This window comes from Diadema setosum, chromosome 9, assembly GCF_964275005.1.
Source record: "Diadema setosum chromosome 9, eeDiaSeto1, whole genome shotgun sequence".
In the NCBI taxonomy this organism is placed as follows: domain Eukaryota; kingdom Metazoa; phylum Echinodermata; class Echinoidea; order Diadematoida; family Diadematidae; genus Diadema; species Diadema setosum.
This window is the reverse complement of record NC_092693.1, coordinates 15,398,183-15,470,271: the sequence shown is the minus strand read 5'-3', so window position 1 is coordinate 15,470,271 and position 72,089 is coordinate 15,398,183. Positions and strand designations below refer to the sequence as shown.

The window sequence follows — 72,089 nt, the reverse complement described above, 5'->3', positions numbered from 1 at the left end:
AAACAATAAAAAACAACGTGGTTTGTTGGGGGGGTTTGGGGGGAGGGGGATATTTGGAACAGTAGTGGCTCATCTGTATTTTCATCTCGTGCTTGAGTGGTCTTTTCCAAATTCTCTTCTACAAATAAAGTAACACCTTTTTGTAAAGGCCTGTTTTTACAAGCGATCGGAGAGAGGCGGGCGAATAGTACAGACGGGGAGTATATACAGTAATATCTTGTCAGACATCGTTTTCTGAAAAGGATTATGATAACAAAGATATGCATTGAAACATGCTTATAGGAAAGCAAGACGACAAAAGATAACAAAATGTGTGGTGTGTTTTTTTTTTTGTGTTTTTTTTTTGTTTTTTTTTGTTTTTTTTTTGAGAAAGGTTTAATTTGACCCGAGACAGTATGGTACTCTAGGGTCCAGACACGCCGGAAGTCTGTCGTAAAAAAAGTGCAGTAAATGTACAGAGTTATTTATGTAAGAGTTTCATATACCTATTCGAATAGGAGTGTTGACAGAATGGTACAATAAACATATATAAAATTGTCTACACGAACCATGATAGATATTAGAAAGGTGTAATGAGAGATGGCATCATTCGTGTCGTGATCATACGGCACATTACACACTGTCAGATCGAGTTATCGCGCCAGAGTAGTTAAAATACTTTTAATGATCTCATGGCACATTGAATACACCGCGTAATTTTGCATTGTTCTGCAATATTGTGACGACTGTAACATCAACATCAATGTGATGCATATCACGTCAGACAATTCAGTCACATGACCAAAGATCAAGCTCCGTGAAAAACGTTTTCCGACGCCGCGCTTTTGTTACATCATGAATCTTACTCCGTTATATTTGATTGGCAAGTATGGGACAAAAGTGTTCCCAACCAAACTGCTACGTGATTTAAAAAAGAGAGAGAGAGAGAAAAAAAGTTCCTATCCGATAAAGAATTATGGTGCTATTTACAGGCCCAAGGCTATACTCTGATTATAGTATAGTTTGTGTTTCTCTCATATGATTGAGGTACATAATTACTGGAGTTGTCATCTCTTGAGAATATATTGAACGAGATTGACCGAAACTCAAATGAAATCCCTGGACGAGATAACTTACATTATCTTTTGCCACTCTAGCTTAACCACAAACTGAACATTTTTAAGAACAATTAAGTTATTCCGGGAATGCTCTGAAGACATTCCAAGGCAGTGTCCTTTAAGATGATGATTCACATAATGGCTTGAAGAAAGGACTCAGTTTCTTAATTTGATTCGTGCAAGCTTGTATGTTACATGATGACTTGGTCAATGACTTAACATTCTCATTATTGTGACCTCAGTCTCTCCATCGTGATCCAAAGTCTAATCCATCAACTCCCATAGGGGAATCTTGCTGCCAAAATTATCAACTCGTCATCATCAAAATTAATTGGCAAGACGTCATCATCAAATTGGCAACTTTGTTCAAGGAGAAGTGGCTTGGATTGCTTAAATTCGTGACATTTGCATTACAAAATCAAAAACAAATTTACTGAAATTTGCCTATGAGAGAGAAAGGCCTAAAAACATTGATCTCCTTTAATTCAATGCTGTGCCAATTCAAAATCAGTTTCCTGATCTAGAAATTAGGAAGCTTTCGAAAATACTACAAGTACAGCGAACAACACACGGACAACAAAAGTCTCAAATGCTAGAAAATGATATTTCACCTACATACCCATTATTATGAAGGGAAAAAAAAAGAATAAACAAATAGTAAAAATCACGATACTCCAGATACAGCACCGATCCACAGAAAATGTATAGGTTCTGGAATCTGATGGGTTAAAGAGAACACTTCCTTCGGGCAACAGGAAATTGCCAAATTTGCGTTCCTGTTCTGCAGTAAACAAGTTGACTCCTAAAGAGTGTGTGTGATACAACCTCCGCAGAAGATTGTTTATCATAAGTAACATTAGTAATGTTGAATAAGTGTCCCGTTTTCATGGAGACTTTCGCAACCTCAAAGGGCAATAATTCGTATGATGATGACGTCACTGACTCACAACATGAGTCTCCCACTAACCTGCACACAAATATTCGCTAGAAATTACAATGTCGTTTTCTTGAAAGAAAATTTAATGGTATCTTTCACGTCATAATTTATTACTGCACAAAGCAGTTGTAACAGGGAGGGGAAAGCCACTCTTCTACCTCCCTGGTTGTACTATCTCAGCAAAGGGGATGCCGGTGACAAATTGTCGACTACAACATGATAGTACTGAGTTAGCATCACTTGTGAACAACTATACTGGAAAGGTGACGCGGTGACAATTGTCGCCTCATCAAACTTTCATGATAATGTGATGTTACGACCGAACTTACGCTTTCTTAAATGCACGTGCAACTCTCATAAGATTTCATCACATTCTCATTTCAGCTCCGATTTTAATAAGGACCACTACCATTCTGATTTTGATTACCCATTATTCTAATAAAGTCAAAATGAACAGGGGAGAGCTAGATATTTTGCTTTGATATCACAAGTAGGCCCTACCACATTCGAAGTTATGTCCGCTGCCAGAGTTTCTTTGCCATGTATGGTTTGTTACCGTGATCGTTATCGCTTGATTGCACGAAATTAGCAAGTTAATTGAATCATTCATAAAGCGCAGATGTCTGGTTTTCTGCCTTTCATGTTTCTGGGTTGTTGTTGTTGTTTGTTGTGTGTGGGTAGTATAGTAGTCTCTGCAGCACTTCCGATTAAGTCAAACTGGTAGGTTCACTTGTAATCAATACCTCACAGAAAGACTAGTGTAAGATACTATGAACTACACAGATCGTAGAGTTCGCTTCAAGAAACTGTTCTCTACAGCGAAACGCCAAGTATTCTGTAAGTCAGCGTCTGTACGATAAAAGTCAATGCAATGTGAATGACGCTAACACACAGTACATAACACACCACACAGCCAGTTCAGTGATCTGGGTCCAGCCAGGGAGGTGAGACAGCTCACCTCCCTGGTCCAGCCGAATAATATTGTTACACGCCTTTGCATACGCAGGATGCACTTTGTTTTTCTGAGTGGTTCGAGAGGTCGTTGTTTTACGCCTTTATACCGTTTAGAAAAACAATCTTCTCCGGACCTGCCATGGCTACAGATTGGAATATAACTTGACCCCTCACTGTTGACCTTACGACAGAAGTTGCTGCAGCGAATGAAACCCTACTCCGTTAACCCACTTATTTCTATCAACCGAGATGTAATAATGACATACGCATACGGCCTGGTAATACCGATCTTATTTAGGGCCTGCTTTGCAAAGTATTTACTTTGTTTACAGTTGTTCTCCATTTTGTAGGAAAGTCGAGAGTCCCCTGACGGCATTTCCTCCCCCCCCCCCCAAAAAAAAAAAAAAAAAAAACATTTAAGCGTAATTTTGGGAAGTCACACAGATATTACTTTTCAGGTTCCATTTTCTTCCCAAGTATTTTTTTTTAATGAATTTTGTATGCTGTGTTTCATTTGAAATGTTTTATTTCACTGTGAAATAAAACAAGATATAATGATGTCATCACATATACGTCTCCCAATGACGAGTACACTAATTATTTTGCTCAATTCCCTTTTGTAAAATTAATCGAAATAGACAGAAATGTATTAAGTGGGTGGATAGGCCCTTTGCCTCATTTATCATTCCAGACTTCCCATGACGTACGTATGAGCTTGAATAAAGGAGTTATCTTGTTTGCTTCCTGATTTGATATATTCCGTAGCGTTTTGAATTCCCGGTTTGAATTACAAACCAATGGTAAAGCGGTAAGGCGACTACTAGTATACGTAGCTGCCACACCCACTTTGCGTCGTTGGGACTACTGAAATCTTGTCTTGACAACTTCCTTCCCTTTACAGTCTGTTTTAATAAAATGTCCATTGTTCTGAGGTCACGTTGAGAAAGAAACTGAGTGTCTCTTTACTAATTCTTCTTGGATTTTGGTTGTTCGTTTACTTAATCTCTACGCAGGAAAACATTTTTTGCTCAAGACCAAACTAACATCTCATGGCGAAAGAGATCTAAGCCACAGGTGTATGTTTGTTTGTTTGTTTTAAATAATATTTTATCGAAAGAACTGGACGACAGGCAAGACTAGAGCTATGTCGGTCCCAATTACAATTTAGCCATTCAGAGGTCTATACTTACCTACCTTACTCCATTACGTGGCTATTTTGATTGACACTCCCTGAGCTCGGTTCATCATGTACCCTTCGCCCCTTTTGGCCAACTTGACCCCCCTTAGTGAAACGGCTGCTGGTACATCTCAGTACATCTTACTAGTGCCAGCGACAGCATTCCTCTTGCAGAATATATAGGTCATAATCAAATGCACATGACAACAAAGGGTTAAACGCCAGAGCATGACAGTGTGCATTCTGTCACAAAATCCTGGAGAACGAAGGATCCTAGCCACCTTCAAAGACTTCTACCCCGATGTTAAAGAAGACATCCACCCCAAAATATAATAAAGTGCCTTCTTAGATTCTTATAGTAGCTGCCGTCTCAAATATCGTAATTGACTAAAAAACATGTACATGTATTACGATACTCAAATATTGGGTCCGAAGGGGCGCTATTTCTCTCCTATTTCGCGAAAGAGGGTGTGTTATTGATGTGTGCTACTGAGTATACAATGTATGCACCAGACTTAACCCTGTTAAGTCTGGTACAGAAAGAAAACTTCAAAAGATAGAGAAAAATATTTCCTGCAGAACGATACAAAAATGACAAGAATCGGATAAGAAATAAGGAAGATATGACATTTTGAAACTTCACATTTTTTTTTTTTCGGAAAACACTTCTTGACCAGTCCTTATGAATATCCAAATGAGCGAGTTGATGATGTCATACAATCACAATTTTTCATGTATTTTATATATGAAATTCGGAAATGAAAAAATCAGACTTGACAATTGTTCTTTTTCATTTTGGGTGGTTTTGACAAGTTTTATATTTATACAGCTGAAATATGAGATTTTTGTCATTTTTTTTTTGTATGAAATGAATAAGAAATCATGAGAGCATGACATCGTCAACTTGCTGATTTGAATATTCATAAGGACTGGTCAAGAAATGTTTTCCGAAAAAAATGTGAAATTTCAAAATGTCATATCTTCCTAACATATTTCTTATCCAATTTTTGTCATTTTTATATAGTTCTGTAGGGAATATTTTTTTTTTCTCTTTCGTTTGAAGTTTTCTTTTTTTTATGGGGGGGGGGGGTGGATTTCATCTTTAAACACCAGCATGACAGTGTGCATTCTGTCAAGAATTCCCGTTGGAGAGCGTCGCGACGGTAATATAGCCACCTTCAAAGGCCTCTTACGTTGATACTGCAGGCAGGTCTTGGCACTCGCTGGGAACTGGACTATCCAGTCTCTAAGCAACCCTCTGCTTGCTTCTCTTGTACACGACAGCCCGCGACAAAGAATAAATCTCACCTTGCGATATAAACTCTTTTTTTTTTGCAACTGATTGACAAATTGCCCTACTTCGACGTAAATAAGCACTGAATTGATCAGTGTTTTAGTAGTAGCCATGATAAAAAATCATGGGCGTACATACTCGAGCAGGATTCGAACCTACGACCTCCTGATCACCGGACATCTCCACTAGACCACCGAGCTTTCGCCCGACAGCAAGTGTTGGTTCTGCTCGAGTATGTCGGGCTGTCGGGCAAAAGCTCGGTGGTCTAGTGGAGATGACGCCTGTCCGGTGATCAGGAGGTCGTAGGTTCGAATCCTGCTCGAGTATGTACGCCCATGACTAAAACACTGATCAATTCAGAGCTTATTTACGTCGAAGTAGGGCAATTTGTCAATCAGTTGCACTGAAAACATCTCGACGGAAGAATTTCATGAATTTGAATAAACTCTTTTTTTTTCTTGTCTTAAATGTACACCCACGCACACAATCAGTTAAATCGTATGTTATTGCACATAACCACCTTGTACAAGCTCGTGGTGTGGTATAGAGTGATATGTAAAAACTAGAATTTGTTATTTCGAACAAAGATTGGACATTGCCCCCCCCCCTTGGCCCCCGCAGGAACATGACATTTAGACGGGATAATTTGAGAGTATAATTAAATGACTGAGCTTCAACCAACCTTGAAATTGTAGAGGGCAAGCTTCCGTCCTCTCCTGAGGACTTTCTCAAGCCTTATGCAGTGTTGTCTTGCTGCCGTTGCCTGTCTTTATTAATCACTGGACCATAGATTGGCGAAAGGGTATAGCCCGAGTCTCTGTTGAGAGCTGGATTGACCCTTCTGATCCAAAGTGCTTCCTTTATTTTTCTTTTTAACCAGTTGCTTTCAAAGTCAATGATACGTGCCTCATCCCATTCAATGTTGTGTCCTGTGTTGTAAGAGTGCTCAGCTATCGCCGAGTGTGATGGATTGTTTAGTCTCAGTGCCCTTTTGTGTTCCTTGAGTCTCTCGTTCAAGGTTCTGCTGGTTTCCCCGATGTAACAATCATGGCAATCAGCACAAGTGATCTTATATACAATGCCTGACCTTATTTACCTTGGGACTTTGTCTTTAGCATGGACTAGTGTACTTCTCAGGGTATTAGAGTTCTTGAATGCAATATCAACGTCCTTGTTGTGGAATGCTCTTTTCAGACGGGAGGATATGGTGTTTACGAAGGGGAGGACTACCCTATTGCTAGTCTCCTTTCTTTCCTTTGTGTTTGTGGGTGACTTAGTTCTTGTTTTGCCCTTAGCTTTTTGTATCCACATGCTGCAAGGGCCTCGTCAATATGGTGGAATTCACTCTGTAGTGCATCATTGTCAGAGGTTACATTTCGAGCTCTCAAATACAGAGATCTAGCAACTCCCTCCTTTGTGTTGAGTGGATGATCCGAATCGAAGTTCAAATAGGAGTCAGTGGATACAAAAAGCTAAGGGCAAAACGAGAACTAAGTCACCCATAAACACAAAGGAAAGAAAGGAGACTAGCAATAGGGTAGTCCTCCCCTTCGTAAACACCATATCCTCCCGTCTGAAAAGAGCATTCCACAACAAGGACGTTGATATTGCATTCAAGAGCTGTAATACCCTGAGAAGTACACTAGTCCATGCTAAAGACAAAGTCCCAAGGCAAATAAGGTCAGGCATTGTATATAAGATCACTTGTGCTGATTGCCATGATTTACATCGGGGAAACCAGCAGAACCTTGAACGAGAGACTCAAGGAACACAAAAGGGCACTGAGACTAAACAATCCATCACACTCGGCGATAGCTGAGCACTCTTACAACACAGGACACAACATTGAATGGGATGAGGCACGTATCATTGACTTTGAAAGTAACTGGTTAAAAAGAAAAATAAAGGAAGCACTTTGGATCAGAAGGGTCAATCCAGCTCTCAACAGAGACTCGGGCTATACCCTTTCACCAATCTATGGTCCAGTGATTAATAAAGACAGGCAACGGCAGCAAAGACAACACTGCATAAGGCTTGAGGAAGTCCTCAGGAGAGGACGAAAGCTTGCCCTCTACAATTTCAAGGTTGGTTGAAGCTCAGTCATTTAATTATTCATCATCCCCAGCCGATGAAAGTTTTTAGTATAATTTGAGAGTAATTCTGCCAGTGCTAAGCTTTCCTAGCATCTACTCACTGGTGCATTTGAGGGAGGCTAAAGAATACAATCAAGGACGACGTCGAGGGGTGTGGAGGTTTTACACAAAATGCGCGATGCGAAGCGGCTTATTCTTTCAGTAGTGCATACATACACACATGCATCTATCTGTCTTTTTATCTATTCTTATATCCCGGATAATTCATCTATCATTTATATTTATCTAACTAGCGGTCTGTCTATCTATCTATCTATGTATCTATCTATCTATCTACATGTATGTACGCCTACACTCAGCAAAAAAAAAAAAAAGAAAGTAAACACTTTTTTTAAGTTAATTTTCTTCACAGAAGATTTTGATAAAAATCAATGTGTCATATACTATATCAAAGATTACTAGTATTCAATTGGCTATCAACCTGGTAGATTTATAAAAAGAGAAATTTTACGCATGAGTGAACACATTCGTTTGTGTCCTCCAAGGTAGAAAAGTAAAAATTGCAGAATTGGACATAATGAAATTCATTTGCAACATTATGCCCTCCAAGATAGCAATGATAACAAAAGACCAATTTAACGCGATGAGAGACATGAATAAAACAGCAGAAATAAGTTTCCGTTCCCTTGTTTCCCTTTATATTCAAAACAAAAACATAGTGGGGAAACTAAAGGTGGAACATAAGCATTTTCCATCAATTCAAACTTTAAATGACATAGACAAATTCAAGAACCAAATATTATTTCATATTTTCTTAATTTGGAATAACGTTTCAGAGTTAACTTTCTTTGTTACCATAATTTTTTTTTCTCTTTGACTGCGGATTTGACGAAAGATTCTTCATTTTTATCCATTATTTTTTTGCCTTTCTTTATCTTTGGAGGGTTACAGAGACATAAGGCCAAGTAAAAAAAAAAAGAAACCAGTTTCTCGTCCTCGCGCGCATCGATTTTGGCCGCCGCATCGATTTTTTTTACCATTTACTATTTTCAAAATGGCGCTGAAGATACCAAGAAATTCATAATTCTCGTCCCAGCCCGCTCCCCGCCCGCATCGATTTTCAGTTGCCGAATCGACTTTTTTGATATTTACTATTTTTTCGGCCGCCGAAAAAAGAAATTGACAATAATATTCACCTACCAATGGTGATGTCTCATTTCTAATTAAGCCTTGCGTCCTCTACTTAGCTGTAGTACAGCTGTAGCTTCTGTAGTGCGTATGTAATAACGCATGCATTTCACACTGCTCCACAAAGCAGTCGAACTGTAGTTGGATGGGCGGGCCGCGGGCGGGCCTGGGCTGTGATGTACAGCGCACTCGGTACGTCGTGAACGCGATAGCGGCAACATTTTTGCGAACAATCGCTGATATTCCACGCGTACTGCGCGCATTGTTCGTATTTTCCCCGTTTCTGATATTTTAAGCGGATGAATTGTACTGTACAAATGCTTGTGAGGATTGTATGGAGTTTGTATACATTTTCCTGTCATTGTGACTATGTGCATGTGCGTGCAGTGTCGGAAGGTACGGTAATGCAGTGGCCGTGCCGCACCGTTTATTGGCAAAGTGTGCGTGTCTGTAGCTGTGTAGAGGCCCGTACACTCTGCTCTGTAACGTTGCATCTGACGGCGATGTATTGTTATATTTCGAATATATAAAATGAATGCGCTTTTCCAGCAAATGTAGAATTATTAAATGGGTGTATCTACAAAATAAATAACTTTTCCACGGATTCTGGTTTGTCTCGTATTTCTGCGGGATACTTTACGATGTAAATTCACGGACACGGCCGTGAGTCGTATCATCTGTAGTGTGGTATACAATCATTCATCATCCAAATGATGAGTGATTATCAAATGTCTTTTTAGAACATGAAGAAACATCTTTAAATGTTTAATGCTATAATGCCATATCAGTATCATTTTGACATCCATCTGCAACTGTACAAGCCAGTTTCCAGTTGAATGTGCTACAATTGTACTGTGAAGAAATGCAGATACATAATACCAGCTGTGTGGACACAAAAAGTCACAAACACCAATGATAAATAAAGCAGTGTTTTGAATATCATGGAATTTATTTCAGTCGTACATTTGTTGAAAGACATGTTTTATACCTGTTTCAATTAATAGCACAATACATCAGAATTGCAAGTACACTGGTATCAGAAATGCCATTACAACACTAAATACCAGTTTTAAGATGGTCATTTTCCCTTGACATCTGTAGTGGAAAGAAAAAGCAAATTATTTCTGCATGCATGAAGTTTCATTTCAAGTATGGTACATATATATATTTGTTTGAAAATGCACAGAGTGCAGGCAAGACATACACTTGGGACCTGGTCTCTCATAACACAGCTACCAGAGTGATATTTCATTTCATAAATTGGATATATAAAATAGTGAGGACCTCCCTCATCGCCTTGCTCAAAAAACCCGGACGAGAAACTACTTTCTTTTTTTACTTGGCCTAATAGAAATGATAGGATGATTTTTGCAAATTGATTTGCATATCTATTGTGTTGAATTTGTCTTTTGTTCTCATTATTACATGGAAGAGCAAATACGCTTGAATAACAACTTGTACATTTTGCAATTTTTACTTTTGTGCCTTTGAAGAGAAAAACATATGTGTTCACTCATGCATAAAGTTAATCTTTTCATTGAACTACTATAGGTTGATAGGTAATTAAATTACCTTTAACCTGTCATGGTATATAAAACATCATTTTTAGCCAGATAGTCTATGAGAAAGATGAACCTGAAAAAGTGTTTACTTTCTTTTTTGCTGAGTGTATCTATCTATCTATATCCATTTATTCAACAGCAAGAAGTGGATATTTCATTTGTACACTTATTATGGAATATATTATCACTATTATCGCGCTGAATTCAATTTACATATCCATGCCTTTCTCATTTACTTTTGAATATTAGGATACCATTTTTATTACCAAAATAAATCAAAAAAAAAAATGTCTAGCAATACAGATGAACAATATAGGCCCTCCTGCTTTAGTTGTCGATATACATCAGGTCACTGTGAACAGAAGGAAACGCAATCGTGCTGTAGTGTTTCCACGTGTTGCATGTTTTCGTTGAGACTTTTTCTTTTCCCACCTCCCCAAGCTATAATGAAATCCACACCGGTCTATTGTTATTTTGCCCTTGTTGCCTGGCACTGACACTTCACATTTTCACGCAACTAATATGCGACAGTAAACATTGTCCAAATAGAGGGGTGAACTAATAATAATAATAATAATCTTCTAACATCTTAAGAGGGTGTAGGCAGACAGGATCACTCAAAACAGAATATCCACTTCATCTTATCTTTCTGCAAACATCTTTCTATTTCTTATTTTCCTTCCTTTTTTTATTTTATTTATTTCTATTTTTTATCTTTTTGCACAAGAATACTCAGATTCTGTTTAAAAGACTTGGGTCTTTTACTCTTTCGACAGACGACCGTGATGAAGTGAAACGTTAATGAGGGTTTGTGTTATGCTCAAGTGTCATTTGATATAATAAACTATGAATGTAATGATTAATGTTTCATGAAATCGGATTTGGGATAAGAAAGTTTATACAAATTTTGACAGTTTCACATACAATCAAACCTGTCTATAGCGGCCATCGAAGGAAGGCGTAAAGATGACCGTTATATGTAGACAGGTGGAGATTTTTTTTTTCTTTTGTGGCCGTATAACATCATACAAACATCATTCCATTTCTTTTACTTCTTCTTTTTTTTTCCTTGCACATAAATCAGATTCTGGAGGTGGCCGCTAAGGCAGGATTGGCTGTATTTTCATCAATTTGTGATAACGGTCGCAGCCACATTACACAAACGAGATATACGCCACACAGATAGTCAAGCCAAGATCCCATTGTTTTGTAGAAGCGAGAGATGAAAAATCTTATTTTTTTTTATTTGACAACTGCGACCGATAAGCAGGATAGGCCTAATTAATTATAACACCTTCAAGATAATTTGATACTTAAAAAAAACAAACAAACACATAAGTATTCTTCATCTCAGATTGCGGAAGGTACAATGTACTTGTGTTGCATTACAGTTACCTGTCCGTAATCTATAAAACAAGTGGCTGGCATCGCATAAGGCCTGAATCACGTTCAAGAAAGTGAGACGGAGCGAGATAGGGCCTCTTTCAGCGGAGCGCGCAATTAGGCAATCTTCATTAAGTGCCGTGTCATATCCTCCGACCAGTTATTATCCGCAAGGTGTACCTCCTTTTCTCTTGAACCCGTCGAGAAAGATTAAACTTTAATGATGCCTCGCCATTCCTGCCCGCTTATCAATTTTCACTTATCTGTCTGCTGCCTGTAATTTTGTCATTTTGGTTGTTACTAAGTGTTTTTTCTCTACTAATTAAAATCGATGTAAAATATTAAATAAAGGAATTCTTCTTTCACGGACAAGAGTAGCGTTCGACTGTTTTGTGTGGCTTTGTTACCTTTACATATATTTGCTTGTTCCTTTTCATAGTTAAAAATCATGTGCAGGATTGAGCCAGGACTCCCCACCCCCTTCCCTCCCCTCGATCCCCCTCCCCCTCTTTCTAATAATATCTCTTTCTCGTTTCAACTTTTCACTTATTCATTCTGATGCTGACTAACCTAATGGTAGATTTGACGACGACAACAACAACAGTTCTGCATGGCAAAATGAATATATCGTACAAAAAAAAAATATCAATGATATTCTTTACGAGGTTTGAGAGAGACAAAGAGACAGACGAGAAAGGGATTCCCATCGACCCCTTGTGAGGGTCGAAGCAGTTTCCCGGAGGTAAGGGGGGGGGGATACATGGTGGTGTGGTGGACAAAGCGTTGTGCTCACAACTAGGAGAGCCTGGGTCCGAATGAATCCGAGCATTGCTGTCCACAGATTATTTTGATATCTTTTAATCGGCAACGAGTTGACAACTCGATATTTCGGAAATTTGGAAATGTATGTAACAGATTCAAGTGTAATGAGGTTTTTAATCAGTATTCTGTGCAGAATAAAAAATAAAGAGGACATTCTTACTGACACTTTCAATTATCAATATTATCATCATATAAAGAATATGTTGTAAATTCATATACATGCAATAATGCCTTCCTGTAATAATTTCCTTTATGCTAATATATGTACATTTCAGTATTTTTCGTTTTGTCTTGTTTTGATTTGTTTTGATTTGTTTTGTTCTTCTTTTTTTTTGTATTGTGTCATAATTGTTGCTGTTTACTAGGGAGAAGCCTTGACAGGTCAATGGCCTTTGCTTCTTCCTCCACACCCTGTATTGCATATTATGATTGACATGTTGTCCTGTATTGTTCATTCTTTTTTTTTAACCAGTTGTGCAAGTTGTGGAAATAAATGAAATGAAATGAAATGAAATGAAATGAAATGAAATGAAAATCATAATGGATATTGCTGTATAGTTGTATTGTGATTATGATAATGATAATCACTAACCGTCGCTAATAATAACATCATCACATCACACATATTGTATGACGCTCAGTTCACTGCCTCAACTAGCCTCAAACTTGACATAGTACTTGTTTATGGCAAATTAACGTGTAGTCACGTTACAAACAAAGCTATAGCTCTCTCTCTCTCCTTCGGAGAGGAAATGGGCCGTGTATTGATGTCATGTATTGCTCAGATTGTCATTCCCAATGTCAAAAAAACGCCTCTGTTATGCATAGCGTGCTCACCCTTGATAAGGTGGGGAGTTCATAGCTAGTTTGCATCTTCCAAAATAAACCGGGAGCGAACATATGTTTGCATTCGATCACATTTCACTGACACTTCCGATTCGGTAGCTCACCGGCGTTACACGCCGTGACACCAGTTTGTCAGCTGTGTACACGTCAGGAAAACTATCATTACTGTTTTCACTACGTTACCATGACAGTGCCACCAATAAGCGCCAACTGCTTGGTGCACACCACTCAGTCGTCAAGCGTAAATTGAAGGCGTTTACAGGATATCATTCGGGACATGACTTTTGACGACATGCGGAGCTACGGCACTCGTTTCTCATTAAAAAAAAAGAACAAAACAAATAACAACGAACCTTAATTAACACAAAGCAGATACAAGCAGATGCTATCATTTAAAAGTAGGTCGTCTGCGCGGAACCCGGCTCCTGACCTTTCGACAATCGGCATCCCAGCCATTGCTCGGCGGACTAAAGAATGCAAAAATATCAAACGAGTCACATGTGTATTGAGAAGTCCAAACTCACTCTGCAAAGCTTTTGTGCTTCATTGGCTCCATGCGGACCAAGAGTGAACAGATCCGGTCTGCCCTTCGAGTAGGTAACAACTGTCATTCATTTTCATTATATGAGTAACTAAACGTAATTGAAGGGATTAATTTGTACACCTGTTACAGTCAAGATTCAGGCTCTATCAGTGTTTGACCCGTAACGGGTTCTTAAATAAAGTGGCGGCTGTTTTGTCTCATTTGATCGCTATACACTGTCACATGATCAGCTACAAGCGACTTTCCGACGACTTTGTCAGTCCCTGGATCCCTGACCATTCTCATCTTCGAGTTAGCAGTTACCCAAACAATGCTAAGAAAGGTGGAGCCTTTTTCAAAGACGAGGGTGGAACCTTTTCAAGAAGTGGGTGCAGCCTCGTCAAAACGTGGATCAAATTAGGTCGCCATCAACGGTCGCCATTTCTTCTTCTCTTACGATACGACTTATCTGGCTGATGACCTGGGAAAGAGACAACGGATCGTTTCTTTTCATACTTTCACAAGAGTGTGCGACTCCTGGAACTTATGAAAATGAAATGATAGAGATACCTACAGTCACAGCAACGACCCATGCCGACAAACATAATTATTTATCAATTACAAAAAAAAAAGTAGGCTTTTCACAATCTGCTAAGTTGAATTAGGCCTATCCTTCGGGTTTATGCCAGGTTCAAGTGTGTACGTGTGTGCCACACACAAACACACTGCTATAGCTTCTGACCATTCGAGCATTGAGAATTTAGGGTTTCTGGTACGAACAGTGAACTAGGGCTTTCTATAGCTCAGTCGGTAGAGCACCGGGCTAGCAATCCGGAGGTAGGTCTCGGGTTCGAATCCCGATGGCATCCCATTTTCTTTGCTCAATTTTTCACTAACAAATAATATTCATTCTGGTCAGTTTTTCTGTTTGCGTTTGTTACATACTCAAAAAGCTGCATCACTTCGGTGACCCCTCGCATTTATCCCCAAGTTGAATTATCCTTCGGATTTATGCCATGTCCAAGTGTGTGCGTGTGTGCCACACACAAACACACTGCTACAGCTTCTGACCATTCAAACATTGAGAATTTAGGGTGTCTGGGACGTACATTGAACTAAGACTTTCTATAAGTCAGTCGGTAGAGCACCGGGCAAGCAATCCGGAAGACTCGGGTTCGAATCCCGATGGAATCCCATTTCTTTGCTCAATTTTCACTAATCTGCTACGATGGAACAATTGAGAAATAACATTCCTGTTTTGAAACTGCATGAAGTTTTTCTTTTACAGGAAGGTGATAGACATGTACTACATCGGGAGCGGAGAGGGGGAGAAACGCACTCTTCAAATCAACGCCTTTTTAAACCTCCAGAATTTCGCATTGCGATGCAAAAAAAAAAAAAAAACCGATATATCCTATGTGCAAAATATGCGGCTGTTAACGCTCAACATCCGTGAGAGGAAGAGAGGAAAAAAAAACGCACTCGTCAAACAAGATGTCAGCTTTAGTATGTCAAGTTTAATCATAACTGGGGAGATGAAATCGCGGTGCCCTTCATCTTGGAATGTTACATTTCATCTTGGAATGTTACACTTATATGACTGCGCATGCGTGAACAAGGAGCAAACAGATGCCCCATACAGAGACGTGTGATAGAGTACAGGGTGAGGTGAGGATTCATCTTTTAAAGGTTTCGTTTACCATTTGCAGATGAAACAAAAACCCATGCAGCTTTACTGCTTCAAAATAGTTCTAAAATGTGAATTAGGGATAGAAACAACCAAAAAGTTACTCAGTATAATCAGTGTTAAGTACTGGAAAATATACATTAATGTGAACAATAGTATTAACCAGATAATAAAATTGTTTCTAGACTAAACCGTCTACAGTGTAGTTAGAAAAAAAGTGATATATCCGCATATTTTAGGCTTTATTGCAAAATTGTTATATGGTAGGATGTTTTGTGATGCAACTGACCTACACTATGCATCACTGGTTAATGTGATAACTCAAACATTTTTTTTTTTTTATCACTGCTCCAAAGGTAAACAGTTAACTTTTTGGGAGAAACCACTATATGAAATGTTAAAGAACATAATTCTTAAAGAGGAATTCAAAGTTTATTTGATGAAAATCAGTACATATATTGAAATGGCTGAGATATAAAATAAAAACAATAAAGATAATTCAATATCCTAATAAAAGGTGGGTCCCACCTTTATTATGATTGCTTCGTTTTGGAAATCTCAGCCATTTTCCTTAATAAACTTTGACTTCATGCTATTACGCCCCATGCCACCGAAACTATACCATCCCTTTTAGATATTGAATCGCAGAGAATGTTCACTATATGACAAGGCCAAAACGTCTATATAGTTAGGACGCTAGTCACAAAGTAAAAACAAACAAAACAAAACAAAACAAAGACAAAGGTCAGATGTATCAATAACCGGGGGATTTAGAGTACAAATTCATAATCTGAACACTCTATAATTGCCTACAAATGCCACGATACGCATTTCATTACGTTACTGTATTTGATTAAGTATACTGTTCAAATTTACTGGAGATGAGAGAAAACTGAAAATATAAAAATATAAAAAAAATCATACGTATTTCATTCCTTTATTACGAGGTGATGTGGTAGTTCACACGGTTTATCGATACATGAGCTAGAGAGACTGAATTTATTGTAAAGAAGTACGACCCCGGGAGTACGACGCTTCGAGATCTTATGGTGCAAAAATACTGACTTGCTTACATTTCCTACGCCTCAAGAACACTGAAGTCAACACTAATATAAGCGGAGAGGCCAAACGCAAGAGGAACAATATTATTATGGTACCTATCCGTCCTAATTATAGCGGTTAATCAAGGTTGTGTGTACAAACTGCGTGTTTATCGGCAGCGGATATCCACTCGACAACAAATCAGTGTGCTGACCTTCCAAATGGAGTTCATTTTCGCAGGCAGGGATACGGGAAAGATAATACATGGATGGAGGATAAAATCAACATAGACTTCGCTAATCACTGAATCGCAAGAAACTTCATCTGCAAAATCGATATCAGCACCAAAGGTTGCGACAAAGACGTCCTTAAGATTCTCATCGTATAGGCCCTATACTTTGTTTATTAATCTCGGACAGGAGCATATAGACGCTCCCTTTATTGTCTTCGAAGCCTTTGAGCCTTTCTCAACAGAGCTATAGAATGTTATGTGAGAACGTATCACTCTAGATTAAGAAATTTGTCTCAACACAAGCAAAGATTTACGAGCCCGTCATCGTTCTCCAGATCTTGACACGTATATCTAGTACAGAGACCGTACACAGAGAATGATAGTACACTGTCCCGCATGCATAATGATCTAGGGCGATACACACGCACTCCTTGCATATGCTCTCGGGTCACGACTCGACTGTGTACTAAGTGTAAGCATGGAGCTACTAACAGAGTTAGTAGCTCCATGGTGTAAGTATAACCATGGACCTACATGGTAGGTCCATGGTATAACGGAGTCTCTCTAGATGTTCTCCGCATGTGGCCATGCTTGCAGGCATTTTATCACTTGAATCAGTGTAGCCATCTCCGATGTAAACAAGATACCATAAAAGCGTTTTTACCTAGTTACAGCATGGACCTGTTTAAAGGGTGTGTACAGTTCTGGTCGAGGTGAGGATTTAGCTTTTCAACGTTTTGCGAGATATTCAGAAACCACTCTATGAGATGTCAAAGAGCATGCAATTCTAAAGGGTATAAAAAGTTTGTTTGATGAAAATCGGTTTTGAAATGGCTGAGATCCCAAATCATGGTGAAACAAAGAGATCCTAATAAAGTTGTGGCCTGTATGTCGCCTTTTATTATCATCACTTTTTTGGATATCTCAGCCATTTCAAAACCAATTTTCATCAAATTAAATGTTGAATCCTTCTTAAAATTACATGCTCTTTCAAATTTCATAAGAGGTTTCTCATTATCTCACTTAGAAATGCTCAAAACATGAATCCCTTTACCTCAACCAGTACTGTACAGTCATGATCGTGAAGCTACAACAACTAAACGGATTCAATTCTAACTTTAACGAGTTTCGTTGTTCAATAGTTCGGACACAAACATCGGGAAGTACAGGGAAGGAAATGGGAAAAGCCAGGAAACCGTTTGAATACGGTTGTACCAGTTGGAAAGGTGCCTATAATATATCCCCCATACGTTCAACACAGCAGGAGGGCATATTAGAATTAATATAATCTAGTGTGAAGCGATATAAATCTATGGATCTACTACACTCAGGATGGAATACACTTAGCTTGATTTGAGAAAGCGAATCAAAGAAAAGGGGGTCAATAAACAGTTATGGTGCAAAGAAATGGCACAACCGACAAATTAATTCTCGTCTCGATCATTTTCTAAGTCCCCTCGTACAAAACTTTTAAAGTGTCTAGTCTCTTGCGCGTTGATCTTGTTGAGATGGAACTATACGGGTAGCGCATACGGGTATAATATTATACGCTGTAGCGCACGACTACGAGGTTCAGCAAACAATGGCCGAGTATCACACAACTAGTAGTAGTAGTGTAACTGTAACTGTACTGCAGCACAACTTCGTATATGAGGTTAATCAGTTGGTAAAACGGGTAGGATGGATGACTCATGACTTCAGTCTTCCCATGGCAGTTGTGATTGTTTAGATCAGGCCTTACCTCAAATGTGTGAGTCGTCCAGTCTTACTGCGCATACTACTAATTCGTGAAGAACATTCGGCATACTACTAATTCGTGAAGAACATTCGCCGCCGCCAAGTGTACAGATGAGAATCCTTCATCTTGCCCCTGATTTCATGCATAACGTACATCTTCCTCTTGCACAGCACAGTCTTCATTCCATCTAGAGTTAATTCGTCTTCGAGCTCGTCGCTGAAAGAGCGTATGAAAACGCAAAAGGCACGGTTGAATGACGAATACATGGGTTTACGCATGGCGAAACAGAGTCTTCCTTGTGTGCCTTGTCGTCTGCCGAAACTCGAGCGAGCGCGCGCGCTCCTGTTGTGGTTTTCGTGCAATGAGATTCCGAATCTCTTTGGTTTCGGGGTCTCTCGTGCGAGCAAAAATGATTGAATTTGGACCTCGCTAAATATGTCTGGATATCGAATTACGGAGCAGACAAAATACTTCCCCACATCCTCCGGTTAGAGAGGTTGGTTTCGTATCAAGTATTTTGGCAGTTTTTTTTTTTCTCTCTCTCTCTCTAGTACAATAGTGTCTGTTCATTAGGTGATCCGAGTATCCTCTCGGATCACCTTATGTATCTGTACTGATTCTTTCTTTATATCTCCTCAAATGTTGTGCAGAGGTTAACTCAAAAAGTCCTTCGCCTATCACATTCAAACTTATACCATGTATGTATCATGTCATAAGGACGACAGATCTAGTGCAGCATTGTGATCAGTCAACTGTGACGTCATTATGACGTCATTATCTGAAATCACGTTTACATTCATATCTCATTAATGGAATGGAATTTCTCGATGAAATTTACATATCATATACTTCAAGTCAAGTTCTATTGATAAATTTCATTAGATGTGATCACGTTCATAGTAAACGAGCGCGTACGCGCGCGTTGAAATTTTAACATGCTCTAATCAAGCTCGAAATTGTTTTGCACACGTTTCAGGTCATTTAAAGTATTTCAAAAAATATCGACGAACGCGTACGCGCGCGCACATATACGCACGCACAGCTCATATGCAATAGACATTTTCCGTTTTTTCACACGGATCAGATGTCTAAAATGTCAAGGAATATTTTTACCAGGTTTCAAGTCAATCCGACTCAATATGACGTCGTACGGGCCCGTCAAAGTTGAAATTCCGCGCGCGCGTCAATGGCGATATACAGTGCAACTATGCCAAAAAACCAACAATTTTAAATCCGATTTTACTCGTCAGGATGGACGGTGACCCCCCATTTTCTTTACATATTTTGAAAGCTGATGAGTTGTACATGTCATTTCATGGGGTGGCAATGCTGGCAAAATGATTAAAAGATATCAAATTTCTTAATAAAGTAAAAAAGGTAAATTTTCAATATGACGTCATCAAATTTCAAGTTCATTCGAGCGTATCTCACTAATCCTTGTTTGATGTTCGTCCAGATTTCAGTATGTTGTAGCTCATTTAATGTTCTTTTAAACATAAGATAGCAACATTTTGATTGGATGACGGTATCACCTCGTAAAAATGGATTGAAAGTAATCTTGTCAAATATGACCAGTTTACGTGTTATCTCTATGGGAGTGCAGTTTTTCTGGAAATGAAAATTGACATGACTATCTTTCTCGAGCACTAGCTCACTCATTCTTTGGTGAATTTCTCCCAGATTTTAATATGTTGCAGCTGAGATTTTACGCTACCGTAAGTGTGCCCTTCGTTTTTTCATATGATGTCAGGATCACGTCAAAAATTTTGGTTGAAATTCAAACTTATCTTCGATGTATTGACATATTTCTTTCTTTCTGCAACTTTCTTTGCAATAACTCAAGAAAAACAGCCTCTATCACTTCCATATTTTGCACATGTTTAGTTCATGTCACGTACATTATTTCATAAAATAACAACTACTTGATCGGACACCATCTTTGGTATGTAAATTAGGGTCAAAGGTCATAAATGTTTCATCCTCTATCTTGGTGAATATATGTCCTATCTTTCCCATTTTTTGCACACACAAAGACCATGTTACAAGGATCATTTCACAAAATAACCACTTTTAGCTCAGATGCCATCTTGTCTGTGCAAATTTGGGTCAAAGGTCATATGTACTTCTTTCTGTATTTTCGTTATGACGTGTTATCTCTATGGGAGGGATTTTTTTTTTAATGTGAAAATTGACATGATTGTCTTTATCGAGCACTAGCTCACTTACCCTTAGGTGGATTTCTCCCAGATTTTGATATGTTGTAGCTGAGACTTTGGGCTATCGAGAATGCGCCCTTCGTTTTTTCATACGATGTCGGGATCACGTCAAAAAACTTGGTTGAAATTAAAGTTTATCTTCGATGTATTGAAATATTTCTTTCTTTTTGCAACGTTATGTGCAATAACGCAAGAAAAGCATACCCTATCACCACCATATTTTGCACATGTTTAGTTCATGTCACGAACATTATTTCATAAAATAACAACTACTTGATCAGACGCCATCTTGGGTATGCAAATTAGGGTCAAATGTCATAGATGTTTCATCCTGTATCTTGGTGAATACATGTCCTATCTTTCCCATATTTTGCACACGTAAAGACCATGTTACAGGGATCATTTCATAAAATAACCACTTTTTGCTCAGATGCCATCTTGTCTGTGCAAAGTGGGGTCAAAGGTCATAGGTACTTCTTTTTCTATTTTCGCTATGACGTGTTATCTCTATGGGAGGGAATTTTTAGATGTGAAAATTGACATGACTCTCTTTATCGAGCACTATCTTACTTATGCTTCAGTGAATTTCTCTCAAATTTTAATATGTTGTAGCTGAGACTTTGCACTATCAGGACTCGAATCATTGATTAAAAAAAGTCGGATCACCTTAATTTGTCAGTGATGACAAATTACAATCTCTAGTTTCATTTGTTTTCCATTTTATTATTATTTTTTTAAACACTACCTGGCTTTTTTGACATGTATTGTTTAATGACCACCCAAAAAACAACAACAAACAAACAAACAAACAAATAAACGGCGATTTAGTTTTCTGTCTACTGATGTTCTGTCTAGAGATCTTTAACTGATAATCAGTTCAGCCCAGCAAAATTTAAACCATGTATGATAATAAATGCGCGAAAAGAAATACTAGCAGTCTACACAATAATAATCTATGATATCAATACACCACATTGAACATTCGTAAGAGCCAAAACAAATACAATTATCATTGAATCTGCATTCATTTTTAGCCCAGCATGTATCACTGATTTCTAGACAAATAAGCAATAATGTCTTGAATTCAATTAGATTTATTTCACTGCCTTCTTCCACAGACTGAACATAACATATTTATAAGAAAATAAAAATTGAAAAAAAAAACTTGAGTATCTATACACAATGATTGATTGATTATAGGTGCCCTACATCGTAAACCTATCGTGCCTACGTATACCTGCTTTTCAACAACCAACACTTTATGTCAGACACTTTGCAGTTGTAAGATCAGACATATAAACGTTCAATCGCTATTTTTTTAGATATAATCTTGCCGTCTCATATTGTTATTTCCTATATCCACTCATCCCGCCTAAAGTAAACACTAGGGACAATGTTACAGCGGCGAATTCAGGGGGGGGGGGGGGGGGGCACCGGGCGGGCGCCCCATCTTTATTTTCTCTTAAACAAAAGAAAAAAATGGGGGAGGCGCGTGCGCCCGCCTCCCCCCCCCCCCCCCCTTGATTTCGTAAAGGCGCCTCCCTTTTACGGAATTTCTGGATCCGCCCCTGTGTTTGGAGAATTGGAAGTTCATTATCACTTGTATACTCAAAACTGAACTGGAGTGGCGGTTAAACGTGACTCTTTTCCTCCTCCTCCTGCCTCCTCTTCGTCTTCTTCTTTTTCTTGTTGTTGTTGTTCTTCTTCTTCTTCTTCTTCTTCTTCTTCTTCTTCTTCTTCTTCTTCTTCTTCTTCTTCTTCTTGAAATTCTGGATAGATCCTGCATAATCTACCCCAATTCGTTGATGGAAGAAATCGGTAATCAGTCTGTGAGAATGTAGCAAAACCATCGCTAGATGGCGTCATTGGACAATACGGTTCTGTACACTTTTGTCTTGTGTTCGAAAGTCTGCTCGGAAACAAATCAGTGTGGTAAATTCTAGACATCCTGAGCAACAGCACAGTGTATTCAAGGGAAATTTATTTCAAACATAGATCATATGGATTCAGAAAAAGCAGAAATATTGGTAGAACTCGTCAGTGAAGTTGAGGAAAATCGGAAAATCTGTTAAAAAGGAAGAAGGTCATCGCTGGGTGGGAAGGCTACACAACAAATGAAGATAGCGAAACGATATACGTGTACCTCTTTTCTTGAACATTTGAGATATTTGAGATTGCAGTTGCTAAAAACAAAAAAAAAAATGATAATAATTTGAACATTTAGGATACTTTTAATCCTAACTTCTAGAATAAACTGAATAACTTTGTTCAATGGACTTTGTGTACCATTAAAATAATATGTGTGAAAAAGGAATGCAGAAATAAAATCAATCAATCGATGAGATTATCAATCATAATCCCTTCCTATTCCTTGTTACAATATTAACATATGGCGCCTAAGTTGTAACCAGTTCTTCAAATCATGAAACGCAGTTAACGTAGCGGGACAATATTAAACAAAATGAAAGAATTCCATCTAAATTCATATTATCACAGGAAGAATACATCCCCTCGTATTTTTACTGATACGAGAAAGAAGATAGTACAATTATTTTATTCCCCTGTTTTTCGAAGGAGGCATAGTCAAGGGCTCTTTCATTACGCTGGAAAAATTAACATGGGATGGAAGTTTTTCTTTCTTTGAATAAAGGAGAAGGGAGAAAAAAGGGAGGCTGAGAAAGTACATATAAATAGGAACTTCAGAAATAGATGGGCAGAAGAACAAAAGGAGGGATGATAGAGGAAAAAGAGAAGAAGAAGGGAGGACGGAAAGAGGAGGAGGAATGGGAGGAGGAGGGATATCAGGAAATTGCACATCGCGTGAATCTACATCAAACCTTTGCCTATTACGGCTAAATGCATCAGAACTCGAACTAGCCATGGAGAAACCATCGGACACACCTATACTTAATACGTTTTACTTTACATGACCTTTAACAAGAACAAATCTTCAGAACGTGCAGGGCCGGCGGAGCGTTTTCAAAAGTGGGGGTGGGGGGTCACTTCCGGGTTTTATGAGCTAACAACCAAAAAAAAAAAAATATATATGTCTTCAGCTCATTTCTCCCCTTCCACTTCCGGGATTTCTTCAGCTGACAAGCAAAAAATAAATAAATAAATAAATAAATAAAAAGAAGGGGGGGGGGGTCTTCAGGGCAAAAACATAACCTTGCCGCGTCGAAATCCCGATCTTTTTCTTTTTAGTGCCACTTACGTACTTATGTTACGTAAAACAAAGTGGGGGGGGGGGGGGCAAAGTGATGACATCTTATGTATTCCTTTGCATTGTGCACAAAAAGTGGGGGCCGAGCCCTGCCCCCCCCCCCCCCCCGTTCCGCCGGCTGTGGATATCAACTTTCATCTCCTCATGTATCAGACACTACAAATGTATATGGAATATTCCATTTATGCCCAATGACTTGCCTGATATTCACGCATATGTTTCAGAAAAACTATGCAACCCATTCTTACCCCACATATCATTTTATTATTTTAATTATATTATATTATATATTATTTTAATATTAATTTTACTTTCCACATACTCGCACACTTTTAGCACAGAAAACAATTGCTTTCAGCGATCCCAAGTTTTGCAATAATCTTTCTGAAGATATAATCCAATGGTCTTTGTTCATTTTCAAACAAACACTCAAATTAATGCTGCTCAATGATTACAAGTGACCTGACTAGAATAGTGACTGGTTATCCATTCCTCTGAAAAGTTTTTCTTCCTCACCTCGCTCTCCTTCTCTTTCTATTACTACTTCTGCTCTTTGTCCCTTGCTATTTTAGCTTCCAAAAATGTCCCCAGTACTTTCTTTGTGTCCCATCACTGTGCATTGCAAGACTTATTCACATAGCTATTTCTTCTCTATAGGAACTCGTTGATACAAGCTCTGTTTGTGGGGTTCCTACATATTTCACATCTTTAGTATAGATCTCGTATACAGACACAGTTTCTAGTTATAATCCACTGTATACATTTTGTCTTTTGTATATGTATATCTTTTTATTCGTTTAATATAATGTTACCTCAATGCCAAGTGAAATGGGAAAGTGAATGCGCTGTAGAACTATCCATTGAGTCACGAGTGTTAAAGGACAAGTCCACCTTCATAGACATGTGGGTTGAGTGAATGCAGCAATATTAGTAGAACACATCAGTGAGAGTTTGAGGAAAATCGGACAATCCCTTCGAAAGTTATGAATTTTTGAAGTTTCTGCTCAGTCACAGCTGGATGAAAAGACTAAGTAAGCTTGTGATGTCACATGAGTACAACGATATAAAGAACGAATAAAGAAAATTCAACATATTTCCATTTTTCTCTCATAACAAAAGAGCACTCGACTTCTCTCTTTCAGAAGGCAGGGGGAATAATAGTAACCTTAACATACGTCAGTAGCAAGTCGAAGAAATGTGCACTTTATTCAAAAAAGTTTTGTAAAATTCTCTTTTTATTTTCCGTATATAGTTGTACGCATGTGACATCATACACTGTAGTAGTCTTCTCATCCAACAGTGACTTCGCAGATATGTAAAATATTCATAACTTTTGAACGGATTGTCCGATTTTCCTCAAACTTTCACTGATGTGTTCTACTAATATTGCTGCATTCTCTCAATCCTAATGTATGAAGGTGGACTTGTCTTTTAAAGACCGTTGTAGTTTCAGTTACCAGCTGCAGTATGACAGTACAAATATGTGGGGGTGTAAATTCTACAATGTGGGTGTATTTTTCTGAAATGCTTTCACATTATCAGTTTTATCTGTTTCTTTCATTTCATTTCAATGTATTTTCATATTTCTCAATGAAAAAAATACATCAGATATAACAAAAGAGAATGATGCATGACGTTCAGTTTTGAAAACAACATTACAAATATTACAAACATACAGAACATGTTTTACCTGTTAGATATCACGGTCATATGATTTAGCGAAAATAAACAAATAAATATAGACTAACAGAAACAAACACGCACAACTGAAGGCAAATGGAAAGCAAAACAGAATACAAAATGATCGCATTATTTGGCTGCAAATAAAGTAAGCTTTTCCCCGGGAATTGACCAAACCGCTACTTCCTTAGGCAATTGTTGTTGTTGCCATAATTGCCAAATAAAAGGTGCCTTTTTGTGAAGGACTGAACGCTATCATTTTAACAAAATATATAATGATATATACGAGCCAAACTTTTACCGTTTGTATTTTGAGATTTTACATAAACAAATCCGAATGCGTTTGTCGATTAAAGGTCTGTGTTATGCTTGTCAGAAGCAAGCTACAAATGTACTTTAACCAGCGGGCAGTACATCACACAGATGATAAGTTGGATCTGCGTACTTATATAAACCAGTTGAACACGCACGGTGGAGGCATTTAAGTGGTGGATCTCCGTTAAGTGTCGTCACTTTCGAAAGCTGAGGAGTTTTCCCTCTGATATCGTGGTTTCCAGCTATCAATGGGCATGTTGAGAGCTGAAGGGCATCGGCTTGTCCGGCTGCTCGTCTTGCTGGTGGTGGTTGCTTGCCTGTTGGGTGCTTGTCACGGGGCACGAAGCGAATCATGGAGGAGGGAAGCGCTGAAGGGGAGCAAGGGCGATTCGAACCCACGGCCTCTAGGAAAGGGTGTCAATGGGGGTACCCCGTGTGCAGGTAATTCCCAGAAATCCATTCAGTCTTATCCCTCGATCAACTGGAAAGAAAAGAAAGTTGGCAGATGGGAAATGGTGCAGCTGCGGTATTTTAGCACCTACGTACATATATATTTACAGAAGTATTCCGAGCGCTTTACACAAAATAATGCTATCATACAAGAACACTTTATGTGGGTGTATGTATCATAATGTATGTAATACATATACAGTACTTACAGTCAGTATAAAGGAATCCATTAAGACAGATCAATATAGAAATTATGATATTATATCAATATATGTATATACAATATATAGCTTAAAGATTAGGCCTATACGATATTATGAATAACACTATCATAACTATATTCGAGATGCCTATGAGCCTTCAGACTGATGTGCGTATTTGAGTGTAAAGTGAGTGTATTCGTGTGTCTGTCTGTCTGTTATTCTAGAAGAATGACTGGCTGGCATGTACCTGTCATTGCGATTGTGTATGTATTTATAAATCATTCGGTTCCTGTACTGATATAATAAATGTTGGCAGAAAGAACTGCCATTATCATAATGCATTCAACCGTGCATTTCTTACCGGATATACTGCAATACTTCCTCTTGGAGACACACGCGTTGCGATTATAGTCCAGTGTTACGATGGAAGTATTATTGATTGCATACGTGTATGTATACATAAATTTGTTTTCTGAATGTGCAACGCAATTTGATCTTCGCTTTATCTCATGGTGAAAAAAAAAAGGATGGCGAATTGGAACACGTGTCTTTGCTGATTTTCATATTAGTACACTCTTTTCGTTCATGATCGGCTTGGCTTAAAAATGTTGGACATAATAATGGTTTGGCTATAAAAAAACAACAACAACACCCATGCAGTATTACAGCATTGAAGCCTGCTCTGCCTTGTCCAAGGTATACTAGGTAGTTATTTGTTCAGCACATCTAAAATCACTACTCTGTGTTTGTTAAAGTAGATTAGCTTCATTTCAAGACCCGATTTAACTGCTCAAATTGTCAACGGAGATAAAAGCTACAAGGTACTTTGGCCTCCAGTCAGAGTTCGACAGCATTATTGCAGCTACGTTATGTTTACAATTTTCATTGTGACTACATACAATATCAATTTGATTGTAGCTCGTTGTACTATAGTTCATAGCAACAAAATTGTATACCCATAGTTACTTGATCAGTACTTTCTCACCGTAACCATAATAATATGCCAACAAGTACACCTAGAAATAGTTTTGGCTGTCATACCCGCTATTGCTGATTACAGCCACAGTTTTTGATGGAGATGGACCACAGTGGGCAAAGTTTGTAAACAGAAATTGGATGCACGTCGCGAGTCCGACACCCAAGAGTCATACAGCCCACGAGTGATGCAGCCCACGAGTTATACAGCCCATGAGACACATCCCACGAGCTAGACACTAAGGTCCGAATTCACGAAGGTGGTACAAAATGAAACCATGGTTTAAACCATGGACAAAAACCATGGAGCGCCAAGTGTCGCATGAAATATTTCGTTACGAAATCAGTCATTTCGTCGATGAAGAATGATGATTTTGTCATGAAAATGACTACATTTTGTAACTAAATGAACATTTCGTTAACGAAACGGTCATTCTTATACTTCTCTCTAAGTTATCCCATTATGGTATTCGCGGAAAAGCCTTGCAATGGTTTACGAGTTATTTATCTGACAGATATCAATATGTACATGTGAACAGTTTTGATTCTTCTATGAAAAAAAAAAAAAAATCGAATGTGGTGTTCCGCAAGGAAGTTTGTTAGGCCCACTGTTATTTATAGTTTATATTAATGATTTTTATAGATCTTCAGATAAACTCTCTTTCATATTATTCGCCGATGATTCCAATCTATTTTATTCCCACCCTGACCCTAATACTTTAATTAGTACAGTGAATTATGAATTGAAGAATGTCTCACAATGCATATATGCAAATAAATTGTCACTGAATATTGAGAAGACAAAGTATATGTTTTTCAGTAATTCTTTAGATAGATTACCAGGTAATGTTATATTTGACACTACTCCCCTAGAAGAGGTTTCGTCTATTAAATTCTTAGGTGTTTGTGTTGATAATAAGTTATCATGGAGGTGTCACATAAACAATATTTGTAATGTAATTGCACGTAACATAGGCATAATGAATAGATTGAAATACTATCTTCCTTCTTCGGCTCTGATTACGCTTTATTCAAGTTTGGTATTGCCGTACTTGAATTACGGAATTCTTGCTTGGGGGAATACATATTCGACATTGCTAGATAAACTTTTTCTTCTGCAAAAGATGGCGCTCAGAATTGTTTTTAACCTTCATATCCGTGCACATACTGACAAACTGTTCCTTGAACACAAAATTCTGAAAATAAAAGAGTTATATTTGTTTCAACTTGGTCAATTTATGTTTAATTACAACTGCAACCATCTATCCAAAATATTTTATTCTTTATTTCACTGTAACAGCCACGTGCATAATTATCCCACGAGACAATCTAAAGAATTTCATCTTCCCTTAGTGAGAACTGTACACACTCAAAATACATTTGTTTATACCGGACCCAGATTTTGGAATAGCTTAGATAATGATCTAAAAGAATCTGTGAAGTTAATTACATTTAAGTATAAACTCAAAAAATATTTGTTTTCTAAATATACCTGTTAATTCTGTTCAATGAAAAAATCCATTATGTTTCACTTTTCCTTGAGATTTTGTAGTGTGTCCACAGACCTTTTCCATCCCTCTCCTTTTCCCTCTCCTTTTCCTTCTCTATTCTTCCCTGCTCCGTTTTCCTCGTTCTTCGTTGTCCAGTATCTGTTTGAGTGTATTTCCTCAAGTTCTGTTATTTCTGTGTTTTGTGTTATTGTTGTTGTTATCGTCGTTATGTTTTTTGTGGCCGATTGCATATCTTCCTTTCCGTTCAGTTTTCCTGGCATACCTGGCCCCATAGTGTCTGTGCCACAAATGTGAGATGTTACATAGTTTATACGTTTGCATTCTAAAAATCCTAGTGTATTGTTCATAGTATCAGCATCGTTATATCAATGAGTAAAATGTACAACAGTATATAGAAGAATTTAAAATGAATATGTTTTATTGGTATAACAAATTGGTGCTGTTGTTGTTTTGTTCCAGTGTTCCACGTCTTACAAGCTTGGCTTTTTTAGTGGAACACTGTTTTCCATCATTGTGATTATTTACTATTTTTGTTGCCATGGCAAAGTGCATTGTTTCTTTTTTACGACATCATTCGTGTATACACTTTATATTGTATCTAAAAAAAAAAAACAACCCTTTATCAGACGAGTGTAAGAGAAATGAAAAAAAAAATTGTATCACTTTGGATCATGTCAACTTTTTCTTTTTTTTTTTCTTTTTGATGATGGAAATAAATAAACTCTTGAACTGAATTGAATTCTGTCGACGAAATGACCAATAATTCGTAACGAAATATTCCGTGCGACACTTGGCGCTCCATGGTTTTTGTCCATGGTTTAAACCATGGTTTCATTTGTACCACCTTCGTGAATTCGGGCCTAAATGAGCAAGGTCCCACGAGCTGTTTGGTCCACCAGCTCGACACTAAAGGCAAATAAGGCCCATGAGTTCGACACTGAGCAAACAATTCCAAGGCCAACGAGTCCGACAGTTGGCAAGGCTCACGAGACCGACACTGCGTACATTTTAAGTCCCTTGTGCTATGGTCTCATGAGCTTCTTTATCGAAGTCCTGGTTTCAGATCGTGGGCCTTGTTTGCCTAGTGTCGAGCTGGTTGGCTTTTGTTTGCATAGTGTCGAGCTCATGAGCTGCATGACTCGTGGGCTGCATGACTCGGGAACCTTTTTATTTCTTAATGTCGGGCTCATGGGCCTTATGACTGACTCGTGTCGGACTCGTGCAATGACCTCACAGATATCCCCTGTTTGGGACAATTCTTTAACTTTCCTTGCAGACAACCATGTATGTCTGCATAATATAAATGGTGTATAATAGAAACTGGGGTCGTTTTATTGGCAAAGTTTTACTTTCCCTCTCCATAAAACTGATAGAGTCAAGACTATCAGAATGCTGTTTGTGTGTTGATAAATCGAATGGATGGCGCGGGGGGGGGGGGGCGTCCAATTTCTGAAGACTTTCAACAGCTCACTAGAGGAAAGGATGAACAATGTCTTCATGGAGTGCACTCTCCATGGAGAGCACTCTCGTTTACGGAGATCGGAATCATTTCCAAGCTCATGCCAGACCCTATAAGAAGGCCTCACAAAATGTTCAGATTATCTCTTACAGAGATTATTATCATCAGCTAAAAATTAATGACACCAAGCCTCACGAGACTTTGCCCTACACGAGTGATAATTAGAGAGAGAGAGAACTGCGTAATCTTACAATTTATACTCAGAGTGACCTACATCTACTAAAAATGCTGATGAGGCACAATGAAACAGTACGTATAAACACTGACACGCACAAACACACAAACGCATAAAATACACAGAGATGTATATAAGTATACATACAGTTATATATCATACACCGTATGTATATATATGTATATATATATATATATATATATATATATATATATATAGCGAAAACTTTGAGCAAAGAAAATGGGTTTTCATCGGGATTCGAACCCGAGACCTCCGGATTACTAGACCGGTGCTCTACCGACTGAGCTATTGAAAGCCCTAGATCGGTGTTCGTCCCAAACCCTTAACTCTCTTTGCTCGTGTGGTCAGAAGCTATAGTGTGTGTATGTGTGCCACACACACACACATTAACCTGACATAAACCCAAATGATGTAAATCAACTTTGGAATAAATGTGAGGGATCGCCGAAGCGATGCAGCTTTTTGTAATATATTTTGAAACAAGGAAGGAAAAACTGACCAGAAACAATTGTAATAATAAATAGCGAAAACTTTGAGCAAAGAAAATGGGTTATATACATACGTTTGTGTGTGTATATGTGGGTGTGTGTGTGTGTGTGTGTGTGTGTGTGTGTGTGTGTGTGTGTGTGTGTGTGTGTGAATGCGTCTTAGTACAAACTTATCAGCTGATTTTATGTAACTAATTTCCCAGGCGTTATGAATTATGATAATGGGATGCTGAGAAGATCTTTACAATGATAAAATAAACGGCACATCATCTACAATAATAATATGGCAGCTTCCTGCTTTCACGAATTGCTCTTCAAACGAAGCTTATCCTACATAATGGTGAGTGCTTGAAGTGGTTAGTGAATAACAAATCTTTCTAATCTTAAGTCATTTTTGTTACCTATGACAAACTGTAGAAATTAACATGTCATTCTCCTGAAATAAAAGTACTTCGATATAACAAACTAAAGACATGGAGTATACGTTAATTTACCAAAGGAAGAAAGTTAGGCCTATATACTGTAATGGGCCCAATGAAATAATGTTCAGATTAATGGGGAGGAAAAAAAATATATGTATGCAACACAAACGATAAACAAGGAAAGTCAAGAATGCAATGTAAGACTGCTGCAGTACCCACACACGGGAAGACACACACGCAGTTTCAAACTAGTTGAGCAGCACGAGATATGCCTTTAGAGATAAACCAACGACTTGACCAACATGTACGAAACATGACGTGTACATGCTTGATGTGTAGCCATTTTGTGTGTGAGTGGTATTCACATCCTTGTCAAGTAATAGCTCTTTATAGTCAATAGTGCACCAGAATACATCACGACATGCAGTGACCACCATAAATTATATTTTGATTGCTTTCAATTTCGATTGTTGTTGGCAGACGATCACTAGATAAAGGAAATGGTCCGTTAATGAGCTGTTGCGTTATAGGGAGACATTACAAGTTGCTATGGCAGAGACGCAAAATTATTACTACTTGTGTAGGGCTTGCGAATGTCTTTTCATCAGGTCTGGATGCATGTTTATTCCCCTATAATTTGCATGAAAAGGGGCTTGATGGTTTTCCATCAAGCCCTTTGCCGAACTTGACGTTTGCATAATGATTCTACCTTTCTCTAATTCACTGTACAAAGTTCGCGTAAACTGACACGAGAGAAACCCCGGTTTTATGACTTTGTCACTATCAGACTATACCTTAAAGTTCCGGAATCAGAGTTTGATAATGGAGAAGAAAGAAAATTTGAGGGGGTGAGGAGTGTCAAAGTGATGACGTAGAAATGTTTGTGTGAGTTTTTCCCCTCAATTGCGTTCCTATAAGCAGACTCAGGGATATAATGTTCTGTCAAATTCTTCCGCATGTTTTACTATAATACCCAGAAGTTCCCCAACGAACGACATTACATGCGTGAGAAGTACGCTGTCTTTATGATTTTAATGTTTGTTTGTTTGTTTGTTCCATCTGAGAAGATGGCAGGATAGCCCATATTCAGCTACGTTAAGCTGGTCTTCCATTTGTCCATGGGGTCCAGTTGGATGTGAGGTGGAACCACTTCACCGGGTTAAACACCCTGCTCTCTCCGATGAATGAATGAAGCGGGATCTTTTACGTGCATAAGTTGATACTCTCTCATACACGGGACCTCCATTTTATGTCCTATCCGAGTGTTTTGCCTCTTGCTAGAGGGGACGGTATGATTACGCACAACATTGCTCAGTCAAGACTCGGGTTCGAACCCGGGTCCTTAGGATCGTGAGGCAGACGCGCTACTGACTGAGCCAACTCACCGCCCTTGATATTCGCGTTTGATATTTTTATATCCATGTTTGCATTTTATATTTTCCAGTTTATCTATTTATAATTTCAAGTATCCCACTGACCAGCCCCCCCCCCTTAAGCTGAACTATAAGCAAGTGGACATAGATTAGTTCGATATAAAACGTCATGATTCATGAACGTCAATAAAGGTCGTGACCTTTATTTGGATCATAAAGACACGGAGGCATTTTGTGTTATTCAAAAAGCGTTTGTTTGTTTGTTTGCTTGTTTGTTTGTTTGTTTGTTTGTTTTTTATAACCGAGAGAATTGTATGAAGGAGCTACTTGCTTCTGCTCTCTTCCTGCAACTTACTGAACTCTTTAGTATCTTTAATATCAGAGATGAGACGTCGAATGACCAGTTTGTAAAGGATTTATAAAACCCTAAATACTGAAATATGTTTTTCTAGAGTATAGTATCGCTGAGTATGCTATCAAGAAAACTGGTTACCCACTCTTTGCTAAGGCCCAAATTTAATGACTTTTATTTTGTTCATGTAGTTTTGATTTATTTGTTTTGATGTAAACGGACTTTGTCAATTCATTGGAGGCCATGTCTTAAATGTAGATTTGATTGTCAATAACACCATAAACCACAATCAGTACTAAAAACGCTATATAGCAGTATCAAGAATATCAACTCTCTCAAAAAGTTGTAGTATAGTAGCATGAAGCGGTAGTTTGGGTTATTTTGTTTTCCTATCCACGTTACTTCGCATTGTTGTGCCTGTAAAACAGAGACCAACAAACACTCTGTATGGTTCCCTTACATGCATCTTAGCCCATTACTTTGGTTTGCTCATTCTCTACAAACCCTGAAAAAAAATCCTCCGACAATTATATTTATTTAAACTTTCATCTCTCCTCTTTCACTTTCATCTCGGCTTCTCTATGGTTCTGTGATGTTCTCAATCCAGTGTGCACTCTTCTTGTTTCTTTGGCCGAGCAGAAGGCAGAAATACACAACGAGTCGATTGCCCACGGATTGGAAAGGATTTGCTCCTATCTTCCAGGTAACCATGGAAACGGTAGAGTTGATGCTGGCATCTGCGACGGGCAAAGATGGAGAAGATCGGGGAAAGAGATTTCATTTAGGGCGAAAGAGAGTACATTATTTCATACTATTTGAGAAAGCAAAACTCTAATGCTAGAGATAACGATTAAAGACAACAGTGATTTATGTTGATGTTGAACGCAACCATGTCTTTTTATGAAAGTATATTAACGATCAACTTCAGATCTCAAAGTTATACCCCCTCACAAAACATGTGTTCCATAATAGATGATTACGCGTAGATTATGACTCTTATCTTCAGTATTCAAGTTGTTCAAGTTGATTTATTTCATTTCCAACAAACAAAATAATTGGAAGTGCAATGAAACATTCGTATACACAGATGTCAGAAAATCAGTACCACAATGCGATGAACAGAAATAACATTGTAAAAAAGATACAGGTAAATTATCAACAGAGATACAAAAAAAAAAAATAACTGTTATGCCACGGTGGTAAATGCATAAACAATATTGCTGGAAATGGAGGGGACTGCTAAAAAGCAGAGGTTGTAGAATGCAGTCCCAGTATAACAGTTGTATAGTGACTTTCTGGTCTAAACGTCTACAAAGTTTAGTCATGCAATGTAATATGTAAGCTTTGTCACGTGTTTGTAGTCAGTTTCTCAGTGCCTGTTCATAAAAACATGATTACATTTTTATTTGTGCACTTTGATCAATTTTGTAATGGTGCGTAATATTTTCTCCACAGATGTACTTAGGCCAACATGCAAAACTTTCGTCGATCTGGCTACGCCCGTGTTGATACAGATGTAAGTTCTGGGACAACAAAGGAAATATTATGTATTCACGTATTCACGTATCTCCTAGAGAGAAGTCATAGATCTGGAATCCATTTCATAAAAGATGTTAGGATGACAACTCTTGCTGGAATGGCAACTTCCCATAGCAACAGCCAATCAGGAAGCTAGATTCTTGTCGTTACCATGACATTTGTCATTCCAGCAAGAGTTGCCATCATATCAACTTTCTATGAAATGGGACCCAGAGATGGGGGTGCTATCTTATGGAGCTATACACTCCATGCTTGTATATGAAGGAGAAAATGCTCCTCGAAAGCTTGTACAGAGAAAGAGAAGGGCATACCGAGAATGAAAGTATCCTTTTCGACAGAAAAAATGTCCTATATACATTGGACAATAAATGTAATCTGAATCTGAATCTGAATCTGAATGAGTACCATGTACACATATTATATGAGAAAGAATATGAAAATAATCACACACGCTACATAACAAAACTTGATAAAGGCGGATCCGTTGATTCTGCTGACATACTTTATTATAACAGGAACAAGATCCTTTCGTCTCCTTGAACATAACAATACAATATATGAAACTAGCATAAAGGCCAATGCCAACTAGGTGTATTGCACTTACTATCGTACATCGTGTATCGTGATCACATGAAACTGCTCATAAGAATACTACACAGCGGCAACAATGCATCCTGCACTCACTTTCGTATAATCTTCAAAGGAACAATGGCTCTACAAAGTGCCAATGCACATCAAATTAATTTTCTCTCTAAGTTGATAAATCCCACCACTTGTACAAAGACATCTAACATAAGCATTCAACTTTATTCAAGCTGTCCTTTGTTTTGTGCCTTTCTCGGTAGAATCGATATAGATAAATTCCAGTATTTATAAGTGCGGAGCATGTAGAATGAAGAATGTCATCAATTAACATCAAGATTTGATGCTAATTGTTATTGCGCAGGGTTTACAGTAGTGTGCTCCTAGTATATAACATTGTATTAATCAATACCTCTGGTCTCTCGAATCCAAGGCCCAAATATCAATGTGGATTAAGTGAAACTAGATTATAGTAGTAGTTGATAAATGCTGCCACTTGTAAAGACACCTCTGACATAAACATGCCACTTTATTCAAGCCGTCCTTTGTTTTGTGCCTTTCTGTGTAGAATCGATATAGATAAATTCCAGCATAAGTGTGGGGCATGTGATGGAGAATGAAGAATGACGTCAATTAGCATCAAGATTCAATATTCAATACTAAAGCATTCACAGTAGTTTTCTACTTAACATTGGTTATTCTAATCAATACCTCTGATCTCAAGAAACCAAGGCCCAAATATCAATGTGGATTGAGTGAAGCCAGCAATGTCATTAGTACATATCATTAAAAGTTTGAGGACAATCAGACAGTCCGTTCAAAAGTTATGAATTTATGACATTTCGGTGCCATCATTGCTGGATATAGGACTACTACACTTTTTTACACTTCAAGACACAATGGACAACAATATAAAGAAAATATAAAGAATTTTCAACATGACATTGTTTTCACTTTTTTCTATAGCATAATGAAAGAGCACTTGACTGGAATTACCTCTAACTTCAGAAAGCAGGGGAAACAAGTTATATTTTGCTTTTATACTTTTGAATTGGTTGTCCGATTTCCCGAAAACTTTCAAAGATGTGTTCTACTAATATTGCTGTTTTCACTAGATCTACATTTATATTTCGCGTTTGGATTTGGTTTCCTTTTACAATGGCCATGTATTCATAATGTCCTCATAAACAGAGTTTTGATGTCGGAGGTTAAAAAAAAAAAATATAGCTTGATATAAAGTGCATACCTAAAGGTCCTGATTTTTATCTATTAACGTGAACCACATGACTTCATGCTGAAAAAGAGAAACCAAAAGAGAACACTAGCAAGACTAACAATACCTAAAAATACATGACAACTTTTCTTTGTCTTTAAAAGAATAAGGTTTGTGAAAGTAGGTGTTTTGTTTCATTTTCATTTCATTCATTTCATTTATTTCATTTTCAACAACATTTTCATACACAAAATAACACAACATCAATGCAATGTAGTAACAAAGAAAAATACGTGAAGTTGACAATACTACGCATCACAAAAGCAAAGTAAACAATGAAAATTGAATTGAAACTAAAGTTGCAGGAAATGGAGGAGACATGCTAAAAAGCTAAGCTTGTATTTTGCAGTCTCCTCGTGGACAAAAAGACTAAATAACATCAAAAAGCAATTAGCTAGACATAATATGTCGGTGTACAACACTTACAGACCTATACATATGAACGAACAAACAAACAAAGAGACGGACAAACAAACACAAGCAACCTCTCTTGTAAAGAGAAAGATAGAGAGAAAAAAACAAAACACAGTAAAGGAAAAAGAGGAAAAGAGGAAGTAGTGGTGGAAGTGTTGGAGTAGTGGTGTGGATAGATGGATAGATGAGTAACGAACCCCAATTTTTAGAGTTGCCTTCCCCTTCCAAGTTAATGAAATATTTTTCTACAAACTTTGATAATCTGACTGTGATAGACTTATCTTGTGTGGCTCATCTTTGCTGTCAAAATTACATACATGTTCCATAATGTAACGAAACTTACACCGCACATCATAATGATAATGGTATAGATATAATAATATAGGTTTTCCCGGCCAATTTCGCAGTTTTGTCAGTCCATTTGATAAAAGGTTCTTTCAATTTAGCGAAAATCCTCGTCACTGCACATTCGGTCATTCGGGTAATTGCAACTTGTTCGTTCAATTTAGCACTTCGATCAATGAAATTCGCACATTTGCCTTTCAAATTCGTAAAACGGGCATTCAAATTGGCACGTGCTCTTCAGTCATTCAAATTCGCCAGCACTGGCGGAAAATGGTATTTCAGTCATTCAATTTCGCGTATGGGCAGTCAAATTCCAAACATGTTCATTCAAATTGGCGTAATGTTATTTCTATTTTGAAAAGATGAGAACCGTGATTTATGCGAATTTAAATGTGAATTTTTGTTTCATCCACACACTGTTAAGTATATAGTAAATGTATCTTTGACCCTGAATAACTCAAGTTTGTTGTTCTGTAACGCCCCTTTTCTTTCATACATGTTATCAGAACTATACATGCACCAGTACCATAGATCACTTCACTTTCTTTTGTCCAGTCATGGCAGCACAAGTTAGGTACAGGCGTATATCTCAAGAAGACAGGGAAAGAATCATAGAGGCATTTGAGGGTAATAACCTTGACAAATTGATGGCTAGAGCTGATCCAAGAACTTTATTTCCAATGATGATTAACGCAATATAGCGCCATCAAATGAAAATAATGAAACATACAGATGAAAGAAATAATCACGATGTAAGAAACCTCCTTCTACCAACTAAAAAATGTCAAAACAGACTTAAAATTAATGTATCTGTGAATGAAATAATGCCATCGAACATCATAAACACATACACATATTTTTAAAGTACTGTTGCAAAGGTGATATCAGAATAAAGAATGAATACGAAAATATGAAATGTCAAGATGATTGCAAACAATACCTATGAAAAATGAAAATTAAAAAAAAAAGGAAAAGAAGCATAAACGTGTCTGCTAAATTGACTGCAGTAAATGCGAAATTGGATGCCCGAGAATGAATTCGAATGAAAGAGCGCAGCGTGTTCGTGATTACGTGACTATATCATGCTAAATTGAATGAACGATTTGCGAAATGGTGCTTGTCTTACGAATTTGAACTGAAAAAGTGCTGATTCGAATGATGTTAAAGGTAATTTGAATGCTCCAAAATGAATTTGAACGAAAAGATTATAAAATTGAAATACCGATCATGCCATCTAGGCTAAATCGTGCTAAATTGAATGCAGCAATTAGGAATTGGACTGAAAAAAGTGCGAAATTGGGTGGGAAAACCTATAGTCTGATGTTAGTAATAGAAGTAGTTACAGAACTAGTAGTAATAGTAGTAGTAGTAGTAGTAGTAGTAGTAGTAGTAGTAGTAGTAGTAGTAGTAGTAACAGCAGCAGCAGTAGCAGTACAGTATTAGTAGCAATGCTAATGATAATAATGGCAATAGACGTAACAATTTTTAATAACAATGATTATGATAATCGTCGAGACTTCGTTATGGGACAAATGCAAGCAAACAACCATTTACAATTATGTAACAATTTTGTTTTGTTTTTGTTTTTTCATTGCATTTCAGGGCATTCGATGATTACATCACCCCTGACGTTGCCTGTAATCTCCTTAGTTTCTGCTTTACTGACCCCGATTGGCCTTCTTGTCATTTGTATCCTCTGCCGAGAGCTGGCTTGTCTATGGAGAGCGTACTTCGAAAAGTCCGTCGGGGTCTACCGCCCTCACTGCTGCAGGTGAACAAGATAACATCTGCGTGTAATGTTTAGCGTTGTTGAAGGTTGTTGGGACAATTTATTGCATCTACAATATATTTTACCGGCGTAACAAGAACCTTCCATAGTGCGATGATTTATTAATCGCGCGTACAGAAACCGAACAGTAAAAATAGCCCCGTTAGCACAGTCATTCTTGCTTTTTATGAGCTTAGATAGCTTCAAACTAATTCTGATCTTATTGAGTGAAGAGGCAATCGAAACAAAAGATGATTAAGATTTACAATTAATAGAGAGCAGATTTGTTACATTATAATTAACTTATATCACAAATGACAATGTTTTATAAATCGATAATTGCTTGTGACCGAGAAATTTTTTATACGTCAAGTTTTATCACACCAGAAATTACATTTTAATTTGTTGTTCATAAATTTTCTTTATGAAGTGATTTCTTTTATTTTAGTCTATTAACAGGTTTATTTATTGGAAAATTAACACAATTCTCTCACTTTCACATATTGATCATTTTATCTTTACTTTCGGTTGTAATTTTTGATGTTTTTATTTTGTTTTATACAGAGAGAGCATCTTGGGATAGATGTTGACTGCGCTAAACTTCCAATTTTTAAGGAGTATTGTGAAATCATCAAAAAGTAAGAGTTTACATAAATCTTCATACACATGTATCATGGCTTTGTGCTCCAAAGAAGTGTTTTGAAACATTAATCATCATGTATAATGATAATCAGAAAGTTAAAAATTATTTTTGTAAATTATTAAATTTAACTTTACAGTAGATGTGTGTGTATTTATGAATATTATATCATATACTATAAATATATATGTAAACAATACACTTATAGTCAGATTCATGCACATCACCCTGAAATCTTTGCTATATCAACACAGGAAAACACAGCAAAAAGCACTCAAAGTCGGGGGGCATTATATTAAGTCCACAGAGATATAACCAACTAAACCTTTTTAATCTGATGTACAAATATACTTCTCAGTATAGCCAAAGGAGACCGATCTATGCTGAAATAACAACTTCAAATGAAACTATAAGATTCTATAGTGTTAAAGGCAGTCTCCACAAAAAAGAGGGAAAAAATCCATGAGTGATCATTGAACGGGGTAGATTCTTGTTGGAATTAGTCATGTGAGGTGGGGGCACGCAGAAAAAGCAATATTTACGTAGGAAAATTGGTTTTAGACCCACAATAATCAGAAATTACCTCTCATACAGTGCTTGCAGAAAATGGTTTTCTGATTTGAAATAAAAAGTAACAAAAACGATATTTGCATCAAAAGAAAAGACATTAGTATGCTTCTCCGTCCCGCAGTCAATCTATAATAAATCGTTTTCTTTATTATGATAATCTTTTTTTTTTGTTCTCTGTAAATAGGAAATTTGGAGATGAGCATTTGCCTTTACTTGACATCGATGCAGATTACTTTAGTGTCATGAAGGTAAGGCGATCGTTATCTGTTGGCCGTTAATAAACGATATTCGCCATAAAACAATCAGTCATTATAGGTCCTATTCGCCTCTGCACTTTGAAGAATATTTTATTTCGTTTTATATACGAATTAATTATATTTGGGGCTCACTAAGTTTTTTGGCAAATTTCTTCTAGTGTGTGATCGTAAAACTATTGTCTTTATCACAAAATAATTGTGTGTTTTTTTCCTAAAGGATTTTCCTACTTTGTTTCTCTTTGTGTCTGGATCCTGTTTTCTTTCAAACATGATAGTAGCATGTGCTGCCACAAGGGGGAAAAACGAAATGAAGTGAAATCAAATCTCAGGGCAAATCGGGGAGAGCATTCATTTTATCTTATCAATTTCTCGTCCTTCTTCGATGTCATATTACATTTTTGCATTTCTCTCTTTCAATAAATCATTCAGACATTACGTGGCTCGTATTGGAGGGGCAGAGACTGTGACGATCTGCGATCGAACTTTCATCCAGGAACAAGGTAACTTAACAATAACTATGAAGAAGAAGAGGATGATGATGATGATGATGATGATGATGATGATAATGATGGTGTTGCATATGATGGAGGAGGTGGTGGGGGTAGTGGTAGTATAGTATTCAAGACAATTTGATAATTGATCACTGTGATTATGGCTGTAAAATTATTCCAATGTTTAGGGCTATATATATATATATATATATATATATATATATATATACATATAAGGGTAATGAACAGAAGACAAGGCAAAAATAAATATAGTAGAAGCAGAAGCAGTAGTGACAGATGTATAGCCAATGCAATTCGGTCGACATTAATCGTCTGTTTATGTGGCAGCAATGGTGTAATAAGCTTTGATGTGATAACAAAGAAGACTGGTTATGATAAATCAATTTAGATTAGGGGTGAAAGTGTGTGTTTTTTTAATCGATGATTCAATTAGATTTAATTCAAAATTTATTTCATTTTTCGACAAAACATATATGTTTCACTTCCTTTGACAACACAGAATAAGGTTAACCTTATGTTAATAGGCCTGATATTTTGATATATTATAATATTATGTAATATAATATAAAACAATATAATATAATATAATATAATATGATATAATATAATATAATATAATATTATATTATATTATATAATATAATACAATATTATATTATGTTATATGATATATAATAATATGATACGATATAGTATAATATAATATGGCAAAAACAGTCAAATGACTACAGTGATAACAACGATATTAACATAAGATCCATTTAAACTAAAAGAGGCCCTTATCAAGCTTTATTTATGTGTAATAAACATCGGCTTAGATACATGCTACCATGTCATATGGTATTTTGCAGGCCAGTTGAAAATGACGAGAGCCAGGATTCGAACTGTAATGGCATCTACGTAAGTTGGTTGACTGTTTTATGATACAAGAGATTTATAAAACACTATAGAAACACCAATATCTATGATTATGTATACATTATTCATGATATGTTTATATGCAATTGTCATATTGCATACTTTCGTCGGATATGAAATAAAATGAACTGAAATGAAATATGTACATATAGACCAGCATTATGTGTTTGTATGCACATGAATATGTTCATAATGGTATGACGACAGGTAGAAAGTAACGAAAGTCAGGCCACAGCATCAGGTTGCAAGCCTCAATTTTTGTTTTGAAGGAAAAGTTCATCCAAGGAAAAGCCCTTGAAAGAAAAGCTCATCCAAGGAAGTCCTTGAAGAAAAAGTCCATCGTTTGTTTTTTGTTTGATAGATACTTTATTTTCTGCAAATCAATATATACATAAATTGAATAATCGTGAACATGGGAAACATACAAAGTATATTTGAAACAGAGTCGTTTGACTTGCATAAACAACGATATAAAAGGAAATTAATGATATTACAGTATGCTTGTCTATGCAGCTGGGATTACAATAACAATATTATATCTAAGAAATGATAATGCAGAGGGCCGCCATTGTAAGCATTGCTTGAAAAGATGGCCGGCCCGAGGAAAAGGTAGGTAGGTAAATTGGTAAACAATACAAATTCTGCTGCGAAGATAGCAGGGGAAAATAAACTCTGATGTGTGATGGTGGTGAAAGTGCGTGCGAGTGCTTGAGAGTGCACAGGGGCAGATAGGCTGGGATTTGGAGTGATAAAATTGGTTTGCTGGGAGAGGGAATGACTTACGATGTTGCTACTATCGGGAGACCAACATAAGTCATATAAATTATTCGTGCTTAATTCGTATTTGAAGTATACTGTGATAAAATATGCTTCTTTAAGTTTGCTTTGAATGAAAACAAGGAGGCACACTGTTTCAACTCCTGAGGAAGAGTGTTCCATGTATCCGGACCGTGATGTCTAATCGACTTTTGAGCAAGTAAAAGCTTTGGATTACTTAAATGAAAATCATGGGAACGACGGGTAGGGTATAAGTGAATGTGATCATTAGTTACTAGGGCATTATGGAAAAATGGTAATAAATTTCGAATATGTTTATACATAAATATAGCAGTTAAGTATGAATGTATATCATGGGCCTTTAGAGTTTTTAGGCGATAAAATATGGGATCAGTGTGAGCCAAAAAATTTGAATGTGTGCATATACGAAGAGCTGTGTAAATTGAGTGAATGCAGCAATATTCGTAGAGTACATAGGTAAAAGTTTGAGAAAAGTCTGTAAATCCGTTCAAAAATTTATGAATTGTTTTTGTGCAACCATTACTGGATGAGAAGATACTGCAGTTTGTGCTGTCACGTACGGAAAGCGATGTAAAGAAACTAAAATGTATGTTAAAATAAAATCAACATAATTTCACTTTCCTAGCATGATAAAAAAAAAAGAGCACTTGACTTGTCTCTGTCAGGAAGCAGGGGGAGTGATATTACCTTTAACATTCGTCTGCAGCAAGTCGAGGGAATGTGTATTTGGGTTAAAAACTTTATTTTGTGGAATTCTCATTATTTTCTTTATACATTGTATCGTTCTTCATATAATATGACATCACAAACTGTAAAAGTCTTCGCTTCCATTGATGGCTGTATTCAAAACTATATTGAACGGATTGTCCGATTTTCCTCAAATTTTCACTTATGTGTCCTTCTAATATTGTTGCATTAACTCAATTCACACATGGCTCTCCGCTCAGAGAGCCATCTGCTAGTATAGGTTTTCCCGGCCAATTTCGCACTTTTTTCAGTCCAATTCCTAATTGCTGCATTCAATTTAGCACAATTTAGCGTAGATGGCATGTTCGGTTTTCAATTTTATAATCTTTTCATTCAAATTCATTTTGGAGCATTCAAATTACCTTTAACATCATTCGAATCAGCACTTTTTCAGTTCAAATTCGTAAGACAAGCACCATTTCGCAAATCGTTCATTCAATTTAGCATGATATAGTCACGTGATCACGTATACCCTGCGCTCGTTCATTCGAATTCATTCTTGGGCATCCAATTTCGCATTTACTGCAGTCAATTTAGCAGACACGTTTGTGCTCTTATTCCTTTATTTTTCATTTTCATTCATCATTGGTATTGTTTGTAAGAATCATAACATTTCATATTTTCGTATTCATTCGTTATTCTGATATCATCTTTGCAACAGTACTTTAAAGATATGTGTTTATAATGTTCGATAGCATTATTTCATTCACAGATATTGTTTTGACATTAATTGGGAGAAGGAGGTTTCAGTTAACATCGTGATTATTTCTTTCATCTGCATGTTTCATTATTTTCACTTGGTGGGTGCCATATTGCGTTAATCATCACTATTTATAGGAATAAGGTTCTTGGATCAGCTCTAGCCATCAATTTGTCAAGGTTATTACCCTCAAATGCTTCTATGATTCTTTCCCTGTCTTCTTGAGAGATACGGCTGTCTCTAACTTGTGCTGCCATAACTGGACATAAGGAAGTGAAGTGAATGTAAGGTACTGGTACATGTATAGTTCTGATAACATGTATGAAAGAAGAGGGGCGTTACAGAACAACAAAATTGAGTTATTTAGGGTCAAAGATACCTTTACTATGTACTTAACAGTGGATGAAACAAAAATTCACATTTAAATACGAATAAATCACGGTTCTCACCTTTTCAAATAACATTACGCCAATTTGAATGAACATGTTTGGAATTTGACTGCCCATACGCGAAACTTAAAGGAGACCTCCGGATGATTTTCAGACTTTTACATTTGAACAACTATAAATTAGTCAAACTGAGTACAGAGTTTCAGAATTTATAGTGATTGGGTTAAGTAATGAGAATGTTTTCAAAATTTATTGTGAATTGCAATGAACAAGGATAATGACATGACAGCCTCACCATAAGAATGCATGAGTTGGGGCTCAAGGAAGCAGAACAAAAGAAGACGGTATGCATGGATTTTTCACAGGTGAACTTGTTGAGCAAGCGGTATTGTAATGGAATTACACTGCTACATTTCTGAAATATATGAGGCTCTGATGTCATCATCACTGTTCAGTGTAATTTGTTTAAGATTTTCAATTTATTGGTTTCTCTGCTCAAGGACCACAATAAATTCCACGGATCTATACATGGAGCTGTTGATTTATGTACTACATGATGTGAAATTATGAAAATCGTCCGGAATGCCCCTTTAATGACTGAATTACCATTTTCCGCCAGTGCTGGCGAATTTGAATGACTGAAGAGCACGTGCCAATTTGAATGCCCGTTTTACGAATTCGAAAGGCACATGTGCGAATTTCATTGATCGAAATGCTAAATTGAACGAACAAGTTGCAATTTTGAATGACAGAATGTGCAGTGACGAGGATTTTCGCTAAATTGAATGAACCTTTTATCAAATGGACTGACAAAAGTGCGAAATTGGCCGGGAAAACCTATATTACACCTCGATGACTCTGACCAGGGGGTCACCTACCTGCTCTGACTCTCGGGCTTTACGGCTCTGACTCTAAGCAGGTAATAGCGCCATCATGTGGGATACTCGTTGATTGATTGACAAACGATTGGAGTGCAGTGCTTCCTACTTTCTTTCACTCTTGAAGTGAGATGCCAGCTATAGTCTGTTTGGCAGTCTTATTGATAGAAATGTCTTGTCTTCACTTTAATGTATAGTTGTTATAGGTAGTCATCTCCCCCCTCTTTATTTATTTATTTTTTTAATTATTCTTCTATCTTTTGGCGTTAAAACCAGTAACACATACCATGGATGCACAATGCCTGTTGGTACCGAGTATTGGTATCGAAGTCTCTTTCTGGACAATGTATTACAAATTGAACTCAAATAAACTGGTATAAGTTCATCTGCAAGACACGAATTCACATTGGCTCTGCTGGCAGACACTATACCTTACTCCGATGCTTTAGACCCATGTCAAATCATTTGGTGTCATCTAGACTTTCGACCGATTAAGCTCAGGCTTGGCGGAGCTCAGTAAGTGACATGATATTTTGTGTTCCAGATACGATTTTATTCCTAGCGGAAGCATAAGTTACGTATGAACTATCTTGTATAAGAATTTTGACTGACATTAATATTTAATAATAACATTGCTTTAACCTTCCCTTCCCCTCCCACCCCACACATGCAGGGCACGGATCCCAAATCCAACAAAACTTACGAAGAGACGCTCTGCTCCCAGACACCGCACATGGGAACCATTCTACTCGGCGACTCGGCGGGGGCGCACTTTCACATACCCAAAGAATGGGTGACAGCCACGGAGCTTAACGCTGTAAGGCTTAATGAATGAAAGAAGCATTTTTTTTTTCTTCAGTTACTTTCTTTGAGTGCTACGATGTTTTCTAACACCCCGATAAACACTTCATGTATCTAATCAGCTATTGTTTAGATATTGGCAGCAAGATATGGACGTGTATGATATTCGCTATTTTCAACTGCACTATGAGCAGTGGCGTATCTAGGGAAAACGGCGCCCGGGGCAAGCGCGAAAATTGCGCCCCTAATTTCTGAAAAAAAGACTAGTGTTCAACCCCAATAACCGATCCCGGTATAGAGACTTTAAGCAAAGTCCACATGATATGCTTTTCAAGCCTTTAAAAGGGGTCTTTTTAGGGTAATTTAAATGTAATGAATTTTGATAAAGTTTTCGAGCGAGCGCAGCGAGCGAGCCGAAAATTTTTGTATTTCAGCTGACAAAACATGGAATTCTTGTCATTTTTTGCTTATCAAATCTTACAATTCTAATCAAGATATATATATATATATAGTGACGGCCTTATAGATAACGATTTATCTATACCAAGAAACTAAGTACATGTACTTTAAAAAATATTCTAAATTAGTACGAGCGAGTGAGCCGAAATTTGTATATTTCCGCATCATCATCACGTTTTGTTCTTATCTCCTTTTTCTTTTGATAAATTTTGGCGAGCGAGCGCAGCGAGCGAGCCGAAAATTTTTGTATATCAGCTTACAAAACATGGAACTCTTGTCATTTTTTGCTTATCAAATCTTACAATTCTAATCAAGATATAGTGACGGCCTTATAGATAACGATTTTTACCAACAAACTGAAGACTTGAAAAAAATAATTTAAATTAGTACGAGCGAGTGAGCTGAAATTTGTATATTTCCGCGTCATCATCACGTTTTGTTCTTATCTCCTTTTTGTTTTGATAAATTTTGGCGAGCGAGCGCAGCGAGCGAGCCGAAATTTTTGTATTTCAGCTTACAAAACATGGAACTCTTGTCATTTTTTGCTTATCAAATCTTACAATTCTAATCAAGATATAGTGATGGCCTTATAGATAACGATTTTTACCAACAAACTGAGGACTTGAAGAAATAATCTAAATTAGTACGAGCGATTGAGCCGAAATTTGTATATTTCCACGTCATCATCACGTTTTGTTAATTCTCATCTTGTTTGATTTCTTTGGCGCCCCCTTCGTATTTTCGAAACCGTTGGCGCCTTCTTTTGATCCAATTGGCGATCGCTTCAGAACGAGAGAAATTGCAGCCGCTGCTCCGTGAAACATTTTGCCTGCTAAACATAAAATGACATATGTGAACACAATACACAGTTGTTTCTTCTTCTTCTTCTTCTTCTTCTTCTTTTTTTCTTTTTTTTTTCCTTTTTTTCCTTTTTTTCTTTTTTTTTTGCGCCCCCAAGGAGTGGCGCCCGGGGCACGTGCCCCCCTTGCTCCCCCCCTAGATACGCCACTGACTATGAGCAGACTCTCCGTCCGGCCACCGTCATTCTTCCAGCGGCCTCCTTGAGGTGACCGGGAATGTCGACTTTGTCTTCTATAACTATGGTTACGTTATGTGACGTATACAGGACGGAATTTGCAATATGTAATAAAGATGATGATGATGATGATGATGATGATGATGATGATCATAATGATGATAATAATAATAATAATAATAATAATAATAATAATAATAATAATAATAATAATAATAGTAATAATAATAATAATAATAATAATAATAATAGTAATAATAATAATAATAATAATAATAGTAATAATAATAATAATAACAATAATAACGAAAATAATAATGATAATAAAATGATAATAATACAGACATTTATGACGCGCAACATGTTCACTCAATGGTGCTAAAGGCGCTCACAATACTATATGTTTACAACCAAATACGCAATCCGACGGTATATTACATGATGATCAACCAAATAAAAACTGAGATCGAGACTGAATGTTTATGTTGACATATTATGCGATGATCGCTTTATTTGTGATAGTGCGGTTTTGCTACCCGTAACAATACTGCTTCATTGATGTTGTCATTTTGCTATTCTATCCATTGCTCTTTAAGGAGGCTTTAGAAGACATCGTTATGATTGTAGAGAATGAAATTGACTGGCCAATGACATCAGCCGCCACGGGTAAGTGTGAGAAGGAAGAGAATTTGCAGACAAGGGCAAGTCCATTCATGGCACGGGTGGTCAGAATGCAACAAATTCACACGGAATCCAGTTGTCCTTTTAATTGTAGATAATTTTGTCGTCTGCGAATTGAGTTTGATTTCGCAGACAAAATTCAGCGACAATAAAAAGAGTGTATTCAGGATCTGGAATTGACCATTAATCAGAATCATGTAGACTTTTATTTTATAAGCATGATATTATGTCTTGTGGCCAGCGACAAAGTCGTTCGAGGAGTTTTGATATAGGCCTATATACCGGTAGATAGGCCCGTTGGAAAATATATATAGCTGGATTCCGACAAACTCAGTTCTCAAGAAGGTTGTTGTTGTTGTTTTATAGAAAGAAAGAAGAGAGAGAAAAATGGGGCCCTATATACAGATAATTATTTGCCCCAGACGGCACTTAACATAAAACAGACATTATAGATCTTAGAAAAATATAAACAAGATTATTAAATATATATCATTCTCAAGAAGGATAAAACTCGGTTCTTAGTCATCACACTGACTACGCCTTCCACTGTATCGGGATTACGACATATCGGGACAATGACAAAGCACAATCGTTCAGTGAGGTAATGCCTATATGGGGTAACTGTAATCTCGTCGTTAACGCAATGATCCGTGCTTCTTCGTGAATAAAACCGCCGAATGTTTTGTGTCGATAGATCTGTCCCTGGTTTCTGTCGAGATAGTGATCTGACTGGCGACTGTGAAATGTTACAACACGAAAGTAGACGCATTACGGACCCTTATGTGTGTGTGTGTGTGTGTGTGGGAGGGGGGGGGGGGTATACTCCCTTCCACGGCCACCCAACCCCCTGCCTGTCCCCAACCCCCTGCGTGTCCCCCAACCATTAAACATAATACCTGCACACTAATGAAACATTAATATGCGACCTTGAACTCGGTTCACGTCTCCCCCACTCCTTTACTTTTTATTACCAGGAAAACCATTGTTCAACCTGAAAAAGAAGACTGACATCTTCAACAGCTCAAATCCAATTAGGACAATGTTGAACTTAATAAATGCAATAGATCTAGAACAATAATCAGTATATAAGCACAAGGAAAATATATTATTCCCTATTGCATGGCTGGTACATACACCAAACTGTTGAAAGTAAAAAAAATAATAATAATTATAATAATAATTAATTCTCCTTACACTTTAGCGGGGTTGGGTCTTGAAGGGGGTATACTGTATCATGGACCTACGGGTAGGTCCATGACTGTATATAGGTCCATTTTTGTCCAATTTTGAACCCCTCCCCTCCCCCATAAAAATCCTAGCCTGCATGTATCAAGGGCGGAGAGGAGAGTGAAAAACGCCATGCATGATCAAGCTTTCTTAACCCTATACATTGAGACGGTAACAAAACAGCAACAAAAAAAAACATATGGGCAGGTGAGGTCACCTCCCTGCTATGGGTTGGAGAGGGAAGTGCGCTTTCTCGTTTTACACAATAGTTTGGGGGACTCATTGCTTTTATGCAAAGTCGTAAACAAACGAAGGACGATGTGAAAGGGTGCATGGCCTGTTGTTATTTGATAGGTTCTTGACTAGCCTGAATTGGTACTTCTAGAATATTGAGATTTGTTATAAAAACTGTCTTTAGAGAAATATGTGATAGATTTTGTTTCATTATTTTGTACACGCATAGAGATTATTTGTATGGTATTATGCGTTTCTAAGAACTGACTATTATTATTATTATTATTCATTATCGCTAGTCGTCAGGTACTTTAATCTGCTTTACAAGTTAATTAGATTCCTCCTATCGTAAAAAGTGAAGGATCGCTTTCACACAATACTCTGTTCTCTTGGCATAAGACACGGAGAAGGAGAAGCATTTATTGCTGATTTCAGCAAAACAGTGCAACAGCGATCATTTTGAGAAATTGTTTTTGGTTTCACGTACTGGTAAATTCCCGATATTCTACATGCATGTCAACGCTATACCAACCAGAAATGTGTTGTGGAAATGTTTTTTTTTTTTTTTGATAACCACCATTTGAATTCGTTCAAAGTCCGGTCATTATTTTTGAAATATTTCTGTATTTTCCCTATATGAACACAACAGGATTAAATAATGTCGTCGTTTATGATATACAATAGTCACCCAAAATGTGGTTTTTATTTTGTATGTTTTTCCCCCGAATGAATAGGGGCCTTACGATGTGATTTCGAAGAAAAAACACACACAGACTATCACCGGCGATGATAAATTAACGTTGTCTGTTCTTTGTCGCGCAAACAGTAATTGAAAGTAGAGGAAAGTTTGAAGCAGTCAGTGAAGCATTTAGTATTAAATACCGGTTTATCATACTACGTAAATAAATAAGTTGGCCTCGTATGTATGTGAGGAGTTCGTTTACAAAAGGTGCTAAATCCATTTTATTTGGTGGTAGGAGAAAAACCTGTAGTTTATTTTTCGATTTCACATACTTTCAATTGTTTCATGCAATCACTTTATATCTGATACTTATTTTACATTAGGAAAATGGCATTAGGAAAATGTGCTTCAGAAAATATCTATATGACTGCACTGATTTCTTTGAGAATAAATGTTTCTTTGGATTTTGTGGATTTAGCACCCTTGGAACGAAAAAAAAAAGCTAGGTGATTCACAACGCGTAAATGTTATCTTAGTGACTCTTTTCTGTTACTTGATATATTTCTATTGGTTGATTTTTTTTTAATTTTTTTTTTTAGCCGTACGCATTTTCCTCTTGTTTCCTCCATCTCCCCGTTAAAGAAAGAAGACTTAGGCCTATATACGTAAAAATGAATTAAGCAACATCTGGAAAACCCAACAACTTCATTTTCCATTGTCTGACTTCTCAGTTTTCTCACGAGAATTTCAACACTTATGAGAGTTTACCATACATGTAACTACTGGAAATGAACACATTTCTGTCAAAAAGTCCAATTTAATGGAAACATGGAACTCTTCATATTATATAACCTATATGAATATATATTTCAGGGCATAACTAACAAAAGTTTGACATGTCGATTTATCAATATTTTGTTTCTTGTTGTACTAGGAGTTGTTGTCGCGTTTGTTCGTTCGTTTGTCTGTTTGTTTATTTGTTCGTTTGTTTGTTTGCATAGTCGTAACAACATTTTGTTCCGTGGATTTATTATCCTTAGCCGCTAAGGAAGTACGTAAATGTTTATGATCATGCAGCTCTTAACGGGTTATGAGGGTCCATGAGGTTTACGTGGGTCCATAAGGGTCCATGAGGATTACGTGGCTTGCCTACGGGCACAACTGACGCTGCCAGGGGACTTGAACCAGTGAACTAAGGATAGAAAGTCCATGATCTTGAGCCACAGTGTTGATCTAGGCATGTAGTTAGAATTTCATTTAGAGTTTCAATCACATTCGAAAATGCTATAGGTGAAGACAGCGACCCAACTAAGTTTTAGTATAAAAAAATAACTATTACTTTATAAGTATTCAAGTTCTATCACTATTGTATACAGACACTGCATTCTGTTTCAATAACATTACTCCCTGCATTTTTTTTTAACAGGATACATGAACTCAACGTGGTCTGTTCTGACGTAAGTATCATGTGGTCCGATGAATGTTGTATCTTCCTTGCCTTTAACAATTAGGTCGTTTTACCCTTTAAAAAAGCTCTAGAGATGTACGTGGGACCCCTTTCTTGACACTAAATACGTTATCCAAGGTCGCTTTCACCATTTCCGTTTGGAGTATTTTCCCTGTCCATTCTTTTTTGCTTCTCCCGGTTCTACTTCGAAGACTGTCAGAAAACAAACGGCCATTATACGGGTGGTGACCATTGTGAAAGAGTCACCTAACCCTTTCTAAGCCAATGAGTCAGTATGTGTACAAATTTCACACACATACCTATGGACAGTTAATCAATGTGGCAGGTCAAGAGTTTAACAGAGCTTTGCATGCTATACTCTTTGATGCCCTGAGTGTCCGCCTCCTAAGTCCCCCGCCAATGCTTACACGACGCTTACAAAACGTTGTTTTGTTACGCATCCCGCTAAAGGCCAAATTTCATTGTGAAGTAGTTCTTCACCTTGTTGCAGAGGTAATTGCCACTGTACATGCGTAGACAGACTGGTTACAATTTCAGTATTAATTGACTATTCTTACTGCAAATCCAGAGAGAAAAACAAAAAGCATACTTTTGTTCGACAAGAGAAGCTATCAGCTTCGCCCGAAATAGTACTAGTATCATAATATGTGCTTATCAGTCATGTGGCAGGATTAGAAGCAACGAACCCGTGATTTTATGGGAAATGTTCGTTATTAGGAAGGTTCATTAATTCGAAAATGAAAAAAAAAAATGATTCATTACTCCCAAAGTTTGTTAATCTGCAAATTGAATTAGGTTCGTTCATCCGAAAGTGGAATAAAAAAAGGTGCGTATAAACGAACCTTTGAAATTAAGAATTCTATTTCATTGTCGGATTGAAGGTCCAGTTTACCTTTGGGAGCAGTGATTTTAAAAATGTTCAAGATATCACATTTGATGCGTATGTATAGGTCTGTTGCACCACAAAACATCCTACCATATACAATTTTTGCAATAAAGCCTAAAATATAAGGAGATATCAGTATTTTTCTCAATAAACCGTAACTGTGGACGGTTTAGTCTGGAAGCATTCTTATTATAACTATTGTTCACATTTTGTGTATTTAACAGTACTTAACATCAATTATACGGATTCAAATTTTTACAGTGGTTGTTTCTGTCCCTAATTCCCATTTTAGAATTATTTCAAACACTAATGCTGGGTTTTTATTTCATTCGCAAGTGGTAAATTATGCCTTTAACGAACCTTTCGTCTAAAGACAAAAATCCAGTCATACCCTACCCCACGAAAAAAAAAACACATCTGTAAATGAATTTAAACTTTTCATGAAATGGACGTCAATATGCAAATGTAATTACAGTGTTGTTTTCACATGATCATGACTTTTTGAAATTATTTGACTTTTCTGACAGAGGACCTACTAATTCATTGTACCTGCGTCTCCGTGAATTGAACCACTGCAACCATCGAGACTTTCAAAACATCGGCGTGAATGGTAAGCGGTGGATTTCAACAATAATCGATATAATAATAATTATATGCAGAAGTTTGATAGCACCTATAGTATAGTACAAAAATGCTTATAGGCGATGCACAGAAATATAGAGCCAATTAACATTGACAATTAACAAAGAAACAAACATAACTGATTTCTTATAAGTGTTCTAATCCATGAATTACGTAATTATTGGTGTTCTTCTTCAAATAGGTGGGCCTTAAGTTTCTTTTCTTTTTTTTTTTTTCTTCTTTTTTTTTTTTTTTTTTTGGAGGCGTCAATGGAAGTAGAATCCTGAATATATGGGTAGGGAGGTTATTTCGTAATGCAGAGAAGAGGGCACAAACGTAAGTGCGATTACCATTAACCGTTTTGGGTATGAAAACCAAGTGCGAAGCTGTAGTGCTCCAGTTGACGATCTGAGATTCATACATAACTATTTGTAGCAGGTTTGGGGTTATATAGGTAGTTAAGTAGACCTACAAGGGTGCACGTATGAATGATGTTGTTGGTGATAAGAAGGATCTTGCATTAAAAAAAAAAGTTTTCCCGAATTCGGCCATAAAATAGACCATGAGTTCGGTAATGAAGACAAGCGGCGATCTTGCAACCCTGTTATGGTCGCGGCAGCTGTAGTTGAAATGGCCCCCGTGGAAGACCAGCAAGTGCAGCTGAATATGGGCCATCCAGCCATCTTCTCGGTTGGGAAAAACAAAAATTAAACAAACAAACAAACAAACAAACAAACAAATGCACACAATGTTATCAAGCTCAGTCGAGTCTTGTTTATAGGTAAGAGACAAGGGGAACGACGACTCTTCCGAAGAACTATAAAATGAGGAAATAAAGTGCCTTTTTCAAGGGACACAACCGCTGCGTTGTTGTTGATATTATTCTGTGGTCTTATTTAACCCTTCCTATGCCAATAGTCAAACGTGCACAAATTTCACACACATTCCTAAGCACAGAAAATGAACGTGGCATGCAGAGAATTAAATGAATATCCATCGCCATAGGTTTTCGTACATTATAGTAGTGATTAAATGCATCACATGGCTATGACGTCATCCCAAGGCGCCAGTATAGGCCGCAGTCCCCAAGATGATTAACGGGATGGTATAGTTCTGGTTAAGACCCAAGTTCAAGTTTTTTACATTTTTTGGTGAGATAATGAGAAACCTCTGATGAAATATGAAAGAAAATGTCATTCTAAAAGGGATCCAACGTTTATTTGATGGAAATTGGTTTTGAAATGGCTGAAATATTCAAAACAGATCAAAGGTGGGACTCACCGTTTATCAGGATCGCTTTGTTTTACTGTGTTTTTGGATGCCTCATCAATTCCAAAACTGATTTTCATCTGATAGACTTTGAATTCCTCTTAGAACGATATGCTCTGTATTAGTTTCTTGATATCTCGCAAAAAGTTAAAAACCCATTCCTCACCTCCACCAATATTATACCAGCCTTTTTGTTCAAACAAACATAACTTTGTTTGAATTTGAAATGTAGGTTTTATACAATTATATTATCCAAAAGACAAATTCATGACTACATCCAAACTTGGAGATATTTGAATTCTGATAAAGAGAAAGAAGTCTCTTATGTTCAATCATCGAGACGTTTCATTTTTGTAACCTTGGTAGGGGCTGATGCAAGCAGAATGAACCGATCCGTGCAGCAAGGGTGAGATTCACAGATAATGTCTGTTACGTCTCTTTTGCACTTGCCTCACATGCGCATTCCGTCATTTCTTTCATTTCGTTCTTTCTTTCTTTTTTTAATTCTTGATGAAACGAGTTAAGCTTAATGGAAATGATTAAGGGCAAAGACGGCAAGAACTCGTAAATAAAGTTGCAATTAGGAATAAATAAAACGAATTTTATATATTTCTTTTAAACAAAGGTTGATAGAAATCAATAAATTTGGTGGACATATCGGGGATTATGTGCTTATCTTGCGCTGACAGCGCTTGACCAGTTGTTGCACTCCAAGTCGACCTATTGAACTCAATAGTTTGCTTTGCTGATTTTGCTCCTTTTTTTTTAAGACGACAAGACCTCGTGAATAAAGTTGCAAGTAGGAATAGATCACACGAATTTTATATCATCTTTTTTTTTTTTAAATAAAGGTTGATAAAAATCAATGATTTGGTGGAAACACGTCCGTATCTTGCGTTGACAGCGCTTTACAAGTTGTTGCATTCCCAGACGACCTATTCAACTCAATATTTTGCTTTGCTAATTTTGCTCCTTTTTTGACCCGATTTTTCGAAGTTTTTCTCTTATTACCGAATTGAATAGTATCGCTTCATCGAAGTATTGAGGAATCATTGAGGAATCACATGATTAATCATGCCACAATTATTTCAATTTGATTCATTGCTAGTCAGTAAAGGATGACGGTGAACGTGCACATCCACCCATTAGTAGTGAAGTCTTCTGGAGCTACTAAAGGTCCATGGAAGTTCACCGCATTTTGTTGCTGTTTGTTAAACTCTTTCTGTTATGGCAATGTTGGTCATGTCATACAGTGCGTATCAAAAAATAAAAAGGTAATTCAACTTTGGAGGAATACCATTTCATACTTGTCAGCTATGGAGAGCACAACACTGGTTGTGAGGAAAGAAGAATTCTTCATCTTCCATTGATACCTGATTAGGTTGACAAATATCATGCATGACTGAGCGCATGAACTTTAAAGACAACTGCACTTTTTCCAAGTTTGAGTGTCACATGCAGGAAAAATGAAGTCTCACCGAATGGATGAGATCTGTCAACGAAAGTAACCCAATAAATAGCCTGTACAAATACAGGTTTGTGTTTAGGGCTTGTATCTAGGGTTTCTTCCAACATTGATTATGTGGTTCATAACCAATTTATCCAGGGAGGTATCTTGCACTTCCCTGCTTTAACATGACCACCTGTGTGATAACGTGGTCACTTCCACTAAGGTCAATCCATACAGTCCATTTTTTCTTGTTCATATTCAACACATAGCTCGCAGCGACAAACCATGTCTTCAATATGTAAGAGAAAATGCATAATGGGTTAGCCTTTGTGGGAGTACGATGCTACAGTTATCAACAACGGTGACCATGTTGAAGGTTATGGACCATAAAATGTTAGGAGAAACCCTAAACACAAACCTGCAGTCATACATGCTGGCCACTTTCATCGACAGATCCCATCCATCCAGTGAGACATTCATTGCTTCTTCATATTATACTCAAACTTGAAAAAAAAAGTGAAATTTGTCATTGTTGTCTTTAAAATCCATGTGTTCAGTCATACATTTGTAAACATAATTAGGTATCAATGAAAAGAGAAAGAGTTTTTCTTTCCTCACAACCAACATTGTACTCTAGATAGCTGTTAATTATGATATGGTAGCCTTGCAAAGTTGGATCACCCCCTTTTTTGATACGCTCTGTATAATACGGTTACTTGATTACAGATTGTCACGGAACCAACTTCGCGACTATCCAGCTCTGGTGATTTACAGTCTCATCGGCAATGACGTGTGCAATGGGTGAGAGTCGGAAACATTTAGAAGAATTTATTCGACTCGAATTTTCGCCTTCTCTTACGTGTCAAGCCTCCTGAAGAAGGCGTAGGACGCCGAAAATTCGAGTCGAATAAACTCATTCTTCATTGGCCAATAATGCATTACCATTTTGTTTCTTCATTTCTTCGTGGAGTCAATACGTGATATCTCAACATGTCTATATGTATATATATATATATATATATATATATATATATATATATATATATATATATATATATATATATATATAGTTGTGACGAATGAAGACTGGCTGCTGGCAGACGTTGCAGTATGTTCACTTTGCCTGCAAATTCTCCAAAGCTTTCTTTCTTGCTACAGGTCTTTTTCGAGGGCTTGGGACGTAAGCAAAAAAGCAACCAATTTGCTTTGTACAACTACATTGTACTTCAGTTCATAGTATTTTCCTTTGTTACCGTTTGTTTTCCGTTGTTAGAAATAGAATAATGAAATGAAATGGAATGAAATAGAATGAACTGAATGCTTGTCTGCAATCATATTCCACAGGCACAACGACACGATCGCACACATGACAACACCTGACGAAATGAAAACCAACTTTCTCGCAACATTGTCATACCTGGTAAGAGTTATTTTCCTCTTATAAGACTCATTCGCCCCCTCCCCCAACAGCATCAAAGAATAATAATAATGATAATAAAAATAATGATAATAATAATAATAATAACAATGATTATAATAATAATAATAAGAAGAAGAAGAAGCAGAAGGAAAAGGAAAAGAAGAAGAAATTTATAATGGTGAAACCGACAAGAAATTTATAGGAAAGAAATGGGCTTAATATGAATAGGTATATTATGGCGATCCTAATGGTTTTTGATGGAATATATATTTTGAAAGAGAATTTCATTTGTAGTAGGCTCATCATGTATCTGTTTAATGTGAATAATTATTGCATTATTTTGTTTCGTATGAACATTTACGTCAAGGACGCGCAATTCAGCCTCTGGGCTGCTATGTACTTTCATTTTGATGAAATAAACCAATATCTATCTATCTATCTATCTATCTATCTATCTATCTATCTATCTATCTATCTATCATCTATCTATCTATCTATCTATCTATCATCTATCTAGCTATCTATGACATAATAATGGATGTCATCACGATATAGCCGTCCTGGAAAACGTTTTCTTTCTTTCTTTCTTTCTTTTATTTTTCTCTTTGTCATGAGAAAATGAATGGATAAAAGATTGTTTGTATGAGAACAATAATGTCTCCGCGTGTGCGTGGTGTATCTCTTCAAACTGACAGGTGCAATCACTTTCATTGTTAAAAAAAAAAACAAGCAAGAAGTTTGAGGTTATGTAAAAGTACTGACATTCAAATAAAATATCGTTATAGCATCGCAAACACCACACTTTCGACAATCTTCAACTATTGTAAGAATGTGGAAATATTGAGAGACACTATACAAAACAATTTCAAACAACAGAGGCTGGTCTTGCGACTTAAAGTTCTATTATCTAATACAATCCCACGCCAAACATCACTGCACTACGTGCAAAGCCACTATGGATATCCTCCTTAGACGCCATTGGACGACAGCGTATCCGATTGTTCACTTAACAGTGTTCTGATTGGCTTGTTTGCTCTCATCCAAGGATTCTGTATTGCCCAATGGGAGCCACGTGGTGGCTACTGGTCTTGCAGACGGTCGCATATTGTACGACACACTCAAGAACAGAATCCATCCAATTGGCGAGTGGCGCCAAGACGTAACATACCCGGATGTTTATAACTACCTGACCTGTCTGCAAGTCTCACCGTGTAATGGATGGATGTCAGATAATGAGACTCTCCGAAACTTCACGTCAGAGGTAAACATGCACTGTTACAGTAGCGCTTATGATGGCAATTATAACTGTTCTTATATAATTATAACACAAGGCACATTATACCTTAAAAACTTGGTCTTTGTATTCACTTGTATAATGATATAAAATAATATGATTGAAAAGCATGTGAGTCCAAATGCTGAAAGATTTCTGTAATTACGAGGTGCTAGCACAAATGTTTCATTTCAAAACGTGCCTTCAAATACTAAATGGCCAAGAACCTTAACTCTTTCTGTGCAAGGGACTTTGGACAATAGGGAGCTTTAGATTTTAGACGCGCGGACGTTCAAAGAGAAAAAAAAAAACACGATCTGAGCGTGCGCAGTAGCGCGGATCAAGTTACTGCGCACACTCAGATCATGTTTTTTTTTTCTCTTTGAACGTCCGCGCGTCTAAAATCTAAAGCTCCCTATTGTGTAGGCCTACAACGCTAATTTCTGTGCCCATAGGCACTCAAAAGCACACAAAGAGTTAACGAGCTCCGCCATACCAAAGTATTGAAATGTGGAGATTGACTCGTTTAGACTTGATATACTACAGTACTGATTAGAGCATCAAAACAGCAAGTCATCTTGGTGGCATGTCATGTCATGTTTTTTTTTTTTTTTCCCCCAACACCCCTTATCCTTATTGACCTACGACAATTACGTGACACAATCAGGTTCATTGAGGAATCAAAAGCATCGAGCGCTTTGTGCTTGGAAGATTTTGTTAGGGAAATATGGCTGTGTACGGTATACGCCGAGATCTCACAGAATACAAGCATATTTGCACAATGTTGAGCAAATTGTTTTGCGGTTTCATAACGAAATACAATTCGACCTCGATTATGCGGCCTCCGTTTATCTGGAAATCTCTGTTATCCGGACGCGTTCACGCAGTGAAGGACTTTTTTTTTTTCATCCAAAAATTGAGAAAAAACAGTGACTTTATCATCTTTTCATGGATCTATTTCACCAATTTCATATGATGTGCACGATAGGTTTCTCAATATCTAATCAGGTAAAACATGTATGATTTTCACATAAAGATATACTTTATTTTTGTGAAGAAGGGACTACAATTTTGCGCAGGCTAGCATACTGATTACACCACCGTTGCGGGGTACGCTACCTGCCTAGCTGTCAGTGCAATGGGACGGCAGCTTGGACGGGAGCTATGTACATGAACATTGTGTCTCTCATATCCGGCCAATTCGCTTATCCGGATGAGCGCCGGTCTCGACATGGCCGGATAATCGAGGTCGAACTGTATGTATTCTGGAGAGAACTGGTGCAAAGTACATGGTCACATGTGTATGGAACAAAATCGTTTAATGGTGAGACATGTTTTAAGCATATCGCAGGTGGTAAAGACCAATGCGTCGCACCTGCATGTATAGAGAGCTGAAACAGCCAAAATGAAAACATGAAATAACAAAGGAATATGAGTGTCTGCCCAGAATTTTTGTTTAATCAGAAAACTTCTCACACTGACACACACACACACACACACGCACGCACACACACACACGCACACAAGTGAAAGAATGTATGGAAAACCACCAAATAACCAGTAGAAGTGAGTACATGTATACCATAAAGCCGATTAAGCCCGTTAATTATCACCGTGATTTCCTGATGATTCCACTTATCAAACAATTAAATCTTTAAAAAAACATGATTAAGAAAAAAAGACCCAACAACATACAGAGTGATACTGAAAACTTTTGCATTCGTCTAGATGAATACGTGCTGTACATGCGGGTATGTATATATTTGTACCCGCATGTACATGACGAGATTTGATATCTGAATAATTCTTAGACAATTCTCTTATGTACAAACGGCATCCCTATAAAATTATGCTTTAATTCTCCATATCATTGAGTTTTTTCTCTTTGCACAAGTATCCTTTCCTATCATTTCATTTCCCCTATTCATACAATACATTGCACTTATACATTTTGTACGTACCCCACTCCGTTATACAATAATGTTGAAAATGATGTTACACACACATATTCTTTGTATTCCTCATTTGAATAATATTGCATGAAACTAATTGTCGATATCATCCTTCTACGTATCTTTTTTTTTTTTTTAGAGAGAGATGGGTCAAGAATGAAAAAAAAAGAAGACACAAAGGAGTAAAAATTGATAGATAGATAGATAGGCTGCTGACAGATAGATATGAAGAGTTTGTTTGCAAAAACCGATAAGTCCATATTTGCCAAATGGAGATATTTGCGATGAAAGGTCTAGAAAAATAAAGAGAATAATAAGAAAATTTTTGTTTCTTTTGACCATTTTTTTATCTTCAAAAATATAGCTTTATATGTAGTAACCAATATATCATTTAAAAGGTATTATTTTGTACTTTATGACAGAGATCTTACTTCAAAATCTTCAAAAATGGACTTATCGGTTTTTGCAATCAAACCCTTCATATATAAATGGAAAGAAGAGAAAGAAAGAAAGATAGATAGATAGGTGAATAGATAGATAGATAGATAGATAGATAGATAGATAGATAGAAATGGATTGACAATTAATGATTTATCTAGTATAGGATACGTGTATACAGCTAATCATTGTATTCAACTGACGTCTCGTTTTGAAACTCAAACAGAGAGCAGCACAACTGAGCGCGGTCTTGAAAGATGTGGCGACCACGTACAAAGCGAAGAACTTCGGGCTGCATTACATCAAATACGACTTCCAAGCAGGTACAACTTCTTTCCGAAGGTGAACCCTTCATTAATTATATGCCAATGAGTCAAATATGCACAAATTTCACACACAAACCTATGGACAGGTAGCAAATGTGGCGTGCAGATGGTTAATCCGAAAATGAAATGAGCTTCATAGTTCCGACGGTTCCATTTAGCACAACGCGCCGTTGTTCATTGTTTGTTTGTTTGTTTTCATTTCCTAATTAACAAATTTTATTTCATTTTCGGATCAAGAAACTTTCGGAAGAATGAACCTTCGAAATCAATGCCGCAAAATGTTCGGATTAAGGAATCCTATTTCATTTTCGGATGAACGAACGTTTACGTATACTAGAGTACGTGACATAAGGAAACTTGTGTTTCGGAATAACGAACCATCGGAATGACGAACTAGTTTTGTTTTGTTTTGTTTTGTTTTTGTTTTTTTCTTATCGAGCCTTCGGAATAACGAACATCACCCGTAAGAAGCGTATACTGTTAAAGTTTCATTAAAAGCTTTAGCAATGGAAAAAAAATCTATTTAACCCTAACTAGGCCGGGCTATTCAGGTAGATGATAGAGCCGGGGGGGCTCCCAGGCCCCCCCCCCCCCCCCTCCGGATCTCGGCCGTCGACCGCGCGATCGCGACAAAAATTGGCACACGCATTGCCTATGATGTAATCTAAAGTACCATGAAGTTAATTTTGTCAAAAATTATCATTTACACTAAATTATGCTAATTTATGCATAATGATGCATGAAATCAGACAATTTGGTATAAATCACTAAATAAAGCTCAAAACAGGCACATTTTTTGTGTAAATATTCTTTTTAGTGTCCTTAGCAAATGTAAGAGAAAAAAATTGCGCAATCAGAAAAAATTTCCTAAGTATTTTATGGTTTTTTGAATTTCTTATGTATTTCTTTGTTTTTTCGACTTTATGCTTTTCATTGTTTTTTCGATGAAATTTGTCCGTGACATTATTCCGAACAAGAAAATGCGTTATTAATTGATTTTAATCAATAAAACCCCCAAATAATCATGCTTTTATGAAATTTGCCTGGAAACACAGTTTGCATTGAAATTGTACACAAATTCACGTTTTTTAGCAATTTTTGGTCTGACATGCACGTGCATATTTATGCGCAACTTCGGAACCGCACACCCGGGCATCGCAAATTTGGTGTCAAAAGATGCGGGAGACTCGAAAGAAAAAAGTCATGAAACGTCGCGGCGATAGCTTCTCGCAATAGCGATACATCGCGCGAAACGTCGAGGGGGGTGGGGGGGCCTCGGAGCCCCCCCCCCCCCCCCCCCCCCCCCCGGCGTAGTTAGGGTTAAGTCTCTCTCAATTTCACGAAACAGTATAGTAACTGTCGCAACCACCACATCATGCAAATACGATTAAGACCAGTAATAATGGGTTCTTCCTCAGAATCCTAAGAATTTTAATCTCTGCACTATTCATTGTGTATAGAGTTGTAGTAGTCCAATAATGAGAATTAAATCTCCTGAGTTCGACAAAGATATGATTCTAATGATACTTTTTACACAAATAAAATTGGTACATAGTGAGGTAATGACATTAAATGAACATCTGATTTGCAAGCCCAGTTGGGTAAATTTGTGTAAAACTTTAAATTTCTATAACATTAAAGTCCGATTACAATGAAACAACCACCACTGTGATTTTGCCTGTGGAGTGGATTTTCAATTTGTCGTCATGAACACCATGCCCGCTTCCTTCTGTCCACTCATGTGTCTTGTCCACTTCGTGTGGTGTGGTGTGGATGTTCTGACCTCCATCCTGCGTCCATTGCAGTGGTCAAGAAGTGGAAGAAAATGGGCGGAGAGACGTGGCAACTAATTGAGCCAGTTGATGGTTTCCATCCTAGCCAGGTAAGCTTATGCACGATTCTTCTCTAATGTGCTTTCTTCTGTTTTGGAAGAAATAGTCGCTATAAATTACTGAGAAATACCTATGTGCATATTGCAGTGTACATATCTATACAGGGTGGTCCAGAAAGAACGGAACACCTTAGGTCTTTAATTTCAGCAATATCGTTGCAAATATGTCGTTATTTTACATATTTTTGGAAAGGCCATTTTTTTTTTCAAATGGAATGACACCAAGTTCTTTAATTTTGGTTAATGCGTTATGATTTTAGGACCATTTTTGTCAACCCTTTCCAATTTTCAAAATGTGATCATTTTGTACTCTCAGCGATACCAAAACCAGCGAGTATTCGGCTTGCCATAGAACCAGTAGCGTTCACAATGTGTGGAATGTGGGGCGGACGGTGTGATTGTCATTGTCCGTTACCATCGTGAATGAGACGACCTGTTGGGCTCATTGAGATGCTAAATTTAGCTGGAAAATAGCGAGGTTTATTCAAAGGCATTATTGGCAGTGACGTGCCATGAGTGGTTTAGGAATAAAGCCCGTACTTTTAATTAAGTTCATAAACATATTGATAAATACAATCCGAAATTTTCACGAAAACAGTGATATGAGCATCACCCTCACATGCAGAATGGATGCTTGGATGCTATGAAATAATCTATGATGTCACATGGCCATACAAATCTCCCATCCACTACTATAATTTAATACTAAATTTGCTTTTCGACTTTAAAACAAACTAAAACCCGTAACACCTCAAAATTTGTAAACAGATTGTGAAAATTTCCTTAAACTTTCTCCCAGTCTTTCAATAATATTTCTTTAGTCACCGAATGTATGATACGTGATGTGAAGTGTTTAGGAACAGGGCCTGCTACCCCTTTAAGAGATGTAGAGCAACTTTGGTACAGAGGCGAGAATTGAGAGAGAGAGAGAGAGAGAAAAAAAAAAAAACAGAGCAGAGAGTCTGGAAAGAGGCAACCTGATAGTCCTTTAAACAAACGAGACACTTCTCCCTATTAACTACTATTAATGTTATTAACTTCTTGCCTCTTCTTTTCTGTAGAATGCAATGTACATGGCATCGGAGTTGCTGTGGCAGGAGATCTCCGACAGTATTCCTGACGTCATAAAAACTTGGACCAATCCCAACAATGCTCGCATCAAAGCAATATTCGGCGATCAAGGCGGTTATTAGCATACTGTAGGTTTCATCCATACACGCAGGCACTCACGGCTATAAATATATACAATTAAAAGGCAATCACAGAACCATGCAGTATAGTACTTATTCTGAAATAATATTGTTGTCTACGGGAACTTGGTGAAGGCATGAGCTACAGTAGCTCCATGGTGCAGCGATACTAAGCAGATCAGACTGGGTTTGAAACTTTTCTTCTTCACTTCTCTCTCCACCTCCCCCTCTCTCTTTCTTATACACACACACACACACATACACACACACACACACACACACATATTCTCCGGCAAAGACATGAACACCAATTGTTAATGTACTGTACACTCATGGACAGGTCTATAGACATGCATACAAACTTGAACATCATACATTTTGCATGCACTTTTATTACATAATCTATACGGAGTGCATACTTATTCGAATTAAGGAATTAATTGCTGCTCTTCTGCTTTCATCTTTGTCCCTTCCATTGCTTATATTGTGCAATTTGTTATGCATTTAATATAGATATTAACATTATAGTGTGTCGTATTACATTTTGTGAGAAATTTTCGAGAGAATATTATTGTAATCAATATAGAACCAGTCAGTGTAAAGTCTGTTTTATAACTGAAAGGAGAACTTTGATTACTGTGTCTCCCCAGGTGATAATGAAAGCAATTAGGTTATTATTATTATTGTTATTATCATTGTTATTATTGTCATTTTTATTGCTATGGAGATTGTTTTCGGAATTTCATATGAATTGATTAAAGGTCAAAGGAATCACTGAGTCTAAAGCCAATGTTATAACGTCAAGAACCGAATTATGTCTTCCTCATTGAGTTATTAAATGCTTGAATTTGCCATTGTATCTGATGTTAGTTACTGAGGAATGCTATATTGCTGTAGAAGGTGGTCTTGTGCGAGATTTTGCATTTATTGTGACTTTTTCTGTCATTGTGCACGGGGGATGAAGGTGAGTTGCTCAGTTGGCATGGTTGGGTTTGATTTTTCCCACGTAGAGGATTTCATAAAATACAGTGCGTGATATCATAGCCTGTTTGTCGTTTCAATGTGTCGTTATTTTTAGCAAAAAATAAACCATATTATTATAGTACAATATTCATACCTTTTTTATTATGATTGATTCTAGTTCACTGATCTGAATTTTTTTTGATTCTCTCTCTCTCTATTCATAACCTTATGCTGTACACACTGCCTTTGTTTGTGTGTATGAAGACCTTGGTGTATGGAATATCACACTGGTAACAATGGACCGTCTAGCAGCACATTTCAAACTTAAATTCAATTGGCAGGAATGCGCTTTTTATTGACAATGATGGGAGATGCTTGTATATAGAACTGCTGATAGCGCCTACGCATAACTTTATATAATGCAGTGAGTATAGGTCATGGGTCTTTGGCACTGGCGCCATTTTGTTTGCATTTTCTCCCCACAGCTGTGACGTTGAGAATGCAAATTATTGGCGTCTAGTATGCGGAACCTACTCGGAATGACGGTATTTCGATGAAGACTGGTGAAGATTTGGATTTACACACAAGGATGGATTTCACGAAATTAATTCATGTGATTTAACTCGAGATATGTGACCTGAAATAAAATAATGCATCGAAATCAAATCATCGTATCGTGCCGCGTGGGCATAACTCAATAAGATGACGACTTTTATTACGGAGGGAAAACATATTAATAGTTGATTTTCTGTGCTTTCTTTTTAGATTTTTCACAAACCGGCGGAAATTTTGTGAGGCGATGAAATTATCTCACCTCATCCCCACCCATAAACGATCCGAAAATGTCGAGGGATGGTATATATACATTCTCCACAAAGTTGCGAATCAACAGACCAGCATCTACATGTATAACTGCAACACCGCCACTATACAGTCCGACCTCTCCTATCCGGACATGTCGGGATCGACGCTGATCATCCGGATAAGGAATTTGGCCGGATATGGGAGACTCAATGATTAATATACATGTACACGCAGATGCCTATACGCAATGGTATTATGTAGATGTGCATGAATCAATTTTGATAATTTGCTCACTGAACTGATTTAATGAAAAGTTTTCTGTCCATGTCTTTCCAGTGATTTGGTGGTAGTGAATATCAAATTGAACGCATGTTATTTAGATGAAAATTTGATGTTAATGTATGTTGGGAATAATAAGCTAATTCATGTGAGTATGTGCAGGAATTTTGTCTGAGTTTGGAATCCCCCTTTTCCCCGTAATTATCATATTGAAAGACCCCCCCCCCCCCCTTTCCAAACAACAACAACAACAACAACAATAATAATAATAACTAGACTCGGAATTTGTCAACACTGACAAATTAGGTGATCCGATCTGTTCGTAAATCAACGATTTGAGTCTCCTGATCCCAATAGGCATGACCATACCGGTTTCATGTGTGTTTAGTGGACATTGGCCGTGTGATGTTTGGATTCTCATTTAGAAAAGGGAGTCAGACCTGCCATCTATGGTACGCAATTCCGTATACACTAACGAAGATACAGAATGAAGTATATTTGACCTTTGACCCCAATTTGCGCAGACAAGATGGCATCTGAGCAAAAGGTGGTTATTTTGTGAAATGATCCTTGTAACATGGTCTTTACGTGTGCAAAATATGGGAAAGATAGGACATGTATTCACCAAGATACAAGATGATACATTTATGACCTTTGACCCTAATTTACATACCCAAGATGACGTCTGATCAAGTAGTTGTTATTTTATGAAATAATGTACGTGACATGAACTAAACATATGCAAAATATTGGGCCGAAAGGGCTTGTTTTTCTTGAGTTATTGTAAAGAAAGTTGCAAAAAGAAAGGAATATATCAATACATTGAAGATAAGCTTTAATTTCAACCAAGTTTTTGGACGTGATCCCGACACTATATGAAAAAACGAAGGGCAGATAACGATAGCCCAAAGTCTCAGCTACAACATATTACAATCTGGGAGAAATTCACCGAAGCATAAGTGAGCTAGTGTTCGATAAAGATAGTCATGTCAGTTTTCATTTCCAGAAAAACTGCACTCCCACAGAGATAACACGTAAACTGGTCAAATTTGACAATGTTACTTTCAATCCCTTTTTACGAGGTGATGCCATCATCCAATCAAAATGTTGTTAATATATAACTGAAAGATTATTAAATAAGCTACAACATATTGAAATTTGGACGAAAATTGACAAAAGAATAAGTGAGATACGCTTGAGTGAACTTGAAATTTGATGACGTCATTTTGAAAATTTACTTTTTTTACTTTATTAAGAAATTTGATATCTTTTAATCATTTTTTCAGCATCGCCAACCCATGAAATGACATGTACAACTCATCAGCTTTCAGAATATGTACAGAAAATGGGGGGTCACCGTCCATCATGACGAGTAAAATCGGATTTAGAATTGGCGGTTTTTTGGCATAATTACACTGTATATCGCCATTGACGCGCGCGCGGAATTTAAACTTTGACGGGCCCGTATGACGTCATATTGAGTCGGATTGACTTGAAACTTGGTAGAAATATTCCTTGACATTTCAGGCATCCGATAAGTGTGAAAAACGGGAAATTTGTATTGCATATGAGCTGTGCGTGCGTATATGCGCGCGCGCGTACGCGCCCGTCCAATTTTTTCAATTTTTCAAAAAATGCTGCAAATGGTCTGAAACGTGTGCAAAATAAATTTGAGCTCGATTGGAGCATACAAATATTTCAACGCGCGCGTACGCGCGCTTCTTAATAATAAATATGAATTTTGATGAGTAGAATGCACTTGACTTGAAATATATGTGACGTAAATTTCATTGAAAAATTCCTTTTCATTAATGAGATATGAATGAAAATGTGTTTTCATATAATGACGTCATAGTGACGTCACGGTTGACTGATCACTATGATTTTATAAAATTTGTCGACTTTGGGACACGATACATATATGGTGTAATTTTGAAATTGATACTATGAGAACTTTCTGAGTTAATAGATGCACAAATTTTGTCCAGAAATAAAGAAGAAGAAGAAGAAGATGAAGAAGAACAAAGAATCAGTACAGATACAGAAGGTGATCCGAGAGGATACTCGGATCACCTAACAACAACAACAACAACAACAAACCAAACCAAACCAAAACAAAACAAAACGAAACAAAAAGCCACGGCCAGATCGCGTCCGGATAATAGATCCGGATAAAGTTAGACTGGATAGGAGAGGTCGGACTGTAAATCCATGTTTCACACCGCGGGGGTGATGGTGACGTTTGAATTCCCAACACATCATACTATACGCTCATACTATCACAACAATGACTTTGTACAGTTAAAAAAAAAACAGTTGCTCTATCAGACCGCCTCACATTGACTCATGGGATTGAAGAATAGTGCTGGGTGATTGAAGGTGGAGAGAAAACATTCAAATTGATGAAAAACATATTCTTGAGCACTCGTCATTATAATATAATTTAGGCTTGGGACGACTGCACGCACAGTTTAACTTTGGACTCATGATCAAATTTATGTCACTTCATCATTTTTTTTTTAACTAAAATTGTGTCAAAGGAGAATCACTATATCCTTGAAACGACAAACCTAAGGCCGTGTCACACCTTTCCGGGCAAGCCTTGCGTGCTACTTGCGAAGAACAATACCCGGAGGTCCCCGCAGATAACCCGCACATGACAGTACCTATCTCGTATCTCACCCCAAGTCGCCAGGAGGTGCACACACAAATCTTTTTACCCGCAACCATGTTTAGGCCCTGTCACACCTTTCCGAGAAAGCTTCGCGGGATGGTTTTGCGTGTGGGGATTTTCCAGCATACCGGACAATTTCTGAGGGCGGACAAGGATTTGGGGAGTCAGTGCATGTGTCTTACTTGCTGGACGCGTTCTACTTAAATTCTACATGCGGGTATACTATGTGACCTGTGTGCCAGGCGCGTGGGGGCTGACAACTCAGTGAAAGAATTCCTTTGAAGGAATGGCAGAAGTCCCACAGAATGTCATTATCTTGGCCGCATACGGGGACTGCGTGGGAGTTGCCTGCGAGATGCTGCCGCTAAGGGCAATCCCCGCGACTCTCCCGGAAAAAGTTTTGGACATGCTCAAAACTTGCTGCGCGTAAATCGGACTTGCGTGCGCACCCCCGGGCAACTACGGGCGAGATACGCGCTAGGTACTATCACTTGCGGACCCACTGCGGAGAGCTCCGGGTAGCAAATTTTGTTTCCCCGCAAGTTAACCCGCAAAACTTCCCCAGAAAGGGTATGACAAGGCCTTGAGCATGCTCAAAACCCGTTCCGAGTAAGTCGTGGTTGTTTGCTCGCAGAGGTTCACGCAGAACACCAGTAGGAGACCCTTACCGGCAGCATCTCGCAGGCAACTCCAACGCAGGTAATTCGCAGTAACCGTAAGTCACTCGTAGCAGAAAACGGATCGGTTTCAAAGCTCTGACGCAGGTCACACGGAATACACGCAAGGAGAAGGTAAGAGCACGCGTCTAGCAGGTAAGACACAAGTGCGAATCTCGCAAACATTCTTGTCCGCCCGCGGAAAATGCTCCTGCGTGCTGGAAAATCCCTACTCGCAATAAGCCCGCGTAGCATGCCCGGAAAGGTGTGACACGACCTTTATAGTTTAATCTGCAGATGGTGGCCCTGGCATTGATGAGCAGTTTGTCTATTATGAAATATGAATAAGAAGATACAAGTATATCTATACGGTTTCGCCACTTGAATTGAAAAATAATGTTTTCATTTGACCGTTGTTTGTCTTCTCATAATACATACTTCAAACGCTCAATGCGACTCAGAATTGCTACATGAGAGGGCTACTCTCTCTGTGTGTAAATGACGTAAATTTTGCCAACGTGTAATTCGTAAAGGCCGTGTCACACCTTTCCGGGCATGCTACGCGGGCTTGCTGCGAGTAGGGATTTTCCAGCACGCAGGAGAATCTTCCGCGGGCGGACAAGAATGTTTGCGAGTTTCGCACTTGTCTTACCTGCTAGACGCGCGCTACTTACTTATAGTCCTTGCGTGTATTCCGTGTGACCTGCGTCAGAGCTTTGAAACCGATCCGTTTTCTGTTACGAGCGACTTACGGGTACTGCGAAGTACCTGCGTTGGAGTTGCCTGCGAGATGCTGCCGGTAAGGGTCTCCTACTGGTGTTCTGCGTGAACCTCTGCGAGCGAACCTCTACGATTTACTCGGAACAAGTTTTGAGCATGCTCAAGGCCTTGTCATATACCCTTTCTGGGGAAGTTTTGCGGGTTAACTTGCGGGGAAACAAAATTTGCTACCTGGAGCTCTCCGCAGTGGGTCCGCAAGTGATAGTACCTAGCGCGTATCTCGCCCGTAGTTGCCCGGAGGTGTGCACGCAAGTCCGACTTACGCGCAGCAAGTTTTTAGCATGTCCAAAACTTTTTCTGGGAGAGTCGCGGGGATTGCCCGCAGAGGTCCAAGCAGAACGCCTGTAAGAGGCCCTTAGCGGCAGCACCTCGCAGGCAACTCCCACGCAGTCCCCGTATGCGGCCAAGATAATGACATTCTGTGGGACTTCTGCCATTCCTTCAAAGGAATTCTTTCACTGAGTTGTCAGCCCCCACGCGCCTGGCACACAGGTCACATAGTATACCCGCAAGTAGAATTTAAGTAGAACGCGTCCAGCAAGTAAGACACATGCACTGACTCCCCAAATCCTTGTCCTCCCTAAGAAATTATTGTCCGGTATGCTGGAAAATCCCCACACGCAAAACCATCCCGCGAAGCTTGCCCGGAAAGATGGGACAGGGCCTAAACATGGTTGCGGGTAAAAAGATTTGAGTGTCCACCTTTGGGCGACTACGGGTGAGATACGAGCTAGGTACTGTCATGTGCAGATCATCTGCGGGGACCTCCAGGTAGTAAAAATTGTTCTTCGCAAGTCGCACG

At 37.7% G+C, this 72,089-nt stretch overlaps 1 protein-coding gene across 1 annotated transcript; it reads left to right on the top strand.

The window, feature by feature from the left end:
- The first annotated feature begins 26,262 nt into the window (after positions 1-26,262).
- LOC140232881 (acyloxyacyl hydrolase-like) lies at positions 26,263-65,134 on the top strand. The gene is made up of 19 exons (XM_072312995.1): positions 26,263-26,449; positions 34,105-34,200; positions 34,953-35,013; positions 39,253-39,421; positions 39,983-40,056; positions 40,813-40,876; positions 41,315-41,385; positions 42,249-42,297; positions 46,501-46,644; positions 48,720-48,789; positions 52,374-52,404; positions 53,829-53,911; positions 55,558-55,597; positions 57,368-57,442; positions 57,986-58,061; positions 59,107-59,322; positions 61,951-62,047; positions 63,856-63,932; positions 65,003-65,134. Exons 1-19 carry the CDS (start codon positions 26,263-26,265, stop codon positions 65,132-65,134), a joined length of 1,812 nt encoding a protein of 603 aa, XP_072169096.1.
- The last annotated feature ends 6,955 nt before the right edge of the window (positions 65,135-72,089 follow it).

Bases quoted from the DNA above. Each gene is read 5' to 3' on its own strand.
- LOC140232881 (XM_072312995.1), top strand. From the start codon at position 26,263: ATGTTGAGAGCTGAAGGGCATCGGCTTGTCCGGCTGCTCGTCTTGCTG. The intron at 41,386-42,248 runs GTAACTTAACAA...GGTATTTTGCAG, and splicing joins AACTTTCATCCAGGAACAAG to GCCAGTTGAAAATGACGAGA. The intron at 62,048-63,855 runs GTACAACTTCTT...CGTCCATTGCAG, and splicing joins CAAATACGACTTCCAAGCAG to TGGTCAAGAAGTGGAAGAAA.